The sequence below is a fragment of the Chenopodium quinoa genome, unplaced genomic scaffold (assembly GCF_001683475.1).
Source record: "Chenopodium quinoa cultivar QQ74 unplaced genomic scaffold, ASM168347v1, whole genome shotgun sequence".
NCBI classification, from domain to species: domain Eukaryota; kingdom Viridiplantae; phylum Streptophyta; class Magnoliopsida; order Caryophyllales; family Amaranthaceae; genus Chenopodium; species Chenopodium quinoa.
In genome coordinates, this window is record NW_018745584.1 from 1,640,630 (window position 1) to 1,712,718 (window position 72,089).

Below are 72,089 nucleotides of genomic sequence, written 5' to 3' on the forward strand. Positions count from 1 at the left end.
TCTTTTTCCCTCCTCACTTCATTAACATCCACTACTCAATTCCTACAATCTCCTTAAATTTTCCCCAATTTCTAGGGTTTGAGTGACTTGAAACTTCTTGATTTCTACTTACTTCCAATCAATTGTGGTATGGTTATTCTAGCTTTTGCAAGCTCATTTCTTCAATTTCTCTTTGTTTTACCATGTTTTACATGTTCAAGTATGATATGTGGTATAATTGATATTGTTAGTCATGGCTTGTTTGATTTAAGTGGTTATTGGGATTTCCTTGTTGTAATTGGTTGGTTGTTGTTAGTAGAACTTGTTTCATGATGAATATGCATGTATGACTTGGGTTTTCATGATTTCAATTTGTTTGCTTGAATGTGTTAATCTTTCACTAGGTTGTTCATGCTACATTTTGATTGAGAAATTCTTGAGTTGGATGGAATTTTGTGACTATTACTCATTGTTCTCGGTTTGATTTCGATGAGTTTTGAGTGGATTTCATGAATTTTAGGGGACATCATGCCCAATTTCGCCTAGGTTTTCTTAGGATTTGCATTTGATTGCCATAGGATTTTTAGCTCATGCCTTGGTTTATAAGTGTCCATTAATGCCTTGAATTGTATTGTTGCTACCGTCTACATGTATTTCACAACTCATGGCTTTTACTCTCATTGCACACACTTTTAATCTCGACGAGCTTCTTGTGCCCCCTTTTGGCTTGAATCTTCCTAATGTTAATTCTTGACGATTTTTGTAGATTCACAATGCATCTTTTTGGCAAAAGCAAGTCCAAGAGGAAGAGGACGGGTGAATCTTCATCGTCAAATTTTCCTCCTCCACCCGGCATCTATGATCATGGCATCATCGCTCCAAACAAACACTTTTGGGATGTCTATAAAACCCTCATAGACCGTCCCATACGATCTACAAGGTTCTTCTGCGGGAACACCTTAAGAAAGCTTGGCATCATGGATGAAGTAGTCCGGCTCGCACAAAACTTTGGTTGGGGCGAGTTCATTGACCTCCACGCTCACACCTATGAGCGTCTCACATTGGAGTTCCTTGCTTCCCTCCGCAAGGAAGTCATTGAAGAAGATGATGAAGGGAATGAATCTCAAATTATTCTTCACTTTCGTATGTTCAACGAAGACCATTCCCTAACCGAGAGTGAGCTCAATGAGATCTTCCATTGGCAAGCAACCGGGATGCATCGACCTTCCGATATGACCTCAATGTGTCGCATTCCCTATAATGAACAAGAATGGTGGCAGAGCATCTCCACCAAGCCCATCTTTCGCACTAACACCGCAAAGGTCAACAACAGCATCCATATTGCTTTGAGATACTTTTCCCGGCTCCTTTAGTATGCCGTATTCTTCAAGGCAAACCTCGGCTCTATGGTGAAAGATGAGGTAGCTTGCCTTTACTTGGCCGACAATCCTCAGCGTTTAAAGTTCAAATGCTCCACCACTTTTATCTCGAGATTGTTGGACACTCGAGATGGGCGGCTTGGTGACGAGATACACATGGGGGGCATGATCACCCTCATTGCCCTTTCTTTGAATGGTGGAGCTTACAAGGACCAAATTGATTTGCTCCCCCATGTGCTCCAAAACAAAGAAGAAGAGGCCGTCGGCTACCCTCCTTATGCTCTTTCTATTGTTGCTCTCCGCAACCAACGCTTCATCAACTACTCCACCCAGAATCGCAAATTTATCCTCTTGGTAGATAATGGAGAAGAATGGTGTGTCCTCCCGGATCCTCCTCACACCTCGGTAGACCCTTCCAACCCGCTAAGGTGGAAGATTGCGCGAAGATTCATCCCCGATGAATTAAGGAAAAAACAAGCCCGCGGTGCAATCCCTCACCCTCAACCGGTCTACCAAGTGGAGCATCCCTTTCCCCCCCCCCTAGTGGGGGAGGTGAGACATCTTCTTCTTCTTCGTCTTCTCCTTTTGATATGAGTGCCCTGCGTAGTACCCTCGATGGTATTCGTTTTGATAATCAGGCTTCTACTGAACAATGGGGGTACTATGCAAGGATGAACTATGATAGTCTTGTGCAAGCGGGCGTTCAAACGCCCTATGTTAACTATCCCTACCACCCGCCTCAAGAGGGTCCAGTTCCACATTGGGACCCCTATGACCCTAACAACCCCTCCCCCAACACCTATGATCCGGCAAGTCCATCAACCCCAAATCCTTTTGATGGTGGTTGGGGTACACAAGGGTGGCCCTATAATCACTTTAACCAACCTTTCCATCCATTCATGGATCGCCCGGGGTTTGATTTCATGAACCCTCCTAAGGAACGGGAGGATAGAAACCCCCAATGAGGGTTCTCTCCCTCCCTTTAACCCCCCCGGACTTTCATGCCTATTCCTTTTGCTCGAGACGTGCAAAAGACTAGCGTGGGGGAGGATGTTCCTTTTGGTTGAAGTGTACATAGGAGGGTAGTGTGGTAGGATGGTAGCTTGTGCATATGGAGAACCATCAGGGATAATGAATTTATAGTAGTTAGAGATGATTTTTGGTTGGTAATATTCTTATGATGATGATGTTATGAACCATTAAAAAAAAATATATATTTTTGAAGTTGTTTTTCCCTCTTCTCTCTTGATCCCAAAATTCAAATCCCAAAATCCAAATCTCAAAATCCAAATCCCAAAATCCAAATCCCTTAATCCAAATTTTGTAGATAGCTTTTTGTCAATCATTTTCTTTTGTTTATAATTCTAGTCTTTTCCTTTTGTTCACTAACTTTTCTTTGTATAGTTGTAGTGTTTCTTTTCTTTTGGCTCACTTTCCTTGTAGCTTGAAAACGAAAGCACAAAATGATGGGATAAGGAGCAACTCAAGCTCCGGAAACCTTGGTGAGATCGCAATTTTGCCTTGTGTTCTATTTCAAGCAGCATTTGGTGAGATCTTTCCCTACTTTCCTTTATTTTTCTTTGTGTGCATAGTTAGTTTAGACTAGAATGGAGTTGATTGTTCGAGGTTGTTTGCATTTGATTCCTCGGAATCTGGTGATCGTTGGTATTGATGTCGAACGATCTTTGTTTGTCGATTGAGAATTATATGTTTAATAGCCTCTTATCTCTCTTGTACTCCTTGCATTAAAAAAAAATAAAAAAAAAATTCGAAAAATGTGAAAAAATGAAAAAGATTTTCCTTTTTATTCACGGCAAACCACGAAAAGCTTAGTTGTTTCATTTTCATTTCGAGCATAATAATGTTGACTCGTGTGTTTGAATGCTTTGCTTCTTGAGTGTTATAAGTTTGCATGCTTCAGGATTGCCATTGGTTGACTCTGGGACATGTTCATGCTAAGGTAGTTGTTCTAGAACTCGTTAGGCCCATCAAATCCAAATTCACTTGTTTGTGGTAAGAAGATGTTGCTCTCATTAGGGGATTTGAAGCCCTAGAGATGGTTTTTGTAACCCGATGTGAGCTTTATTGTTCAAGCCTCCAACATTACTTGTATGAGCGGCATAGGATCCTCACCAAGGCATGCTTAGATCTAGAACTTGGCGTCTGGCTCCCGAGATCGAGACCGAACTAACCTACGAATGACAAAGGCATTCTTCATTTGGTGACTATTTTTGTTTTCTAGTATTAGTTTTTTTTCTTTTGTATTTTTGGGTTGCATTTGCCCTTACCATGTTGAATCTTCCCCTCCTTGATTATAGCACATTGCAAGCCCATGGCCCTTTTGTTTTACTTTCACCCTGAGAATCGTGAAGCTTAAGCCATGAGGGCTTATTGTAGTTTTGATTTGAAATTTGGAAGGGAATGGTTCTACTTGGAAAGTGAAGCAGTGTTTTTGTGAATATATGTTCAAGAAAAGCAAATGTAAATCCTAGAAAAAGCCTTTGAAGTTAAAAAAAAAAAAAAAAAAAAAAAAAACAAAGAGAATGTGACAAACGAAGAGTTGATGAATGAAGATGTAAGAGGAAAGCGAAAGCTCAAAAGTGTTTGGCATTATAGTTCAAGATTGTGGCAACGTAGTTTGAAAATTTGTTGATGATTGATTTTGAAAAAGAGGCTTGATCACCCTTTGCTTCACGGTTAGGCTAAGCACCAATTTCCAAATTCCTCCACACCCTTACCCCCTAGCCATCGTTACAACCCTTTCAATGCCCTGTTGACCTAGGTTGGTTGAGTCACTAATCGGTGGAGGGAGCTGGAACTCAAGCATATGGAGAAGGCATGACTTGGTGAGATGTCGGGTTCCCCTATTTTGCAGTGTTTTATCTTTGTTCCGGCTCCTTCGAGGAGTCACTTGATGCTATCTCCAAGGGCGGATTTGAATCTAGATGAGGGAACACGGTAAGATTGTATGGAATGCGGGGGGAATGGTGCATTTTTGAGTTCTCTATGCTTAGCATAACTTATCCTTCAATCAACTTTCGGCATCCCCTTGCATGCTCACTTCTACTACTCAGAAAGTTTGACACTCATTCATGTTTGTCATCTCCAAAAGCTCGATTTGGCTATGATTTTTGTTGGATTTGTTGTTTCTCTTTCCCTTGTTTTTGGTTTGTCTTGAACGCAATTTTGTAAGAGTTGTGGGGTATGCTCTCTGGAAACCCTCACGAGATCACAACTCGTCCTCATCGGCGACCTTGGGGTTTAAATGGCTTGTTGCTTTTGCTAAAAGCAACTTCGGTTTTTCTTTTGTTCCTTGCATGTTTGAATAACTAATTCTTTCTCCCTTGTTCTTTTTCCTTTGCTTTGCTCGAGGGCGAGCAAAGGCTTAGCGTGGGGGAGTTTGATGAGTGACATTTATGTCACTCTTAGGGGTAGTATTTAGGTCTTTTTCCTCTTATTTTTCTTAGTTTTTTCCACCTCATTATCCTCTTATGGCTTCTTTTTGTGTTGATGAAAAGTAATGCTTATTTGCACTTATTTTGATAATCTTAATGCATTATTTTATCATCCCCATGCTCTCGTGAACTTTGGTATCTTCTGCAGGTTCCGTGACGGTCCTATGCACGGTGGGAGGCCCCTTGGCCAAGTATGGAAGCCATGGACAAAGGCAAGAGGAGCAAAAGGGAAGGAGAGGAAGCAAGAAAAGGAAGTGTAAGAGGAGGTGTGGCCGAACCTCTGAAAGGTCCGGTCGAACCTTGGTGTGGTCAAACTTTTGAAAAGTTTGACCGAACCTCCAGGGTGCAGTGAAGGCAGTGTCAAACCAGTTTTCAGCAATTTTGCAGGAGAGGTCGAACCTCAAAAGTTCGACCAAACAAGGATCAGGGAGGTTCGACCGAACCTACACAGGGTTCGACCGAACCTACCCTGAGTCCGACCGAACCTACCCAGAGTTCGGTCGGACCTTTTCCCGATCTCAGCCAATTTTGTACGGACTATTTAAGGTCCTTTTGAGATCGTTTAAAAAAAAGAAGAAGAAGGACAGTAGCCTAGTTTTCAGAAACCTCTCTTAGTTTGAAACATTCCTTAGGATTAATTTAGCTTAGTTTTCATCAAATCAAATCATTGTATTAGTGAAATTCAAGAATTATTCTCAAAGTTTGGAAATTTGTATTCAACATTTGAAGCTTCAATTAGTAATTTCTCCAACCTTCTTCCTTTTAATTTCAGATTTTATTTTGTATTTGCATGTTATTTAAATCTTCTTAGTTCTTGGTAATTGGTTATTGGATGATAGTTATTTCAATTGTTCACCACTTTTCCCCAATTATTGAAGTATTTAGAACCCTAATTCTTGATTGCATGTTGATAAACATGAGTTGTGAGTAGTCTTCTTGCTAGGGGTTGGGTGAAGCTCGACCTTTTGGGTTAACTATGCAAATGTGGGAGAAGCATTGATGTTTGTATTGCAATTAAATTGATTATATGAGATTGCTTGTTAGTTCCTCATGATAGGTTTAGCTACCCTTGACTAAGGAGCTTGATAGTATGATATGCCTAATTTGACATGGAAGTGTAAATTGAGTACGTCATTACTTATTGTAATTTGATTATGTATCATCTATTGCTAAACTAATGAGGAATCTAAGTTTAGTAGTGTGAGTTGTTTTCTAATTGCATGAGGTTGATTTTACATATAGTCCTTGCTATATCTTGTCTATTTTACTCCCCGTTTGCCTAATTGCCTTGGTTGAGTGGATCTCATTCCCTAGTATCTTTAATTCATTGATTTAGAACCATAGTTTGTTTGTCTTCTTGACGAACCCCAATTCACCAATTGACTTCGAGTTAGCTTAAGTGTAAAGATCTTTGGCAATCATATCATGTTCCTTGTGGACCGAACTCTTACTTGTCATTATGCTTGGTTTGTAAGGTGTTTGTTAATAAATGTGTTTGATTGAGTGTGGAATGTACAACCGTTCTAACGCCCATCATGTTTCAATCTTTTAAATTCTCAGAAAGAAACCAAAGATAAACAAAACGTTCAAAAACTTAAGACAATGCTTCTAGTAATGCATATATGAATATTCAAACATATAAAAAAAGAAATTTCAACTCACATGTTTGATAGATCCCAGTCCCAAGCCATTCAGACCATCATAAGCCTTCATGTGCAATAATAGATATCTTCTAGAGTAATTGTCTTGCCTTACTTTCAGGAATGGAAGTTCTATTAAATTGACATTGTATTTCAGCATTTCTTCTGCCTTTGGATGCTTTCTTTTCTTTAAATTTTTTTTAATTTGATTTACCTACAACATATATATTGTTATTAGATAACATTGCAATAGAATATACTGCCAAAAATTGAACTTATATTATTATGCTTACTGTCTCTTTAATAAAACTCTTAATTGGTTCCCATTCTTCAGTATCCTTGTACTTTGTGTTGTCTAGTTGATCAACTGTTTCATTTCCGAAGTTTATGACAAGAACGAAAGAATGATCTTCCTTCTTCAAAGGAAGAAATACCTTCAAACCAAATTATTCAATTTTTAGATTTAAAGAATTGTTTATTTACTTTTAAAATATCTACTTTAACTTTAAACAATGTATTACTTACTTTTAAAAAGTTTTCTTTAACTTACACATTCAGCTGCATCCAAGTCCAATGCTTGAGTTTTTGTCCATTCTTCCCATATCTTTTGAATTTGGGTCACTCCCCATCTCCCATTTTCTCTCAATCAAATAGATAACGCTTCCTACAAATTTTTTCCAACTTAATTTAGCATATTTACAGGGCTTGTATTTTTGTATTATAAACATGAAGGCAAATCCAAAGTATTATTATATTTTTGTATCAATTACCATGTGGTCAAATCCAAAGTAGAATCTGACTAGCTAATTCTCAAGCCTTTCTCTCTCTTTTTCTCAACAGTTCAGGTGGAAAACCCAAGCAGTGATCAAAATATTTGTACCTTTCTATTCATCTAGCAATGAATTACAAACCTCTCTTGTTATTTCAATTGATTCACCCAACCAACCTACAACTTCACTGTAATATGTTTATCATTATAATAATTTTATTTGCAAACACGAAAAAAATAAAAAATTTGCAATAATACATACCTTTTGTTTAGCAAGTTGTAATCATTGATAGTTACATAGTTAATCACTTGGTTAAACTACAAGCTCATGTTTTCCACACATTCCTTGTTTTCTTTCAGGAAATCTAACACATATATCATTTCCTTCAACTCTAAAAACTCGGCATCCACATCAAGTTTTTTGCTTACTTTGAACTTTGAAACTTAATCTACAATGGCATCTCTATTTGAATTGATATCTGACAGAATAATGGAAGCACATATTTCTACACGATACAACTTCCTTCTGTTGGCCAACCCCAAGTCTCCATTAAATGATTCCCCATTGAAGCACATCATATGTACCATACAGAAAATACCGCAATCAAGTGTTTGTTTTGTTGATTTCCAAGGAACTGATACATTGTCAAACTCATGAGACATTTTATCTTCAGATTTTGGATGCTTTAGTTTGTTCATTAACTCTGACATTTTGTCTACTTGAAATAATTGAAATTAAATCATTTTATTTACGTTAGAAGTGTTATTATTTACTATTACATGTAAATCATTAACTTTAAAAATATTCATACTTAAATAAAAATAGAATGCTATTTACTTTTAATATAGATTTAAAATTAAGTACAAAATCATACCATAGTAGATGCAACATTTATAGTAATCCATATCAGTTGTTTCATAAATTATGTTATCCAAGTACTGGATGCTTCCTTTCAACATGTTCACCACCACCACACTATAATGGAGATTCAACAGAATTAGGATAAACACCTAAAATTGAAATTGTATTTGTTATTTTTATTATTATTATTTTTTTAAATCAGATTTATACTACATTACAGAAAACTTACCAAATCAACTTCCATAAACTAGTGTTTTGCATTACACAATTAGAGCCAATCTAACCAAGCTTAGCTTAATTCAGCCAAAACTGATTTAGGAGAACAATCTTTAGCCTCTTGAGAAGTTTTCTGAGACACGAGAGAAATCTCAAGTGGTCTCTGTATATTCATGAAAACACAAAACACATTATGTATTTAGTATATATTATGTATGTATTCAATTCTTTATTCAATGTATCACTTACATTGTGGTCAAGTCCACAGAAAAAGCATGATGGTCTGGCCGTCAATCTTGATTTATTCATTAAAAATGACCATGCTTGAACAATGCTTGAATTTATCAATTGATTTAGGACTGTTGGTGCTAAAGTTATCATGTCATCCCTTGGTATTGCAAATGGAGCTTCAATTGTAACAGGTTGTTCATTGTATAATTAAATATACAAAAGTTGTTATATTATATTTATAAAGTAAAAGGAATTGAAAAAAAATAAATAAAACAATGCTAAAAGTCAAAGAATAATATTACCTTTTCATTGATTTATTTTTCAGAAAATAATATTCAGCCACCACTTGATGCAATTCTGGCATTTCTTGCATTCTGCTTTTGTTACTCTTCATACACTTGCATACGTAATTCACATCAGTTCCCATTTCCCCTCAATCCACAGAACACTGAATCCTAGAAGCAAAGTCATTAAAAAAGTTGAATGGATGTTCTGATGCCTGGTTTGCATTATTTGCATCAACTGCTACACTCACATCAGCTTCTTCCTCTTGTTCCTTTTCATCCTTCTCTTTCACCTTCTCATCTTCCTTTTTCTCCTCTTTGTTTTCTTGCTTATCTTCTTTGTTTTCATCCTTCTCCTCTTCCTTTTTGTCTTCTTCCTTTTCCTCCTCTTTTTTAGAAGCTTTAATTTGCATCATCCAGATTAATAGCCTCCTTAAAATTTGAAGGATCATCTGCACCATCTTGAATATCTCCATCATAATCTAGATTAGCTTCAAACTTTTTATTCTACTCCTCTCATGTTGATAGAAACACATTAGATAAATCTCTCAAATCATTATAAATCTTCACTACTTGCACTCTAGGGTCTTCTATCAGCCTTTGTGTTTCACAAAATAGTTGAGATTCTGATGCAGACAAACTTTATTGATGCTTTTTAATCCTGTCTATTATTCAGTTTATATGCTGGCATGTAACATTAAAAAGAGTGTTGAATCTCTACCCAATAAAAGCAGATTCTCTTCAATTTCCTTCAAATAATTAACAAAAACTTGTTATTACATAAGTTTTGATAAATGAAACTATTTACTTTTAAAGTTAATTTGTTTACTTTGCAGTCTATTTTATTTACTTTTTAGTTAATCATTTACTAAACATTATTACTACTACTGTCTTTACTTAAAATCTACAGTCTAACTTAACAACTATGAATATAATATAGTAGCTTAACAAATAAATATAAATATGAGATTAAGTTTGTTAAAATTTAAATTTAAGATAAAAATGTACTCACATCATGTGCAACCTAATGTATCTCACTATCTGTCATCACACCATCTGGAAGGTTGAAAGAGACTAATCTTTTCTCTCTGTCAGCAAAATTCCTGTATGTAGTCTCAATAACATCACTTTTAAAGGAATGGTGTCCTTACAACAAGTGTATTATTCTGATAAAGGGTTCGAAATTATTAGAAAGCTAATTCTTCAGTGAGGTCAAGTGATCGGAATGTCTAGGTGGAGGCCGCATCCGATCAATAATATTAATGTATAATTAATATTACAGCTTAATCTTGACTGCACCCTTCGGGTCACACCCCAATCGAGTAACCGATCCGAGGCGACGAATCAATCCGAAGAATTAGATGAGTCATTAGAGTATTACGAACAAAGACGTCAGATATCGAGCTTAGAGCGTCGAAACCGAGCGTCATAAGTCTAGCCTAATTTAGAATTCGACGAGACGAGAAACCAAGCAAATGACAAGTTTAAGCTAAGCCGTAGCTTCGCATTGGCCTAACCATGCGAAGGCTAGGCTACCATAGGGCACCAACCGCATACATGGCTGTGCCGCAAGCCAAGCATGCATGTGCGTGCTAGGCTTGCTGGTCGAGCATGCTTGCGGGGCTACTGCGCCTAATCGCATGCTAGCTAGCACCAGCACGCATGGCTGGGCTAGCAAGGGCGTGGCAGCAGCTGCCTTATGGGCAGCGAGGACCTAGCAAGCATGCTAGGCCATGCGAGCAGAAATGCCGCACAACACAAGGCCCTACACGCAAGCTGGCATGTGCCTGTGCTGGCTGTGCCGCACAGCAAGGCTGGCAGCCAGCCAAGCTTTGCATCAAAGCCCATCATGCGCATATGCTGTGGGTTGTGCGAGCTGAGCAACGCATAGCACAAGCAACAGCTAGCTAGCGAAAGCTAGCAATGCCAACACAGCGTGTGCGTGTACGGCACAGCGAGGCTGGCAGCCAGCCACGCATTGCGCCTATGCCCAGCTACACCATGTGCGTGAGCGAGCGTATGCGTGTAGCTGATCTTGCATGTGGTTGGATATGCATGTGAGAAGCATGTGGGTGTGGGTTTGCTTGGGGAGCAAGGGGAGAATGGTCCCCCCTTGTGGTCCTCACCTAACCCCTTGCTCACCTCTTTACACTTGTCATTTGTTGATTCACTTGCATTTCAATTTTATTTTGAATTAAAAATAAATTGGATAAAATGCATTTTACGAACTCTCCCACATGAATGGGGGATTGAAGTTTAAGAGCTCCTTTCTCAACAAATACCCATCATTTGGGATTGGGAAGGGATACTTGAGTTAAACTCAATAAAGCATCTCCCTATAAGTGAGAAAACCTTTAAGTTCGTAATACTCTAGTATTTTCTTGGTCTAGCCCTAACTAACCTTCAGGGTAAGGATCGTTCGGGTCGGGTCTCGAGGTAGATTCCTGGGAGGCTCACGCACTTGCGAAACTAAGTCTTTGAAGTCCGAGCACTATAGCAGCAAAGCACGCATCGAGGGTATGATCGTATTTCTCTCTCCCTCTCTTAGTTAATTAATTATGTGATTATTATTTAATATGCATGTTTAGTTACTTTAATTTGTGTGCGGATTTTGGGAGGGTTTCATTCCGCGTAGTGTTGGACACTAAGAAACCCAACAGCGGTATCGGAGCCGCGCTCATTTAATTATCGTAACTAATAATTAATTAAGGTGATTTAAATGGATTTACATTTTTGGTTTTGTTTTCTAATTAGATTAGAAACTCGTTTTAATTAGTTTTAATCTCGTGTTTATACTAATTTTGTCTCACGAACCCAGATTACGACCAAAAAGTAGTTAATTTTTGGTGAAATCGATGTTTTAAATCGTTTTAGAGGGGTCCAGAAGCCAAAATCCACCAAATAACATGTTTTTTGAGGGGGTTTTCGTTTTTGACGAAAACTTTTAAATCTGTAAACCTTGATTAATTATAGCATGTTAATGTTAGATTATATTTATGGTTACATCATTAATCTACTGCAATAATAAACCTTATTAAGTATGTTTATAAAATCATAATTGGTGCTTAATTTGGTTAGTACATTTTTCACATAAACTTGAAATTTCACTATTTTGCAAATTAATTGCTTAAAGTGTGAATGTTTATGGTGAATTTGTAATTTTGAAGTCCCTAAAATGTCAAAGATCCAATCTTTAATTATTTATTTGGTTGGAATTTTGCTTTCTAAATTCCATGTTGATCTATTTTTTGGATTTAATCATTTTTGGGTTGATTAAAGTCCTAAAAGTACAAAACTCGTAATTGAAATTTAATTAATCTTTATATTGGAAAATGTAATTTTTCAATTTTACACAAGTTAGTGTTGAAATTTTTTCATTAGATGAATGGGTTTATTTTTCCAACCCCTTTAATTTTGTCAAATCTTATTATAAAGTTATGAATGGTTAAATTAATTATGAGTATAGCCCTCAAATTTAGAGCATCAAGATGAACCTAAAATAATTTAAAGAATGGTTCTTGAATTTATTTTGGTTTGTGCACTAAAATTAAATTTATTTAAGTTGGACTTGTTTTATTTCCATTTTTGCTCAAAATTGGTTCTAAAAATTAATCACACATAAATCGGGATTAAATCCTGAGACAAGTGCACACAAATCGAGGCAAAGATCGCCCAAAAACACACCCTTTGGCTAGCCGAGCTGCGTGGCTGCCAAGGTTCGTGTGTGGGCTGCCTTACCATGATTGTGCGCTAGTGTGTGGTGTGTGCATGTATGGTGCACACTTGGTGTTGCGATGTGTGTGCAAAGGCTGCGGTTTTTTGCGGCAAAAAGAGGGGGAAAGCCAGCAAGTGCTAGCAGGTCAGCCACATGCTGCCAGCGCCAGCAACATGCAAGCATACATAGCATGCTGCGAGGCTGCTGGTGCCAGCAGGCGTGGCGTGCGCTGCTAGTTGTGCAGGCCAGCACCCAAGTACGTATAGCCAAGGGGCCTTGGTGCCTAGCAGGCCTAGCCCCATGGCTTTGATGCTAGGCACTCGGCCATTTGGTGGGCTATCATTTTACGTTATTTGGGCCATTTTAATTATTTTATTTAATTAGGTCTCGGTTCCTCCAGCACTTGCAAAATATGGGTTAACCGGCTTAGTTAATTGAATTAATTAAGTAGGATTCGGAATTTAGTGGGAGCTTCGTTAATTACTTTAGCTATTTTATTGTGCTTAATCACATAATATAATTAACAACTTTGACTAGTTTTAATTAGGTGCGTTATCGGATTAACCACCTAAGTTAGTTACTAGTTTACGGGTGTTATGCATTTTTACTTGTTTTTCGTTGTAAAATGCATGGGTCTTTCACATATAGTGAATGGATGAATGGAATGTATATTCTATCACAGGTTTCGAGAAAATGGCAACTACTGGGGCCCGATTAGGATAATAAATACGGACTGCGATCCATTTTGTATATTTGTAAATCTAAATACGGTCTGCGTTCCGTTTCATATTTTTGTACCTTAATATCTAGATTAATCTTAGTCTTAGTAACTAGTAGATGCATAATTGGTGGAGATGTCTCGAAGACGGCGTTTCTAAGAAGACAAGCCAAGAAGATGCATCAAAGACCCTTAAAGACTTGAAGACTCAAGGGGTCATGCTAGTTGGCAAATGCATCTTTTACTTATCTTTTCTATATATAATTATGGTTATATATGTGAATGATATGTTAGATGCATCTCTAGGATTTCATATGTTGCGATGATTAATTAAGTTCACTTAAATCAACTAAAATAGAAACCCTAGGTCCCTATAATATTGAGCCAAATTTTTCATTCCAAGAACAACACTTACCGAACTAATGCGTGTGGTGATGGGATACGCCAAAGCGAGGCAACACTACTTCCCTAGGAACGTAAGGTATAATAGGTATACAAGTTGGTCTTGGTTAAGCTCAACAATATCAGTAAGGAGTCCTTAGATGTCGTGGCAATGGAGATAAAATGTCAAGGAAACATTAGATGCTACGTTTTATAGAACCAAGAGTAGCTTAGAGCTATAGGAATTTGATTGCTTACCTTAAAATATTAAGTGTTAAGACAAGCCAAAGCATGCTTAATCACTTTCTAATTTTTGGGATCTTGGAATCGTTTTATTCTCGCCTAAAAGGGACAAATTTTAATGCGTGGATAAGACGCGTAATAAGATTAAAAATTTGCATGTACGCTTTAAATTTCAAACTTATTATGTATCTTGATGATTGGTAAAGGAAATCTTTGAGGATGGTTCTCAAAGAAAGGAAAGGCATGCATTTCTAAAATACAAATTCTCATAATTGACTTGTATGACTTAAGTCTAAAAGGACGGTTGGATATCATATATTCAAAAGACTAGGTAGTTTTGAAGAACATGAAGTATTGAGTTGAAAAGCTCAAATTGTCTATAGTTGGCAACCAACAAAACTTTTCGTTTCATACACTAATGAGTAGGACTCATTAATGTAGTAATTCAAGTACGAATTAAGGAAAAGATAGAACTTTGTTTTACGGCGCATTAGATGCTTAAATATACCTAACAAAGTTTAAAAATCAAGGCACTCAAAGAAATGGTTCTTAAAGTTATGAGATGATGTATGATAAGAAATATAGGAAACAAGGAACAAAGGAAAGGAATAAGATTCCTTTTCTACCCATGAGTTCATGTTATTGTAGTTAACTTAGCAACTCACAAGTATCGGATACTGCTTTAGTGTTCCACTTTGAAAGTGACCTCAAACCATTAAAGTTAAGCTAAGTTATTGATTTACAAGCTTAGAATGACGCAAGTAGTGCTACATCAGTTGTAAGGTCATTTGTTTTGTTTAAAGACCTTTTAAGATAAGGCTGGAACGAATAATGGTTATTGTATTCCATAATCAGCAAACGATCTGTTTACACACAGAAAGACTCACGTTCAAAGTAAAACAGCAATAGTTACAGGTTTTATTTGAATGGCATAGTTGTTTAATCCATGAGTCAAGGATGCTTGATTATAAACAAACATTTCCCTGACATGAAAACTCACAAGGTTCAAGTCATGGACATGATTTGTGTTCCAAACATCTTTAGCAATGTCACATCGACAAGAACATACTCAAGGCTCTATTAGATAGACTCTTGATAGTTGATCGATTTACCGTGTTAAACATGAAGGACTTTGAAAGGCTTTCGACCCATATGTATAAAACTAAGTAAATGTTTGAACTAAGTATAATCTAGGAAAATACTAAGTCAAACAAGAAAGACTCTAGTAGAGACTTTCAACCGTATCACATAGCAAACAATTTAGCAAGACTCGGTGAAACTGGATGAGCTAAAAGGTCACATGAATGGAATAATATTGGGAATAATTCTGCAATTGAAATCATCATGTATGCTATGATATGGAGTCGTCACTCAACTTACATGCTTATAGCATAAAAAGTATAAAATACCAATTAATTTAAATCTAAGTGATAGATCGTTAGATTATGATCAAGAAAAATCCAAAGTACTTTGATAAGTAAAAGGGATGAGTTCTTGACACATGGAAACAAATGTCATTTGAGAATTGATGTTGCAAGCACATCCTTAGGCAGGATCAGATCCTTAACAATGAAGTCGTTTATAAGCACGAGCTAAAATACGTCGTGGCTTGAGAATGGTAACATGGACGCACATCCATGTGTAATGTGCGAAAAATTAGGTAAATTTCCATGATCACACAGGTGATTAGGGTACCCCAAATCATTGTGAGCCGTTTGGAATGAAATCCAAGCAAAGCACCATCGGGCACTCTACTGAAATATATGTAAGAACATTGTTGATAATAAGAAAGTTTTTCAATGGAAAGTTTGTTGTCGAACGTTAATGGTTGTAGGTTGTCAAGTTGAAGATCTCAAATCATGAAAATGAGTGGGAGCCATCACTTGGACAATAAATCCTTAACCACATATAATCCATAAGACTCTCAAATTTTATCATCTTATTATGAAAGTGTTCGATAATGAAGATGCTAAGTTTTGCAAAGTAATCATAACTAAACCTATGCAATAAGTGAACGACAACATTCACAATTGCATGAAGGAAATCAAGCATATTAAATATGAGTATGATTTCTATAAATGTTTTGAGAAGAGTATTACTCTTAAAACATTTAAGGAAAACCATTTATCATAAGATGAGACATAGAAAAGTTTCATAGTGGAATAAAAATTTTACTAAGAATTCCACAAACTATTTAACTGTGGTTTAGAAATAAATAATGAGTCCATTCGATTTCTTAGAATATTCAAAACAGGGTATCAAGACAATGTCTTGGATAAAGAAACACCTGTTAAGTGAACGTTAAATATCTTAATCAAAAATTATCCCTAATCAAGGTCATTTAAATAATGAACGATTAATGACCACTTGATATTAGTGTGTAGTATGATTTATATCACCGTTTCTTGTGCTACAAGGACATGAATGTCATAAATCATTTGCACAGGTATTGGTTTGGAACTATACCAGATCGATTTATGAGAATACTTTAAGAGATTTAAAATCGTCATGAGTATATTTCTCATTATAGCTATCGGAACCTTTTTCCTCGACCATGAGTATTGTAAGTTCTCTTGTTTGAGTACTAGTCCGTTTTGATGTTGTCAAACGTCTGCCGTAAAAGGGGATTATAACGGAACCACTCGGGCGGCTAGGTCCTCTTCGTTAGGGAAGTTAACAATACAAGACTGGGAATGTCCCCCTATTAACAATAGGAACGTGTCTTTGTTGTTTACAAGGCCTCTCGAAGTGTGAGACTGTGAAAATGCATGGTCGTGCTCAGATGGATTTTAAAAATCATCTACTATTGACAGTTGAACTCGGAAATCGAGAAACACTTCTGGACGTAATAAGGACGACGAAAAATCTTACCTTATAGTTCATGAAGAGACATTAAGTGACATAGAAAATGGGCCATACACTTACTACACACTTGTCCGGAAGGACAAGTGAGAGATTGAAAGAAATTGTGTCCTTCCAACAAGTGTATTATCCGGAAAGAGAATTCGGAATTACTAGAAAGCTAATTCTTCAACAAGGTCAAGTGATTGGAATGTCTAGGTGGAAGCCGCTTCCAATCAGTAATATAAATGTATAATTTATATTACAACTTAATCTTGACTGAACCCTTCGGGTCACACCCCAATCAAGTAACCGATCCGAGGCGACAAATCAATTCAAAGATTAGATGAGTCATTAGAGTATTATGAACAAAGACGTCGGATATCAAGCTTACAGTGAGATAACCGAACGTCGTAAGACGAGTCAAATTTAGAATTCGACAAGACGAGAAATCAAGTAAATGACAAGTTTAAGCTAAGCCATAGCTTTGCATTGGCCTAGCCATGCGAAGGCTAGGCTACCATAGGGGACCAATTGTATACATGGCTGTGCCGCAAGCCAAACATCCATGTGTGTGCTAGGCTTGCTGGCCGAGCATGCTTGTGGGGCTACTACGCCTAATCGCATGCTAGCTAGCACCAGCACGCATGGCTGGGCTAGCAAGGGCGTGGCAGTAGGTGCCTTATGGGCAGCGAGGACCTAGCAAGCATGCTAGGCCATGCGAGCAATAATGCCGCACAGCACAAGGCCCACCTCTTTACACTTGTCATTTGTTGATTCACTTGCATTTCAATTTGATTTTGAATTAAAAATAAATTGGATAAAATGCATTTTACCAACTCTCTTATATGGATGGGAGATTGAAGTTCAAGAGCTCCCTTCCTTATAAATACCGATCATTTGGGATAAGGAAGGGATACTTAAGTTGAACTCAATAAGACATCTCCTTATAAGTGAAAAAACCTTTTAGTTCGTAATACTCTAGCATTTTCTTAGTCTAGCCCCGACTAACCTTCGGGGTAGGGACCGTTCGGGTCAGGTCTCGAGGGTGGACTCCGTCGGAGGCTCATGCACTTGCGGAGCTAAGGCTTTGAAGTCCGAGCTCTATAGGAGCAAAACACGCGTCGAGGATATGATCGTCTTTCTCTCTCTCTATCTTAGTTAATTAATTATGTGATTATTAATTAATATGCATGTTTAGTTACTTTAATGTTTGTGCGGATTTTGGGAGGGTTTCATTTTGCGTAGTGTTGGACACTATGAAACCCTACACACTTAAGTATGATTGTTGACCTCCTTTTCTACAAATTGGATATACATCTTTCAGGATTTCTCCTTGACCAAATGATGCTTTTGCTTCACTTGCAATTCTTTTTCTTACTTTATCATCTGTCCAATGTTTGATCAAGGGAAAAAAATTTGGTTCAGGCTGCCCTCTAAATGAAAGGTGATGAAAGTACACAATCTAAAGAATCAGGACACATCCACTTATTCCTGATCTTGATTCCTTATGCTTGTTTTTCTTGAAACTCCCCACTGCTTTGCATAAGTTATTGAGTACATAACCACACCAATCTAGCTTACGTATTTCTTTTACATTGTCTGCATAGTTGATTATCTTGTAATATATCACTCTGTTTGCAATAGGGGCCAAGACTGTGCTGCAAACATACATCACAAAGAACCTTTTAAAATCATCACCTCCTTCCTTTAGACTCTTTATTTTGTTCTCCAAATTGTTCACAAAAATGTCATCTTTTCTGCAATTCCTAGCTTCTTCTTCCACTCATTCTGAATTATGATGTTTGATCAAGGTTGCTTCCTTAACTAATAAGTCAACTAGTTCTCACTTACATTTGGAAGCAATAAAACATCTTGAAAATCATAGGAACTTACATAGAAGTAGAGAACTCATTGAGTATGTCAATCTTGAACATACAACTATTTTCATTGAAATGATGACAAAGCCATGGAAGCATCTTTGTCGAAACTTGTGTCAGTTTTAGTTCAAGTAAGCCTCCAAATCCAACACTTAAACACATCTAATTTCTATCTATCATTGAAGTCCTTGATAATATCAACTACTGCATTAGGTCTTGAAAGGAATGGTGTCCTTCCAACAAGTGTATTATTCCGATAGAGGGTTCAGAATTATCGGAAAGCTAATTCTTCAGTAAGGTCAAGTGATCAGAATGCCTAGGTGGAGGCCGCTTCCGATCAGTAATATTAATGTACAATTAATATTACAGCTTAATCTTAACTGAACCCTTCGGGTCGAACCCAATCGAACAACCGATCCGAGACAACGAATCTGAAAGGAATGGTGTCCTTCCAACAAGTGTATTCTTCCGATAGAGGGTTCAGAATTATTACAGAGCTAATTCTTCAGTAAGGTTAAGTGATCGGAATGCCTAGGTGGAGGCCGCTTCAGATCAGTAATATCGAGGTACAAATGATATTACAACTTAATCTTAACTGAACCCTTCGGGACGAACCCAATCGAGTCTCCGATCCGAGACGACGAAATAATCCGAAAGGATTTAATGAGTCGATAGAGTTTTACGAATACAAACGTCGGAAATCGAGCCTAGGGCGTCGAGACCGAGCGTCGCAAAATCAAAATCGACAAGTATGAGTATAGCCATAGATAGGCTAGGCTAGCTCATCATAGTCACTAGGGGCGCCATGGCAGCCCTAGCATCATGCCTAGGAGCTGTTGCAGCCCTAGTAGGATGGTTTGGCACCATGGTTGGCTATCTCTAGCACCAGGCGCGCCAACTCAGCCCTGGCATCATGCCTAGGCGCTATCGCAGCCCTAGCATGATGCTGGGCGCCATCGTAAGCCAGCAGCCCATCGCAGGCTTATACGCATCACTAGGCGCACCATGCGTGGCCTAGGATGGCTGGGAGCCATCGCAAGCCAACAGCCCATCGCAGGCCTATACGCATCGCTAGGCGCACCATGCCCTAGGATGGCCTGATTCCATAGCAGCCCTAGCATAATGTTGGGCGCATGACAGGGCCACACGCACCAAGCACAGCTAGTGCTAGGCACTGGCGCATGCGTGGTGCGTGGTGCCAGGGAGAGGCATGTACGTGCATGGTGCACAGTGCCGGGCTGATGCGTGAGGCTGTGCGAGAGTGTGAGTGAGGGGCTGGCCAGCTAGCAAGCAACGTCAAGCCAAGCATGCGTGGCTTGCTAGCAGCACGCATGCTAGGCATTGTGTGCGAGAGAGATGCGTGGTGCGCATGGTGTGGGAGTGTGGTGCGTGGCGAGAGGCCAGCATGCGTGGCTCGCTAGCAGCACACATGCTGGGCCATGCGAGTAGCGATGATGCGTGGAGTGCTAGCACCAGCGCCAGCACGCACCAACCAGCACCAACGCCGGCACGCACCAGCAAGCATCAGCGATGCTGCTGGGCTAGCTGGCACAACCAGCTGGCACGCTAGCTGGCAGCTGGGCAGCAGGCTAGGATGAGGCGGTTTAAAAGGAGAGTGGGGACCAAGGCTTTGGGAAAGCCTTGGGGAGCAAGGCATTGGTCCCCCCTCCACCTCTCCATGGTCCTCACCTAATACTTTCTCTCTCTCCTTGACACTTGTCGAGTTGTGATTGCATTTATTTATTAATTTATTTTAGAAATAAATTAATTAGCAAAATAAACATTCTCCCACATTGGTTGGGGAATGAAATACAAGGGCTCATTTCCCTATAAATACCAAGCTTGGTATTGGGATTTGAAACAACCTTGAGGGGAATTAAAAAGGCAACTCTAAGAAAAGAGTAAACCTTTGATTCGTAAAACTCATAGTTATTTTGTCAGGGTCTTGACTAACCTTCAAGACTTAGGACGCTCGGGTCGGGTCGAGGGTACGATCCTTCGGAGATCTCGTCTTTTCGGGATTTTGAAGTAAGATCTCCTTGGGAGCGAAGCACGCGTCAAAGGTATAATTGTTGTTCTTAATCTTGTTTGATTAAGTTTATTATGCTTGTTTAATTGCTTTAATTAAGGGGCGGGTCTTGGTGGGTTTCCTTCCGCGTAGTGTCGGGTCACTACAAAACCCTACAGAATCAATCCGAAGGATTTGATGAGTCGTCGAAGTTTTAGGAACAAAGACGTCGGATATCGAGCCTAGGGCGTCGAGATCGAGCGTCGCAAAATCAACAAGTTCGAGTTTAGTTGTAGCATCATATTAGCCTAGCCATGTGGACGCTAGGCTAGCTCGAGCTAGCATGCACAGTGCATGGCTAGGCGCAAGCCTAAACGCACCATGTGTGCTAGGCGCACCGTCGCTAGCACTAGACGCACATGGCAACACCATCGCTAGCACTAGGTGCTTGCGTGTGTGCGTGCCTCGTATGGCAGCACCATGCGTGCTTGCGTGTGTGTGCGTGCCACACATGACAGCAGCATGCGTGCTAGCTTGCGTGCGTGCCTTCGCATGGCAACACAAAGCAGCAGCAGCACGCTGTGCTAGCCGTGCGTGTGTGCGTATGTGTGCATGCTCTTCGCATAGCTGTGTGCTTGTGTGCGTGCCTTCGCATGGCAGCACCAAGCATAGCGAGCTAGGAGCAGCGCCAGGCAACAAGCAGCATGCGCGAGGGGGCCTCGCCCAGCACAGCAGCATGCGTGGCTCGCTAGCAGCACACATGTGCTAACTGGGGGCTGATGCGTGCTAGCTGTGCGTGCTGGCAGTGCATGCTAGCCAGCAAGGCTGGCAGCCAGCTTACTCTCCTTGCTTGAAGCCAGTTTGAGGAGAGTGGGGACCAAGGCTTAGAGCCATACCTTGGGGAGCAAGGCAATGGTCCCCCCATGGTGGTGGTCCTCACATAACCTCTCCTCACCATGTGACACTTGTTGATTATTAATTGCTTGTCATTTTATGATGGAAATGCAAATTCTCCCACATTGGTTGGAGAAAGGGAAATCAAGTAGCATTCCCTTATAAATACCCATGTGTTGGGCATATGGGAAGATACTTGAGTGGAACTCAATGAGGCATCTCCCATTAGGTGAGAAAACCTCTAAGTTCGTAAAACTCCAGTTTTTATTGGTCGGGTCCCGACTAACCTTTGGGACTTGGACCGTTCGGGTCGGGTTCGTGGGTACGAGCCATTGGAGACGGTCACGATTGTGATGCTCGAGCTTTCAAAGTAAGAGCTCGATTTGCGAGCGAAGCACGCGTCGAGGGTAAGAATGTCTTTTCTCTTTCTCTCTTTCTCTCTTTATGTTGTTAATTATGTGATTAAATATTTAGTTGCTTTAATAAGTGAGCGGGTCTTGGGCGGGTTTCTCTTCTGCGTAGCATTGGACACTACGAAACCCAACAGCGGTATCGGAGCCGCGCTCACTTTAATTATTGTGACTAATAATTAATTAAGGTGATTTAAAGTGGATTTAAATTCTGGTTTTGCTTTTCTAATTGGATTAGAAGCTCGTTTTAATTAATTTTAAAACTCGGATTTTTTATCGTTTTTGTTGTCGAACCCAGATTTTGGCTCAAAAATAGTGTTATTTTGGCCAAATTCGAACTAGAAACCCAGTTTTTTGAGGGTTTTTTCGTTTTCAACGAAAATTTTAAATCTTTTATGCCTTGATTAATGCAAGCATGTCAAGGGTAGATTAAATGCATTATTGCATCCCTAATCTACTGCAATTTAAATATCTTTTAAGCATGATTATGGAGTTATAATATGTGCTTAAGTTCATATGTTTTTTTTCACATAAACTTGTTTTTCACAATTATGCAAATAAATTGCATTAATGTGTGAATACTTATTGTGAATGTGTAATTTTAAGTTCCTAGAATGTTAAAGATCTAATCTTTAAGTGTTTAATTGATTGGAACTTTAACCCTAAATTCCATGTTGAACTAATTTTGGATTTTTCATATTTGGTTGATTGAAATCCTTGAAGTTCAAATGCTTGTGAGTAAATGTTGATTAATCTTCATATTGAAAGATGTAATCTTGTTATTTTCCAACTCCCATTTGTCATTGGATGATTAATTAATTTTCCAACTCCCATTTGTCAAATCCATTATTAATTTGCATATTGGTTAAATTAATTATGGACATAACTTTTTTTTTCCCAATTTTAAGCATCAAGAAAGACCTAAAATGTTCCAAAGTAATTTTGGAAAATTAGGCTTGTGCACCATTAAAATTGAATTTAATTAAGTTGGACTTGTTTTATTTTCATTTATGCCCTAAATTAATTCTAAAATAAATTTAGATTAATTTTATGTCGCACGTAAATCGCGATTAAAATCCCGAGAAAAATGCACGCAATTCGAGGCAAAATCCTAAGCGTCACCAAGGCTAGCCGGGCTGCCCAGCAGCCCGCATGTAGGCTGCCTATGGTGCGCACAGGGGTCATGCCATGGTGCTGCTGTGCGGTGTGTGGCGAGGGCTGTTGCGTGCTGTTGCATGATGCTGGGTGCATGGGCCTTAGGCTGCTGGTGTGCTTGTGCTGCTGCTAGGCAGCGAGGCAGCAAGCCCCAGCCAGCCAGCCCACTGCTGCCTGCGCCAGCTAGTAGCTAGCATGCATAGCATGCTGCTGGTGCTAGCTAGCAGAGCAGGCTGCGCTAGGCGTGCTTGCTAGCAACCAGCACCACACGCACAGGCCATGGGCTGCCTAGCAGCCATGGTGCACAGCCCACTAGGATGCGAGTGGGCGATTTTGGCTTAATTTCGGGCTATGTAACTTTGCGAAAATTTTGCCGTTTTAAAATATTTATGTAATTATTTTAATGAAGTTGGACCTCGATTTTTTCGGCTTTTGCAAAATTTTTGATTTTGACAAATTTGGGTTAACCGGCTTAATTAATTGGATTAATTAAGTTGGATGCGGAATTTAGTGGGACCTAAGCTAATTACGTGAACAAATAGCATGTTAAGTAATACATAATGTATTAAACAACTTTGACTAGTTTTAATTAGGTGTGTTAACTGGATTAACCACCTAAGTTAGTTACTAGTTTTGCGTGTTTACTTGTATTATCTCGTAAAATGCATGTGCCATTCACAAGTAGTGAATGGGTGAATGAAAGATTGTTTCAAAACAGGTTTTGAGAAAATGGCAACTAGTGGGACCCGACTAGGATAGAAAGTATGGACTGCGTTCCGTTATGTATTTTTGTAAATCTAAATACGGTCTGCGAACTCTAGATTAATCTTATTCGTAGTAGCTAGTTATTTAATTTTGGCAAAGATGTCTCAAGACGGCGTTTCAAGAAGACAAGCCACGATGAAGACCCTTGGAGATTTTAATATTTCAAGGGGTCATGCTATTTGCCAAATGAATCTATTTTTATGCTTTATATATATTATTGTTGTATATATATTTGAATGTTAGATGCATGACTAGGATTTCGAATGTTGCGATGATTAGTTAAGTTCACTTAAATCAACCAACATAGAAACCCTAGGTCCCTTAAAATATTGAGCTAAAATTACCGTTCCAAGAACAACACTTACCGAACTAATGCGCGTATGTGATGGGCTACGCCAAAGCGAGGCATCACTACTTCCCTAGGAACGTAAGGTATACTAGGTATACAAGTTGTCTTGGTTAAGCTCAACGATATCAGTAAGGAGTCCTTAGATGTCGTGGCAATGAAGATAATATGTCAAGGAAGCATTAGATGCGACATTTTATCGAACCAAGAGTAGCTTGGAGCTATTAGCAAATGGATTGCTTAACCTAAAATATTAAGTGTTAAGACAAGCCAAAGCATGCTTAATCACTTTCTGATTTTTGGGATCTTGGAATCGTTTTATTCTCGCCTAAAAGTGACAATTTATAATGCGTGGATAAGACGCATAATAAGATTGAAAGTTTGCATGTATGCTTTGAATTTCAAACTTATTATGATATGAACTTGATAAATGGTTATACCTTGCACTTATTTGTAGAATTCTAAATAAAATTATATTGTTTTCAATGATTAGTAAAGGAATTTTTGAGAATGTCTCAAAGAATTGAAAGGCATTTCTAAAATAAAAACCTCTCATAATTGACTTTTATTACCTAAGTCCGAAAGGACGTTGGATATCATGTATTCAAAATAGTGGGTAGTTTTGATAAACATGAAATATTGAGTTGAAAAACTCAAATTGTCAATAGTTGACAACCAACATATCTTTTCACTTCATACACTAATGAGTAGGACTCATTGATGTAGCAATTCAAGTACGAATTGAAGGAAAAGATGGAACTTTGTTTCACAGGGCATTAGATGTTTAATTATGCCTAACAAAGTGTAAAGGTCAAAGTACATAAAGAAATGGTTCTCAAAGTTATGAGATGGCGTATGATAAGAAATATAGGAAACAAGGAACAAAGGAAATGAATAAGATTCCTTTTCTACCCATGAGTTCATGTTATTATGGTTAACTTAGCAATTCGATATCTTCACAAGTATTGGATACTGCTTGAGTGTTCCACTTTGAAAGTGACCTCAAACTATTGAAGACAAGCTAAGTTATTGACTTATAAGCTTAGAATGAAGCAAGTAATGCTACATCAGTTGTAAGGTCACTTGTTTTGTTTAAAGTCCTCTTAAAACTAAGGCTGGAACAAATAATGGTTATTGTGTTCCATAATCAGCAAACGATTCGTTTACACACGGAAAGACTCACATTCAAAAGTAAAAGCAATAGTTGCTAAGTTTACTTGAATGACATGGTCGCATAAGCCATGAGTCAAGAATGCTTGATTATAAACAAACATTTCCGAACCATGAAACTCACAAAGTTCAAGTCATGAACATGATTTGAGTTCCAAACGCTTTAGCAAATTCACAAACAACAAGAACGTACTCAAAGCTCTATTAGATAGAATCATGATAGATGATTGATTCGGAATCGTTCTATGACAAGCAAGTCTTACTTGTTGAAATCGACAAACAAAGGAGCTATTGTGCTTGGTATAGACAATTGACTCCGAGAGCTAAAAGGAATTCATTACTTCAATGTCTCACAAGAATTTGCAAGAATATGGCTATATTCATCAAATGTGAGCAAACTGGACCTTGAGTAGCTCAAATGTTCAGTGAAGTATAGAATCGACTTGGCAAGATATCACAACGTCTAGCTAGATTAGATCGAGCGATGTTTGCTTGAGCCAAGTGTGATCACATCAAAGTTATGAAATTGATATTTCACAATAAGCTCCACAAAGAACATAGTGTTTCTTGACGGAGACCTCGATGCCATTTGGAAATAACTCGAATGATGATGGATCACATCCCTTCCTATAAAGTTCTTAAAGATTTGCACAAATGAATAAATGTTACACTAAACAATAAGTGTCGAAGCTAAGAAAGGACACCATATTCAGTTATGGATAGAAATAGTTTCTAGCGTCTTTTCAAGTATATGTCTAGGGCTCTTAGCTCAGTGAGAGTTCATTGACTCAGTGGGAGCTAAGTGGCTCAATAAGGGCTAAGATAGCTCAAGAAGGATCTAACTGTTTGTTTCAACAACGAACTATTACCCAAAAACAATACACATGTCTCTTTGTAAGTATTCAAGTGAGACTACGGGCATTACCTCCACAACCTAATTGAGAACATAGTATTTGTTGCTCTAAATGGTGTCTTTCTGGAAAGTAACATCTTTCCAAAATGACAAGTGGGAGGAAAATCGAACTCGACAAAGTTCGAGAGGACGAGAAACAGTGTCAACCTGATAAAACTGACAATCAAAATGCTTTAGAAGAAGTTGATAAGATTGGTCATAATCAAATAGACAATGTAAATGCTCAATCTATTACCCCGTATAGGTATAGAATTCACCAAAGGCTTGGATTGAATCCTATAAATTTCTACTAAGTTAGAATTCACCAACAAACTTACAAGCATACTATTCACCATTGGATGGTGAGGGAATAGTGTCTTGTAAATTAGCTACGACAAATCCAAATTCCAAATAATGGTTAGAGACCATAAAATCCGAAATAGACTCTATGTTTGTAAATCATGTTTGGAACTTGATTCATTTGCATGAAGGGTGACAGACCCATCAATCGCAAATAAGTTTTCAAGGAGAAAACTGACAAATGTGGAAATGCATAAGCATACAAAGCTATATTGGTTGAAAAGGATACAATTAATTCACAGCGTTGATTTTAATAAAAATCTATTCACCAATCGGAACGCTAAAGTCTTTTCGTGATTGCTCTAGCAAAATTGCGCATATGAAATATGGCAAAATACGAAATCGCCTTCCTAAAATTGGATTTTGGAAGAGACAATTGAAATAGTCTAAGGGTTTTGTAATTCTAAATAAATGCTAGATTTGAAAGCAAGCTCAAGAAATCCATAATGGGATTAAATGAAGCATTGCATGTAGGAATTGGAACATGCATTCTCATAAAGTCAATAAAAGGTTTGGCTAATGGAGAATCATAGAAATTCTTATAAACAAGAAGTTTAGTGGGAGCAAGGGTCAATCTTGTATGGTCCAACAAGAAGTTTGTGAACTCTATTGTGAAATGACTATCAAATACTAAATGCTTAGGTTTGAAAGGATTTTCGACAATGGACCAAGCAAAAGGCGACACTTAGTACATAATGGGAATTAAGATCTATTGGATAGACTTAATGAAATGTTTAAACGAGTAGAGGAATTTACCGTGTTAAACATGAAGGACTTGAAAAAGCTTTTGACCCATATGTATAAAACTAAGTAAATGTTTGAACTAAGTCAAACAAGAAAGACTCTAGTAGAGACTTTCAACCGTATCACATAGCAATCAGTTTAGCAAGACTCAGTGAAACTGGATGAGCTAAAAGGTCACATGAATGGAACATATTGGGAATAATTCTGCGATTAAAACCATCATGTATGCTATGATATGGAGTCGTCACTCAACTTACATGCTTAGAGCATGAGAAGTATAAACTACCAATCAATCTAAATCTAAGTGATGAATCGTTAGATTATGGTCAAGAAAAACCAAAGTACTTTGATAAGTAAAAGGGGACAAGTTCTTGATGCATAGAAACAATTGTAATTTGAGAATTGATGTTGCAAGCACATCCTTAGCAAGGATTAGATCCTTAATAAGGAAGCCGTTTACAAGCACGAGCTAGAATGTGTCGTGGCTGAGAATGGAAACATGGACGCGGATCCATGTATAATGTGCGAAAATTTAAGGTAAATTTCCATAATCACAAGTGATTAGGGTCTCCCAAATCATTGTGAGTCGTCCGGAATAAAATTAGAGCAAAGCAACATCAGAATGTTTACTAAAATATATGTTTAGAATATTGTAAGAAAGTGTTCAATGGAAAGTTCGTTGTCGAACGTTGATTGTAGGTTGTCATGTTGAAGATATCATGAGTGGGAGCCATCACATGGACAATAAATCCTAAATCATAGATAATCCATAACACTCTCATATTCTATCATCTTATTATGAAAGTGTTCATTAATGAAGATGATGAGATTTGCGAAGTAAATTGTAACAAAACCTATGCAAAAGGTGAACAACAACATTCACAATTACATAAAAGAAATCAAGCATATTAAATATGGGTGTGATTTCTATAAATGTTCAGTGAAGAGTATTACTCTTGAAACCTTTGAAGAAAACTATTTATCATAAGATGAAACGTTTGGAAAATTTCATAGTGGAATAAAATTTTACTAATAAATTTCCACAAACTATTTAATTGTGGTTTAGAATTAAATAATGAGTCCATTCGATTTCTAAGAATATTCAAAACAGGGTATCAAGACCATGTCTCTGATAAAGAAACACCTGTTAAGTGAACATTGAATATTAAAATCGAAAATTATCCCTAATCGAGGTCATTTAACTGATGGGCGATTAATGACCACTGGAGATTAGTGTGTGGTATGATTTACATCACCGTTTCTTGTGCTGCAAGGACATAGTAGTGATAAATCATTTGCACAGGTGCTAGTTTGTAACTGCACCGGATCGACCTATGAGAGTACTTTAAGAGATTCAAAATTGTCATAAGTACATTTCTCATTATAACTATCGGAACCTCCTTCCTCGACCATGAGTATCGTGAAGTTCTCTTGTTTGAGTACTAGTAGTTTTGATGTTGTCAAACGTCTGCCATAACTGGGGATTATAACGGAAACACTCAAGTGACAAAGTCCTCTTAGTAAGGGAAGCTTACGGTACAAGACTGGGAATGTCCCCCTATTAACAGTAGGGAATGTCTCTTTGTTTTTTACAAGGCCGCTCGAAGAGCAAGACTGTGAAAATGCATGGTCGTGCTCAGATGGATTTAAGAAATCATCTGCTTATTGAAAGTCAAACTCGGAGATCGAGAAACACTTCTGAACGTAATAAGGATGACGATGAATATGACCTTATAGTTCACGAAGAGACATTAAGCGACATAGGAAATGGGCTATACACTGTATGCACACTTTTCTGGAAGGACAAGTGGGAGATTGAAAGGAATAGTATCCTTCCAACAAGTGTATTATTCTAATAGAGGGTTCAGAATTATCGAAAAGCTAATTTTTCAGTAAGGTCAAGTGATCGGAATGCCTAGGTGGAGGCCGCTTCCGATCAGTAATATTAATGTACAATTAATATTACAGCTTAATCTTAACTGAACCCTTTGGGTCGAACCCAATCGAACAACCGATCTGAGATGACGAATCAATCCGAAGGATTTGATGAGTTGTCGAAGTTTTACGAACAAAGACGTCGGATATCGAGCCTAGGGCGTCGAGACCGAGCATCGCAAAATCAACAAGTTCGAGCGTAGCCGTAGCATCACATAGGCCTAGCCATGTGGACGCTAGCATGCACCGTCGCTAGCACTAGACGCACATGGCAGCACCACCATCGCTAGCCTCGCATGGTAGCACCATCGCAGCACCATGCATTCTTGCATGTGTGTGCGTGCCTCGCATGGCAGCAACATGCGTGCTAGCTTGCGTGCATGCCTTCGCATGGCAGCACCAAGCACCAGCAGCAAGCTGTGCTAGCCGTGCGTGTGTGCGTATGTGTGCATGCCCTTCGCATAGCTGTGTGCTTGTGTGCGTGCCTTCGCATGGCAGCACCAAGCACAACAAGCTAGGAGCAGCGCCAGGCAACAAGCAGCAGCAGCGAGGGGGCCTCGCCCAGCACAGCAGCATGCGTGGCTCGCTAGCAGCACGCATGTGCTGGTTGGGGGCTGATGCGTGCTAACTGTGCGTGCTGGCAGTGCATGCTAGCCAACAAGGTTGGTAGCCAGCTCACTCTCCTTGCTTGAAGCCGGTTTGAGGAGAGTGGGGACCAAGCCTTAGAACCATACCTTTGGGAGCAAGGCAATGGTCCCCCCATGGTGGTGGTCCTCACCTAACCTCTCCTCACCATGTAACACTTGTTGATTATTAAATGCTTGTCATTTTATGATGGAAATGCAAATTCTCCCACATTGGTGGGAGAATGGGAAATCAAGTAGCATTCCCTTATAAAATACCCAAGTGTTGGGCATATGGGAAGATACTTGAGTGGAACTCAATGAGGCATCTCCCATTAGGTGAGAAAACCTCTAAGTTCGTAAAACTCCAGTTTTTATTTGTCAGGTCCCGACTAACCTTCAGGATTTGGACCGTTCGGGTCGGGTTCGTGGGTACGAGTCGTTGGAGGCCGTCACGATTGTGACGCTCGAGCTTTCGAAGTAAGAGCTCGATTTGCGAGCGAAGCACGCATCGAGGGTAATAATATCTTTTCTCTTTCTCTCTTTATGTTGTTAATTACTTGATTAAATATTTAGTTGCTTTAATTAGTGAGTGGGTCTTGGGCGGGTTTCTCTTCCGCGTAGCTTTGGACGCTACGAAACCCAACAGGTCTGCAGTGTGTTTTCTTGATGTCCAGATCACCATCATCATTGTCACTTCCATCTTTAACCTCTATAACTTCTTGTACCTCCTTATCTGAACTATCAAGCTTCATTTTCTTCTTTAAATGAGCTTTTGTATTTTTCCTGTCTTCTTCTGATGATCCATCATATTCTTCATTGTTATCAGCTTCTGGTTCATAATTGCTATCTTTATCTTCAGCTTTTGTTCTTTTTTGGTTCCTATATTTTGTTAAACTAGAAGATATTAAAATATTTACTTTTAAAATTAAAATATTCAAGAACAAACAACCTAATTCACAACATATTAACCTAACTTTAGCACCTAATACAATAAACTTTTATAAACCTTTGAAGGTTCAAGTTCCTTAAGCCTTCTCTTTATCAATACTTGCTTTTTTTAAATCGTTTGAAGTTTAGCACCTAATACAATTAAGTTTAACAATGAGTCTATGTTAATACAAGGAGTATATAAACATAAAACATGTTAAATAACTTTTTAAAACAAATATATTTACTTTATAAGCATTTTTATTTACATTATTAAACTTATCATTTACTTTTTATATTCAATCATTTAATTGTATGCATCATAATAATTGATAGCATAGACTTATAAAGGCAAATGGTTTATTTTATAACTATTTCTATTTACTTTATAAATTGAATCTAGTACTTCAAGATAATATACCTATAATTGGAGATTTCTTTGAATTTGCAGGTTTCTTTGGAGATATCTTCTGTGCTGCAGGAGCTTTCTTTTCTGCAATTGCTTTTTTCCTACAAGATCTTTCTTTTGAGGTTTCTTAACTGCAGCAGGTTGTATTGGAGGTTTTCTTGCAACATTTTTCTTTAGACTTTTCGTCATTTTAATCTGCATGCAATTCAAAACAAAAATAAAATATAATTCTTATATATTGATGGTTTTTTCCTGATTTATACTTCAAGACTTAAAATACAGAGTGATAAAATATTAAACTAGCAAGGTGTTTCGTTGTAATTATATATACGGCCTGATATATATACTTTCAAATCAATTCTTGTAATTATAATAACAATAACAAATGATTTCTTTACATGCAACATTACGAAACAAAAAACCAATCCTCATTTCAACCACATCAATTTCTTTATTTATACATAAGCCATAATAGCTACATATCATATAAAAATTCATTAACGTTTAATCAATTCAAAGTTACTTTTAGCCAATTTCTATCTACTTGTATTAAAAACCACTCAAAATCAAAGGAAACTACTGAAACTTACATGAAATTACTCCACAAATTAATGATAGAAAGATAAAAATTACTAATTGCTTAACTTCAAACAAATTATACAGTATTTTATTGGCTTTAAATTATTTTGTATCAACATTTATCTATTTTCTTTTACCTATTATCAACAATTACTCAAAAACTAACTAAAATTACTCAAAATTAGTCGTAATAGCACCAAAATTACTCAAATTCGTAAAAATAAACAAATCTAAATTTTTACCAATATTCGTAAGAAAATTTTGATCTAAATTTGTACCAAAACTCATATAAAAAAATAAAAATAAATAAATAAATAAATAAAAACAACTTCTATTCAATTTTGATTTAACTTTTAACCAATTTTAAACTAAATTACAGCAAATTTAACCGGAAATTAAAAGTAAATCAAATGAAATTAGAAAAAAAAAATAAACAAAATTCCAAAAATACTTGAATAACAAGCAAATTGGACTTCGAAACACAGAAATTCAACTTCGAACTACTCCGATTTAACATTTGCTACTTTAAATTTAACAAATTCAAACAAAAAACACAAAAATAAGTAAGAAATTGCAACAAAATTAAATGAAAGATTATGAACTTCATAGTTATGACGCAATACCTAATATTCGACAATTTTCCCAAATTTCGACAATTTTTGTTCTGAAACTGAAGAATGTAGATAATATAACTTGAAATTGTGATTATTTAGAAATTAAGCAGTTGAATTTGGCGGTTATGGCGGTTTTTTGAAGATTTGGAGCGGTTTTTGAAGTTTTTAAAGAGAGAGAAAATGGCGGAGGAAAGAGAAAATCACGGAGGAGAGAGAGAGAGAAGAGAGAGAAAATGAGGCCGAATTAGCGTGCCACATTTAATTTGTCTGAATAAATTTAGGCTGTTAGATCGCTCGCCTTTTGTCTTAGATCTGACTGTCCAGATTAGTTCTTAGTTCTTATTATTCGGCTAGTTGTCACGGTAACCAGGTTCTTAGTTCTTATTGATTTGGGTATATCTACCCAACCACGTGGACCAACTAGAGCGTGACATGTGTCATTCTAGAGAGAGTCAAAAGTGGACCTACTAGGGCATGACACGTGGCAGGCAGATATGAAAGGAATGGTGTCCTTTGAACAAGTGTATTATTCTGATTGAGGGTTTGGAATTAATTAGAACGCTAATTATTTAGTGACGTTAAGTGATCGGAATGCCTAGCTGGAGGCCAATTCTGATCAGTAATATTAATGAATAATTAATACTACAGCTTAATCTTGACTGAACCCTTCGGGTCACACCCAATCATGTAACCGAACCGAAATGACAAAATAATTCGAAGGATCAAACGAGTCAATAGAGTATTAACGAACAAAGACGTCGAATTCCGAGCTTAGAGCGTCGAAACCGAGCGTTATAAGTCGAGCCAATTTAAGGAATCGACGAAGACGAGAAAAATAATCAAATAATATATCATGCTAAAATTACGAGGATAGTACGAGCCTTAGCCACGCCTCGGATCGGAGGCAAGTGGCTAGGGGCCGCAAGCACCTGCACCAAGCCGCCGCAGCCATCGCATGGCCCAACTAGGCTGGCCGTTGCGTGCGGGCTGGCTGAGCAGCCTGGTGGGCGTGCATCGTAAGGCCAGCGAGCAACTAATGCTTGCGATGCTGCTGCTGGGCGAGTGATGCTGCTGCTGCTCGCTTGCAGCTGCTGCTGGTTAACCTGCATGTGCGCGTGGGCCTGCGGCAGTGGTTGTGGGCTTTGCGGAAAGAGCTAGCAAGCCTAGCCTTGTAGCGCAAGGCTGCCAGTAAGGCATACCTTGCTGCCCAGGCTGGGCAGCTGACCGAAAGGGTGGGGGGGGGGGTTGCCCCTTGCCTTGTTCTTGAAGGTCAAGGTATCCTCCCACCTGTTCACTCTTTATGTGATGACACTTGACATATGATTATTGTTTCTTCACTATTTAATTTAATTTCAAATTAAATTAAATTCCATTTTGCATTTTTACCAACTCTCCCACATTGATGGGAGATGGGATTTCAAGGGCTCCTTTCCCTATAAATACCAATCATTTGGCATTGGGAAAGTGCACTTGAGTTGGTGAACTTGAAGGGATCTCCAAAGAGAGAAAACCTTTGTTCTAATACTCTAATTAATTTTTGGTCTAGCCGCGACTAAGCATCGGCATAGGGACCGGCTCAGTTCGGTAGCGAGGGTGTTAGCCGTTGGAGGTTCGCGCATTTGCGGGACTCTATGCTTTCAAGTCCGAGCTTTAAGTGAGAGCGAAGCACGCTTCAAGAGTAATGATTCTTTCTCTCTCTTCTTGTTAATCATGTGATTAAGGTTTTTATACATGCTTAGTTACTTTTATTTGTGTGCAGATTTAGCGCGGATTTCCTTCCGCGTGGTGATGGACATCACGAAACCCAACAGTGGTATCAGAGCCAGGTTTATTTAGTTATTATAACTAATAATTAAGTAAGGTAATTTAAAATGGATTTAAATTTCTGGTTTTACTTTCTAATTGGATTAGAAGCTCGTTTTAATTAGTTTAATCTTGTATTTATACTAATTTTGGCTAAAGAACCCAGATTTCAACCCAAAAATCGTTTTTGAATCACTTTGTGGAAGCTCTAGAAGTTATAATCCACCCAGAAATATGCTTTTCGAGGGGTTTTTCGATTTTGACGACAAATTTTAAATCTTTAAACCTTGATTAATTATGGCATGTTAATTTTAGATTATGTGTATGGTTACACCATTAATCTACTGCAATAATAACCCTTATTAAGAATATTTATGAAGTCATATTTGGTGCTTAATTTGGTGAGCTCATTTTTCACATAAACTTGCAATTTCACATTTGTACAAATTAATTGCTTCAAGTGTGAATGTTTATGGTAAATTTGTTTTTTTAAAGCCCCTAAAATGTTAAAGATCCAATCTTTAATTGTTTATTTGGTTGGAACTTATCTTTCTAAATTCCATGTTGAACTAATTTTTTATTTTAATCATTTTGAGTTGAATAAAGTCTTAAAAGTTCTAACTTATGATTGAAATTTGATTACTCTTCATATTGGAAGGATGTAATTTTTCAAGTTTACACAAGTTAGTGTTGGAAAATTTTTCATTGGATGATTGTGATTATTTTTCTAACTCCTTTTATTTTGTAAAATCTCATTATTAATTTATGTTTGGTTAAATTAATTGTGAGAAAAACCCTCAATTTTTGAAGCATCAAGTTGAGCCAAAAATTATTTAAAGAATGGTTCTTAAATTAATTTTGGTTTATGCACTAAAATTTGAATTTATTTAAGTTGGACTTGTTTTATTTTTATTTTTCTTAATGTTGGTTCTAAAAACAATTTAGAATTAATTTTATATCACACAAATATTAGGATATAATCCCGAGGCACAAACACGCAAATCAAGGCACGAAACCCCCAGCACATATCACGGCCAGCTGATATGCTGGTGGCTACCGAGAAGTGCGGGGCTGGTGCATCGATGTGTGCGAGCATTGGTGCACTTGGTGCGGCATTGGTGCGATGCGTGGGCTGCAATGTGCGGCTGCGGCCAGCACGAGCTTGCACAGCAGCAGGCCTTTGAGGCCCTCACTTGCTGGCGTTACAAGCATGCTGGTGCGGCAACATAATGCACTTGGTGCGATGCTGTCATCCGGATGCATGTGCTTGGCACAGCAAGTGGCTGTGCATGGGGCAGCAGCCACGTAAGGCAGCCAAAGCTCGGGCCTAGCAAACAAAGCCTCGTTGCTTGGTGCTAGGCATTCGAACATCGTAGGGCTATGCGATTTTGCGATTTTTGCCGTTTTAATTATTTATTTATTTATTTAATTATTTTAATCAATACGAGGCTAGGCCGCTAGTTTTCCCGGCACTTGCAAAATAATTTTGGCAAAATTTGGGTAAACCAGCTTAATTAAATTAGTTGGATTAATTTTAATTAAGTTGGATGCGGAATTAAGTGGGAGCTTCATTAATTTTTGAGCTAATTTTATTGCGTTTGATCATATAATCTGTTAACAACTTTGACTAGTTTTAATTAGGCGCAGTAATTGGATTAACCACCTAAGTTAGTTACTAGTCTGCGCGTGTTTTACTTTATTGCTAGTTTTACTTTGTAAAATGTGTTGGCCATTCACGTTAGTGAATGGATGAGTGGAATAGATATTCTAATGCAGGTTTTACAAAATGGCAACTAGTGGGGCCCGATTAGGATATTAAATACGAACTGTGTTGCATTTTATATTTTTGTAAATCTAAATACGGATTGCGTGCCATTGAGTATTTTTGTACCTTAATATTTAGATTAGTCCTAGTCTTTCTAGTAGTTGCATAATTGGTGGCTATGTCTCGAAGACGGCGTTTCTAAGAAGACGAGCCAAGAGGATGCAACAAAGGCCCTTGAAGATTTGAAGACTCAAGTTCAAGGGGTCATGCTTGTTGCCAAATGCGGCGTTAATTTTGCTTTATATATTTTGCTTATATAATTGCGATGTTAGATGCATGTTTAGTATTTCGAATGTTGAATGATTAGTTTAGTTCACTTAAATCAACCAACATCGAAACCCTAAGTCCCAAAAAAAATTGAGTTAAATCTGTCATTCCAAAATGACACTTACGGAACTAATGAGAATAGTAATGGGTTGTGCCAAAGTACATCATTACTACTTTCCTAGGGAAGTAGGGTATGTTGGTGCGCTTGCTAAAGCAAGGCATCGCATACATGTTAGTTTTGGTTAGACTAAACGATATCAGTAAGGAGTCCTTAGATGTCATGGTAATGGAGATAAAACGTCAAGAAAGCATTAGATGCGTCGTTTTATCGAACCAAGAGTACCTTACAGCTATTCGCAATAGGATTGCTTACCTTAAAATATTAAGTGTTAAGACAAGCCAAAGCATGCTTAATCACTTTTTGACTACAAGGGTCTTGGAATCGTTTTATTCTCACCTAAATGGGACAATTTTAAATGTGTGGATAAAACCCTTAATAAAATTGAAAATTTGCATGTATTCTTCAAATTTCAAACTACTTGGTTTTATGAATGGTTTTTCATTGCAAATTCTTTCAATCGTAGAATCATGTCTGCAACTAATACCAACAACAACCAATTTTCACTCCGTTCTATTCTCGATAAAGAGAAGTTGAATGGGACAAACTTCCTTGATTAGCAAAGGAACTTGCATATATAGTTCTCATGCAAGAGCAAATGGAATATGTCCTTGATGAGGAAATGCCCGATGCTCCTAATGAGTAGGTCACTCAGGCTGCCCTAAACCGATGGCACACTGCCAATCGGGATGTCAAATGCATCATGTTGGCCACAATGTCTCCGGATCTCCAAAAGACCTTCTTTGGAAAGGAGATGACTTTTGAAATCATTTCAGAACTTCAAAATATGTTCCTAGAGTAGGCCCGAACTAAGCAGTTTGAGACCCATAGGCAGATCCTTGAGAGCAAGGTCAAGAAAGGAGAGCCGATCAGCCCACATGTACTTATAATGATTGGATTATTTGAGAACATGGAAAGGCTCGACGCTAGGTACTCAACCGAGATGGTAATTGACATTATACTCCACTCGCTGCATAAAGGCTATGATCATTTCAAGATGAACTATAATATGTACAGCATGGAGAAAACCCTCACTAAGCTTCATGGAATGTTGAAGCAAGCCGAGCAAACGCTCAAGGATGAGAGAAAGCATGATATGCTTATGGTCAAGAAGGGTAAGTCGTTCAAGCGCTCGGGTAAGAAGAAAGGCTTTAAGGGAAAGGGTAAGAAGACCTTTTGGCCTAAGTCAAGAGCTACCAAGGGCAACAAGGAAAAGAAGGTAGCCTCTTCTCAATCAGATTTCGAACGTTTATACTATAAGAAAAAGGGACATTGGAAACGGGATTGCCTCAAATTCAAGAAGGATAAGAACGGCACCGTTGCTTCTGGATCAGGTATATATGTTATAGACCTTAGCTTTACTAGAAAATCATCATGGGTATTAGATACCGGATGTGGCTCACTTCTTTGTTCCTCAGGGACTAAGGAAAAGTAGAAGGCTAGTGAAGGAAAAAGTGGAACTCCGGGTTGGCAATGGAGCAGAGATTGCGGCTGTATCCGTTGGGACACTTCTGGGCTTTTTTAGAACTTGAACATTGTTATCATGTTCTAAACATTACCAAAAACATTATTTCAATTTTGTTGTTGGATGCCAAGGGATTTGAATTTCGGATAAAAGACAATAGTTGTCCATTTTATCTCAATAATGTTTTATATGGTACAGTACATTCAGAAAATGGTTTTTATGTGCTTTCTCTAGACACACAGGTTTATAATGTTAATGATACCACTAAAAGAGCTAAGACCATTGAGTCGAATCAAACCTACTTGTGGCATTGTCGTCTTAACCACATTAACGCCAAACGCATCAAGAAACTTCTTCATGAAGGGATTTTTGATTCATTCAACTTAGAGTCGTTTGAAAACTACGAAGGATGTTTACTAGGCAAGATGGTAAAGCAGCCATTTTCCAAGTTGGGAGAAAGGGCTAATGACTTATTGGGTCTTATACACACGGATCTATGTGGACCAATGAGCACAACCGCGAAGAAATGGTAATCGCTATTTTATCACTTTCACGGACAACTTTAGTAGATATGGCTATGTTTACCTTATGTCGCACAAATCTGAATCTTTTGAGAAATTCAAAGAGTTTCAGAGTGAAGTGGAAAATCAGATTGGCAAGAAAATCAAAGCACTTCAATCAGATCGAGGTGGCGAGTATTTGAGCTACGAATTCGACGATCATCTGAAAGAACATGGAATTCTCTTAGAATTGACACCTCCCGGAACTCCACAATGGAATGGAGTGTCCGAAAGGAGAAATCGAACTATGTTAGACATGTAATGATCAATGATGGGACTTAGCGATCTTCCTATCTCTTTCTGGGGACACGCACTTCTAACCGCGGCACTCACACTGAACCACACTTCGTCAAAAGCTGTCGAAAAGACTCTATATGAATTATGGACGAAAAAACCTCCACGATTGTCTTTTCTTAAGATTTGGGGTTGCAAACCATTTGTCAAAAGACTCATATCTGATAAGTGTTTCTTTGTGGGCTATCCAAAAGAAACTAAGGGGTATTACTTCTACAACGAGTCTGAGAACAAAATATTTGTTACTCAAGATGGTGTCTTTTTGGTAAAGGAGCATCTTCCTAAAATGACAAGTGGGAGGAAAATCGAACTTGATGAAGTTCGAGAAGGTGAGAAACAAAGTCAAACTGACAAAACTGACAATCAAAGTGCTTTGGAAGCAACTATTTAAAATGGTCAAGGTCAAAATGACAAAGCAAATGCTCGACCTATTACCCTGCGTAGGTTGCAAAGGCCAAGATCTCAACTAGACAGATACCTCGGTGTTGTTTAAATCGAGGATCAAGACATCCTAGTTGCGTATGGAGATGGGCCAGCAACATACAAACAAGCTATGACAGGCCCCGACTCTGCAAAATGGAAAGAAGCCATGAAATCCGAGATGGACTCCATGTTTGAAAATCAAGTCTAGGACTTGGTTAATTTGGCTGAAGGTTACACACCTATCGGTTGCAAATGGATTTTCAAGTTGAAAATCGACAAAGATGGAAATGTATATATATACAAAGATAGATTGGTGGCAAAAGGTTACAAGAAAATTCACGGCGTTGATTTTGATGAAAACTTTTCGTCAGTCGCCATGCTTAAGTCCGTACAGATTATCCTAGCAATTGCCACATATTATGATTATGAGATATGGCAAATGGACGTCAAAACCGCCCCCGGAAGAAACAGTGTACATGACACATCTGGAAGGTTTTGTTGATCCAAATAATGCTAGAAAGGTATGTAAGCTAAAGAAATCCATTTATGGATTAAAGTAGGCAAGCATAAGTTGGAATCTGCAATTTGATGAAGCCATTAGTGAGTTTGGTTTTATTAAGAATCCAGATGAGTCTTGTGTTAACAAGAAGGTCAGTAGGAGTGACATCGCATTCTTGTCTTTTATGTCGATGACATATTGCTCATTGGAAACAACATTCCAATGTTGGCATCTGTAAAAGGCTTGGCTTGGAAAGTATTTTTTAATGAAGGATTTGGGAGAGGCACAGTACATATTAGGCATCAATATCTATCGGGATAGATCTAAAAGGATGATTGGATTGAACCAAAGTACTTATATCGATAAGGTACTGGAACGATTCAATATGAAGGAAGCTAAAAGAGGCCACCTACCTATGTCACATGGCATAACTCTCAAAAAGAATCAGTGTCCGAAGAAATCTGATGAGCGAGAGAGGAAGAGTCTGATTCCATATGCTTCGTTTATTGGATCGATCATGTATGTCATGATATGTACTAGGCCGGATGTATTGTATGCCTTGAGTGCTACGAGCCGATAACAATTAGACCCAAGAGAGGCGCATAGGACTCCGGCCAAGAATATCCTAAAGTACCTGAAAAGGAACAAGGATAAACTTCTGGTCTATGGTAGGAGTAAGGATTTGGTTGTTGAAGGTTATACCGATGCAAGATTCCAGACTGACAAAGACGACTTCAATTGACAATCAAGATACGTGTTCTATCTTAATGGAGGAGCGTTTAGTTGGAAGAGTGTTAAGCAAAGCACGACTGTAGACTCTACAACTGAAGCCAAATACTTGGCAGTTTCGGAAGCAGCTAAGGAGGTAGTTTGTATTCGTAAGTTCGTTGGTGAACTTGGTGTTGTCCCGTTAATAAAGGGACCAATAGACCTCCACTGTGATAATAGTGGGGCTATTGCTCAGGCCAGGGAGCCAAGGGAGCATCAGAAAGTCAAACATGTCATGAGGCAATTTCACAAGATAAGGGAATGGAAGTCCGAGGGTGAAATCAGAATTTGCAAGATTGGAGTGGATGGCAATGTAGCCGATCTAGTCACTAAACCTTTAACTCAAATGAAACACAAAGAGCACGTTAAGACAATGGGAATCAGGCACATTGGGGATAGGCTTTGATTTCCCTATTTGTGTGTTTTAATTACGTTGTGGAGATATTAAAGTAAAACACCATGTTAAACCACTCATTTATGGAGTAATTTAATTTTTCTGTAAATTATTATTCCATTTCAATTTAATTATGGTTTAGAATTTAATAATGAGTCCATTCGATTTGAACATTCAAAATAGGGTATCAAGAACATGTCTTGGATAAAGAAACACTTATTAAGTGAACGTTGAATATCATGTCGAAATTATCCCTAATCGAGGTCATTTGACAGTTGGACGACTAATGACCAAGTGAGATTAGTGTGTAGTACCATTTATAGCATCGTTTCTTGTGCTACAAGAACAAAATTGTCATAAATCATTTGCCAAGGTATTGGTTGGGAACTATACCGGATCGACCTGTGAGGATACTTTAAGAGATTTAATAATCGTCATAAGTATATCACTCATTATGGTTATCGGAACCTCTTTTCTCAACCATGAGTATTGTTAGTTCTCCTGTTTGAGTACTAGTCCGTTTTGATGTTGTCAAACGTCTGTTGTACATAAGGATTATAAAGGCAACAATTGGGTGGCTAGGTACTCTTAGTAAGGGAAGATGACAATGCAAAACTGGGAATGTCCCCTTACTAATAATAGGGAACATGTCTTTGTTATTAACAACGCCTCTCGAAGAGCGAGATTGTGAAAATGCATGGCCATGCTCAGATGGATTTTAGAAATCATCTGCTTATTGACAATCGAACTCGGAAATCGAGAAACACTTCTGCACTTAATAAGGATGACGAAGAACCTTACCTTATAGTTCATGAAGAGACATTAAGTGACATAGGAAATGGGTTATACACAATTAGCATAGGAATGGTGTCCTTTGGCTAAGTGTATTATTCCAATAGAGGGTTCAGAATTAATGAGAAAGCTAATTATTCAGTGAGGTCAAGTGATCGGAATGCCTAGCTAGAGGCCACTTCCGATCAGCAATATGAATGAATAATTAATATTACAGCTTAATCTTGACTGAACCCTTCGGGTCACACCTAATCATGTAACCGAACTGAAACAACATATTAATCCAAAGGATTAAATGAGTCAATAGAGTATTTACGAACAAAGACGTCGGATTCCGAGCTTAGAGAATCGAAACCGAGCGTTATAAGTCGAGTCGATTTCAGGAATCGACTAAGACGAGAAACATAATATAATATATGGTGCTAAAATTACGAGGATAGCACGAGCCCTAGCCACGCCTTGGATCGGAGGCAAGTGGCTAGGGGCCGCAAGCACCCAAGCACCAAGCCGCAACAGCCATCGCATGGCCCTACTAGGAAGGTCGTTGCGTGCTGGTTGGTTGGGCAGCCCGGTGGGCATGCACCGTAAGGCCAGTGAGCAGCCAGTGCTTGCGATGCTGCTGCTGGCAAGTGTTGCTGCTGCTGCTGCTGCTCGCTTGTAGGTACTGCTGCTTGGCCTGCGTGTGCGCGTGGGCCTGCGACAGTGGCTTTTTGCTTTGCGGCAAGAGCTAGCATGCCTAGCCTTGTGGCACAAGTCTTCCAGCAAGGCATATCCTGCTGCCTAAGGCCGGGCAGCTGCTCTAGCTGACCGAAAGGGTGGGGGGGGCTGCCCCTTACCTTGTTCTCCAAGGTCAAGGTAGTCCTCCTACTTATTCCCTCTTTGTGTGATGACACTTGACATTTGATTATTGTTTCTTGCCTAATTAATTTAATTTGGAAATAAATTAAATTCCATTTTGTATTTTTACCAACTCTCCCACATTGATGGGAGATGGGATTTCAAGGGCTCCTTTCCCTATAAATACCAATCATTTGGTATTGGGAAAGGGCACTTGAGTTCGTGAACTTGAAGGGATCTCCAAAGAGAGAAAACCTTTGTTCTAATACTCTACTTAATTTTTAATCTAGCCTCGACTAAGCTTCGGGGTAGGGACCGGCTCGGTTCGGTAGCAAGGGTGTTAGCCTTTGGAGGTTGGCGCATTTGCGGGACTCTACGCTTTCAAGTCGGAGCTCTAAGTGAGAGAGAAGCACGCTTCAAGGGTAATGATTCTTTCTCTCACTTCTTGTTGATCATGTGAATAAGGTTTAAATACATGCTTAGTTACTTTAATTTGTGTAGATTTTGGGTGGGTTTCCTTCCGCATGGTGTTGGACATCACGAAACCCAACAAGATACCCCAAAGGAAATGACTTCCTTTAGGGCCCAATTCTCGAAAAATCCGCAAAACAACGTGGCCCATCAGACCTAGGTTGAAATGACCTAGGTAAGGACATAAATCCCAATGACCCTATAAATAGGGAGATTTACCCCGTTTTCGGGAGTTGTACACTTTCATTTATTACAACACAACTAATTCTCTCACATCAGAGCAAACACCTGATCTCGGGATCCGAGAAGATCTACTTTTTGTAGGGTTTCGTAGTGACCCGACACTACGCAGAAGGAAACCCACCAAGATCCGCCCCTTAATTAAAACAATTAACAAGCATATTAAACTTAATCAAACAAGATTAAGAACAAGAATTATACCTTTGTCGCGTGCTTCGCTCCCAAAGAGCTCTTACTTCAAAATCCCGAAAACACGAGATCTCCGACGGATCGTACCCTCGACCCGACCCGAGCGTCCTAAGTCTTGAAGGTTAGTCAAGACCCGGACAAAATAACTATGAGTTTTACGAATCAAAGGTTTACTCTTACTTAGAGTTGCCTTTTTAATTCCACTCAAGGTTGTTCGTTTCCCAATACCCAAGCATGGTATTTATAGGGAAATGAACCCTTGGTTTTTCATCCTCCACCAATGTGGGAGTGTTGAAAATCAATCATTTATTAATTTGCAAATTAAATAAATAATCAAGTTAATTATATTGCGGCAAGTGGCATGTTCTCATGCAAGAGAGTGGTGGCTAAGGTTAGGTGGGGGACCATATGCCTTGCTCCCCAAGGCCTTAATTTGGTCCCCACAACCTAGTACAAAACCGGCTCAAGGAGGGCTAGCTGCCAGCTAGCAGTGCCTTGCTGCCCAGCACCCAGCCAGCCAGCCAGTGCGTGCTGCTGCTGGGCTGGTGCTGGTGCTTGTGTGTTGGTGCTAGGCGCTGCTAGCACATAGTGCTGGCATTGCCCCCCAGCAGCCCACGCACACGCTAGCGCCCACTCTTTCCTTGCGCGCCATTGCTAGCACAGCCAGCATGCGTGCTGCTAGCGAGCCACGCATGCTGGTCCGTCCCTCGCATCATCCTACGCACCACGCACGCAGCATGCTACGCACCATGCACCACGCAACGCTCGCACACGCATCAGCCAGTGCCTAGCACTACTATGCTTGGTGCGAGGCACGCACACACATAGGTGCGTTATGCTTGGTGCGTGGCTTGTGATGGTGCCTACACACGCAAGGCCAGTGCTGCTTGCTAGCTTGTTGTGCTTGGTGCTGCCATGCGAAGGTACGCACACAAGCAATCAGCTCCGTGCTGCTGGGCGACAGTGCGCACGCACACACACACACGCATGTGACTAGCACTGTGATGGTGCTGTGCGTGGTGCTAGGGTGCTGCGATAGCCTGCCATACGCACCCAGGCACCCAGGCTAGCACGCTGCTAGCTGCGATGGGCTGCCTGGGGCTTGTGGTGCTTTGCGATAGGCTGCCATGTGCACGCCTAGGCTGCGATGGTGCACCTTGAGCTTGCGATGGTGTGCCTAGCACACCTAGTGTGCTTAGGCTTGCGCCTAGCCATGCAAGGTGCATGCTAGCTCGAACTAGCCTAGCATCCACATGGTTAGACCATTGTGGTGCTACGGCTACACTCGTACTTGTCGCTTGTGATTTTGCGACGCTCGGTCTCGACGCCCTAGGCTCGATTTTCGACGTCTGTATTCGTAAAACTCTGCTGATTCATTAAATCCTTTCGGATTAATTCGTCGTCTCGGATCGGTGGTTCGATTGGGTTCGACCCGAAGGGTTCAGTTAAGATTAAGCTGTAACTTCAATTGTACATTGATATTACTGATCGGAAGCGGCCACCACCTAGGCATTTCGATCACTTAACCTTACTGAAGAATTAGCTCCGTAATAATTCTGAACCCTCTATCAGAAGAATACACTTGTTGGAAGGACACCATTCCTTTCAATCTCCCACTTGTCCTTCCCGACAAGTGTGCATACAGTGTATAGCCCATTTCCTATGTCACTTAATGTTTCTTCGTGAACTATAAGGTATGATTCTTTGTCATCCTTATTACGTTCAGAAGTGTTTCTCGATCTTCGAGTTCGACTGTCAATAAGCAGATGATTTCTAAAATCCATTTGAGCACGGCCATGCATTTTCACAGTCTTGCTCTTCGAGCGGCCTTGTAAACAACAAAACATTTTCCCTATTGTTAGTAGGGGGATAATCCCAGTCTTGTATTGTAAGTTCTTCTTACTAAGAGGACATAGTCTCCTGAGTGTTCCCGTTATGATCCCCAGTTACGGCAGACGTTTGGAAACATCAAAGAGTCTAGTACTCAAACAAGAAAACTTCACAATACACATGGTCGGAGGAAACAAGTTCTGATAGTCATAATGAGAAATGTATTTATGACAAAATTTAAAATTTTCTTAAAGTAATCTCATAGGTCTTATCCAGTACAGTTCCAAACTGTGCTTGTGCAAATGATTTATGACTGTCACGTCCTCGCAGCACAAGAAACGGTGTTGTAAATCATACTACACACTAATCTATGGCGGTCATCAATCGTCCATCTGTTAGATGACCTCGATTAGGGACAATTTTTTATTTAAATATTCAATGTTTACTTAACATGTGTTTCTTTATCCAAGACATGGTCTTGATACCCTGTTTTGAATATTTCCGTAAATCGAATGGACTCATTATTTAATTCTAACCACAATTAAATAGTAATGGAGTGAATGATAATTTTGCACAAAAATTAATTACTCCATTAATGAATGGTTTTAATACAGTGTCTTACATTACATATCCTATTTAATTAAAACACATGTACAGGGAATTTTAAAGCCACTCTCCAACATGCTTGATTCCCATCGCCTCAATGTGCTTGTTCTGTTTCACTTGAGGCAGCGGTTTAGTCATAGGATCGGCTATGTTATCATCTGTGCCAATCTTACAAATTCTGATTTCACCTTCAGATTTCCATTCCCTTATCATATGAAATCGCCTTTGCACGTGTTTGACTTTCTGGTGCTCTCTCGGCTCCCTGGCTTGAGCTATAGCTCCATTGTTATCACAATAGAGTTCTATCGGTCCCTTGATTGAGGGTACAACACCAAGTTTGCTAATGAACTTGCGAATCCAAACAGCTTCCTTGGCAGCTTCTGAAGCGGCAAAGTACTCGGCTTCAGTTGTAGAGTCTGCAGTGGTGCTCTGCTTGGCACTCTTCCAGCTAAACGCTCCTCCATTCAGACAGAATATGTACCCCGACTGTGACTTGAAGTCGTCTCTGTCAGTCTGGAAGCTAGCGTTGGTGTAACCTTCAACAACCAGTTCTTTGCGGCCTCCATACACCAGGAATTTATCCTTGTTCCTTTTCAGGTACTTAAGGATGTTCTTGGCCGCAGTCCAATGCGCCTCTCCTGGATTCGATTGGTATCGACTCGTTGCACTCAGGGCATACAATACATCTGGCCTTGTACATATCAAGGGATACATGATCGATCCTATTAGCGAAGCATATGGGATCTGATTCATTCTTTCTCGCTCAACAGGTGTTTGTGGACACTGTTTCTTGCTGAGAGTTATGCCATGGGACATGGGTAAATTCCCTCTTTTGGCATTCTCCATGTGGAATCGAGCCAGTACCTTATCAATGTAAGTACTCTGGCTTAATCCAATTATCCTCTTAGATCTATGACAAGGGTTAAATCGGTCGCTACAATCTAACTCTCAATCAAACAATACTTATACGAACACCCTATAACCAAGTACAATGGCAAATAAAGGTTCGGTCCACGAGGAACGAGAGTAATTGCAAATCAATCTTAAACCTAAGCTAGTTCGAAATCAATGGAAAAGTGGTGTTTTAAAATACTACTAATAAGATGGAATAAATCAATGAACTAAGACACTAGGGAGAACGGGAATTCACCAAACCATCGGTAACTACGCAACAAGGAATCACAGAGACAAACGGGATATGCAAAGACTATATGTCTGATCAATATCATGTGATAGGAAGACAACGGGCAATACTAAGCTTGGATTTCTCATGCACTTAACATTACTCGATACATAATCAAACCACATTCAATAATGAAATACTCAATTCACAATCTCTTGTTCAAATCAAGGATATCATGCAATCAAATTCAAGATTCTAGGTTAGCTACTCCTATTATAATGAATTAACATGCAATCGCATATAATCAATTTAATCACAATCCGTTTATCAAAATCAATCCTCAATTACATAGATTACCTAGGCCGGGTTTCATCCCGAAACCCTAGCTAGGAGACTACTCACACATATTCATAATCAAAGCAATAATGAATTCCAAAAGCATAATAGATATAAACATGAATTCTGATTAAGGAATAATAAAGCTTGATTAATAAACAAGAATGAATAATACCAATTGTATTGATGCGAAACAATGGAAAAGTTCAGAACTTTGATATCCGTCGTCAATGAATAATACAAAGAATCTTCGCAAATCTTGCTTCAAATCAATCCAAGAAAACTAAAATCTCTAGAAATATCTCTAAGAAAACTAATGAATCTCTAATACTAAGAACGTTCTCTAATAACTCTCTACAAAGGCTCTCAAAACTCTCTCCAAAACTGTCTTCGGAAACCTCTTAAAGTTGGGCCTTATATACGTCTTCTAATGCGGAGAAGTCAAGCGCGCAGTTAACCCTGGATCAACACGGCAGTTAGCTTGTCAGTAAGTAAACCGGATTTCTTCTTCAAATTGGCACGGCCGTGCTATATATGGCACGTCCGTGCAGCTTCCTGGCACGGCCGTGCTAAAAATGACACGGCCGTGCTGAATATGCTCTAGCACGGGGCTCATACTGAAGCTGACACGGGCACGGGCAACATCTGGCACGGCCGTGCTAATGGCCTGCACGGCCGTGCGGGTGCGTGGATACTGACACGGCCGTGCTATTGGCTTGCACGGCCGTGCTGCCTTGCCTGGGGTTGCTTGCTTATAGGCCAGCACGGGTGTGCCTATGGTAACACGGCCGTGCTGCCTGTGCTATGTAATCAATGCACGGCACTTGAACTTCCTTAACTCCTCGGACTCCGGTCAAGGCTAGCTCGGTTACGCATCAAGGGCTCGGGATCCGATTAAACTCGGTTGATATTACCTTAAAACACATAGAAAACAAACCGAAAACCCGTGAAGCACGTAATATGGGGAACGTAAGCATAACAAGGTAATAATCGGCCAAAGCAGCCCCAAATACATCCAAAATCATCCTAAAATATGCTCTAAAGCGCGCCCTAAAGTGCGCTTGTCAAAACCCCCCAAGCTACACTTTTGCTAGTCCTCGAGCAAAAACCAAGGGATACACACACAAGATCAAATAAACTATGCCATTGCGAACAAATCAAATTAAGCACGGAATGAAATCAATGGATCCTACTTAGAACAACCATGCACGGAAGGAAAACTCACTCAAACAAGCAACGAGACACACAATCCAAGATATCGTTGATCAAATGCGAACAAGACCTAAACCAAGCATAGAAAACAAAGAAATCATGCTTCCCTCTAAACCCGACCAAACCGGCCACGTCCTCCCCTTTTGCTTCAAATCACCACCCTAATTGGCCCCTCGTGATTCCTCGAAGGAACCGGAAGAAGTGATGTTTTGAGGAAATAACAAAGGTATCCCGACATCTCGATTACGCATAATCTTTCCATAGGGTTGAAAGGTATCTCCCTCCACCGTTTGAGAACCGAACACCTCTAAAGTCTAAGGGTCTTAAAAGGGTTGTAATGTATTGGCAATGGGTAAGGTGGGTGAAAACAATTTTAAAAAGTGGGGTTAATTCCTAAATGAAGTGCAAGAATCACAATTCTCAAAAACAATAGTTCAAAAGATGTAATTCACTTTCCACAATCTCATTGATTCACATTCTTACACATCCCAAATTATCCATATAATACACACTCAAATGACCTCTTTCAAACTTCAAAATTTTATTTATGTGTCCTCGCCTTTTTCACAATTCGGACGGCTTTTCTCCTTTTTTTTTTATTTTGATTTTCTTTTCTTTTTTTCTTTCTTCTTTTTTTTCAAAAACAAATTTTCATATTACATCTTTACAATTAAGCTCACTTTCGAACTTGCTCAAACCAACTATCGATCATTATTTTTGATTTATACACAATAAGCTCAAACAAACCTTGCGAGGTAAACGCTTCACAACTAAGGGTTGGTAAAACATTGGCCATCGGGTTTGTAACATGGGTAACCAAGAATGGAATTAAAGCCTCAACATGGTTAGCAAGTAAGATGATGTAAAAAGAAAATTAATTTGTAACAAAACAAAAGGAACAAGAATAAGAAAAATGAAAAAGGTGCCCTCTTCCTCCCTTAAAAGTGTCAAGTCGGTCTTGGGAGCTACAAGTCAACACAAAGATCGAAACATGCGTAATCAAGGATCCAAATATGTCACTCAAGAAGAATGATGAAGGCTAGAACAATAAAACCTCACGGGATTCAAAAACAAAGCAACTACCAATTAAGGGTATCAAATCCACAAATGGGAAGCGACTCCATCTTACCACAGCCCAAAGGCATAGAGTTTCACATGACAAAAGTGTTCTAACCAACTACCTTCGCCTAGACTCGTCTACATTGATCAACAATAGACTCAAACTGTGTATTCATCACTGGCTTAAGTAGAAATAGATATTCCACACACATTCATTCACGTTTCGAATCCAAATATGAGCATTATTCCAAAAGTTTATGCAATTAGACAAGTTTATCACGATCCAAAAATATAGGAAAAGACTATGAGGCAAATCATATAAACTAGACTACACATTCTCATAACAGAAGCTTTTCCTATATTGCACACATATATAAACAACTAAGTAATCTAAACAAGCTAAATGGCTCATAAAGAGGCATGAAAATCACATAATAATCCCAATCGACAAACAAGTGATCAATTGATATCAACATCAATGACCCCAGGTTCTTTAGAACCGATCAAACATCCTCGAACCATTCAACTTCTTCCTAAACTAAACTATCCTAAGCACACAAAAACAAAAAAACTAAAGGAAAAGGGGAAAGATTTCACCAGATGCTTCTTGAAAACACACTAATACAACATGAGATGCGGCGAAGCTCCTAATGCTACCTCCATGAGTCTTCATATCTGCACAGGTTAGATAGGAACAAACCAAAACGAAACAAAAAGAAACTCGTTTTTTTTTTATATAGGAATATGAAGAAAAACAAGGGAAAATCAACAAGGAAACCATTCACCCCCCCAAGCTAGTATAGACATTGTCCTCAATGTCAGGCATCGAGAGACTACCTAGAAGGCAAAAAGGGGAAGAGAAAAGTACCTCATTGACTGGGTCTCGGGTTGCCTCCCGGAAGCGCTTCTTTAACGTCATTAGCTTGACGCAACACATGGATTACAGGTTACCCATAATCAATACTTGCCATTGCAGTGGAGATAAGCTCACCATTCTTATTCTTGACAATAGTCACCGCCCCTTTCTTAGGTACTACAAACACAGGGGAAACCCTTCCTTGATGTGTTGGAAGGGGTTTAAGCTTTACCTTTGGTGCTTCATTAGCCTCCTTTGCAATGGCCACATCTAATGCATCTAGAAATTGCTCCTCCATGTCCCTGTTTTCCTTGTTCTCATTCAACTCAAAATCATGATTAGTATAGAATAATTCTTTACGCATATCAGAGACAATGGAATTAACAGTGTCAACCATCATGCAATTATTATAATTAGAACAAGGATATTTCATAGTTTTATTTAAATCAAAATCTAAAACCTCCTTTCCTACTTTCAATGAAATCTTGGCACCCTTTACATCAATAAGGGCACCCGAAGTAGCTAGGAAAGGACGTCCTAGAATTATAGGTATATGAACATCCTCATCCATATCTAGGACCACAAAGTCAACAGGTATGACAAACTTCCCCACCCTTAGGGGAACATCTTCCACCTTACCCTTTGGAAATTTGATCGATCGATCGGCTAATTGAAGGGATATGTTAGTGGGAAGAAGTTCTTCTATATTTAATCATTGATAAACAGAATATGGCATGAGACTAACACTGGCTCCAAGATCACACAAAGCATTATCAATATTCATTTTGTTTATAGCACAAGGGATTGAAAAGCTACCCGGATCTCCTAACTTAGGAGGCATTTTGTTCATTATTATAGCACTACAGTGTTCAGTGAGGTTAACAGTTTCTACCCCTTCACAGTTTCTTCTACCACTCAATATATCTTTTAAAAACCTAGCATAGTTAGGCATTTGCTTAATAGCATTAGTGAATGGTATAGAAAGGTGGACTTCTCTCAAAGTCTCCAAAAACTTCCCGAATTGGGCATCTAGCTTATGTCTCACAAACTTATGGGGGTAAGGAAGTTTTTGCAATAGATTGGGTTCTTTGACTTGTGTTACTTCCTTTTCATTTAAGACCTCTACAGTTTTATCATACTCTCCGGTCCTCTCCTCCTCACTCTCTATAACAGTATCAGTGGTAGGTGTAGTCACAGATTGACTCCTAGGGGGTACTACTTCATCGCTCCCCCTCAATGTCTTTCCACTCCTAGTGGTGATAGCATTTACAGAGTTTTTAGGGTCAATACCTTGAGGTGGGAGTTTTGACACTCCAACCCCATCCTTTATAGCACTAGCCAACTAAGAAATCTGGGTTTCAAGCATTTTATTATGTGTCATCACTTCATTAAACTTTTTGTCACTGGTGGCCATGAAAGTGTTGAACATTTTGGTCTGTGCTTCCATCATCTCCTCCAAACTAGTCCTTTGCGATGGTCCTTGAGCATTGTAGTTGTCATTAGAGGCTCGGGAGCCACGCGCATTAGACTGTTGGGGATTTTGATTTTGGATGTTGTTCCTGTTACCATTGTTATTCCAATTTCCCCTGTTATTGGCATTCATGTTCTGATTGTATTGCCCTTGATTACCTGCATTTTGTTGGCAATTATTCTGATTAACAAAATTACAATGTTGATTATAAGACCCTTGGGGATTTTGGTCCCTTTGGTTCCTGTTTCCCCACTGGTTTTGCTGTTGGTAGTCAGAATTATCACCCTGTTGATTATAATTGTTCCCTCTTTGATTAGGTGGTAAATATCTGTTATTGTCATTCCTAGGTCTATTATCATAAGACAAGGCATTGACTTGTTCATTATCACACTCAATACCATCATCATAGTTGGATTGAAATTGGGAATCTACGTTACAGGCAGAGGTATCATGGTCATAAGACCCACAGTTTTCACAGAATATACATCCAGCAGGCATATTATTAGAGTTAGAGTGCATACCTGCTCCCTTAGAATAGGATGGAAGATTTTGATGCGGCGGAGCGTTGAGCTTCTCTTTGATAATTGACATTTCCTTACCTAGATTTACAATTTGCGATGTCAAATTCCCGATTGCATTAAGATGGTCTACCGAATAGACCGTTCCTCCACTCTTGCTCATGGCCTCTCTCTCTCCATCTTGCCAATCCATGTGGTGTCGTACCACATCTTCTATGATATCAATGACTTCTTCTTCGGTTTTGTTCATAATGGGGCCACCTGCTCCCGTATCCAAACTGGTCTTCCCTTGAGGACTCAATCCTCCATAGAAAATCTGTAAAACTTGATATGTTGGGATTCCGTGGTGTGGGCACTCTCTTTGATACTCCTTGTACCTTTCCCATGCTTCGTAGATTGACTCCCCACTCCTTTGCCGAAATCCCTGGATCAAAGCTCTAGCATCGGCCGTCTTCTTTTGGGAATAAAATCTTCCCAAGAATGCTGTCGTGACATCATCCCAAGTGTGTAGAGAGTTCGGCTTCACCTCCTTCTCTAACCATTCGAGAGCTCTCCCAATAAGTGAAAAGAGGAAAAGCTTCAATCTCACGAACTCTTGATTCACCCCATTAACCTTGATGGTATTGCAGTACTTCTCAAATTCGTTCAAATGAGTCAAAGGGCTCTCATGCTTGGCACCACTAAACTGCCTTCTCTCGATGAGGGTGATCATAGCGGGCCGGATCTCGAAATCATTGGCCTCAGTAGTGGGTGGAGCAATCCCACTTGAAGCTCTATACGCCCCAGGAGTTCCCAACTCCTTAAGGGGTCGTGGTGTTGGCCGATTGGGTTGGCGCGGTATGTCTGCCATTGGAACCTGTTGTGTGTTCTGTTCCTTTCCTTGAGAGTTTGATGACGTCAATCGAGATTTACGATTGCTCTTCAAAGTTCTTTCGATTTCTGGATCGAAGGGTATTAATTCTCTCTGTTTAGACCTGCGCATACACACTAACCAAACCAATTAAATAGCAGGGCTACAAGTGTAGCCAAAAGGGAAAAATCTTTTTGTGCTTTTTTTTATGATGAACTAGACTCAAGAAATCAAAAAGCAATTAACAAACACTGCTCCCCGGCAACGGCGCCATTTTGACAAGGGTTAAATCGGTCGCTACAATCTAACTCTCAATCAAACAATACTTATACGAACACCCTATAACCAAGTACAATGGCAAATAAAGGTTCGGTCCACGAGGAACGAGAGTAATTGCAAATCAATCTTAAACCTAAGAAAGTTCGAACTCAATGGAAAAGTGGTGTTCTAAAATACTACTAATAAGATGGAATAAATCAATGAACTAAGACACTAGGGAGAACGGGAATTCACCAAACCATCGGTAACTACACAACAAGGAATCACAGAGACAAACGGGATATGCAAAGATTATATGTCTGATCAATATCATGTGATAGGAAGACAACGGGCAATACTAAGCTTGGATTTCTCATGCACTTAACATTACTCGATACATAATCAAACCACATTCAATAATGAAATACTCAATTCACAATCTCTTGTTCAAATCAAGGATATCATGCAATCAAATTCAAGATTCTAGGTTAGCTACTCCTATTATAATGAATTAACATGCAATCGCATATAATCAATTTAATCACAATCCGTTTATCAAAATCAATCCTCAATTACATAGATTACCTAGGCCGGGTTTCATCCAGAAACCCTAGCTAGGAGACTACTCACACATATTCATAATCAAAGCAATAATGAATTCCAAAAGCATAATAGATATAAACATGAATTCTGATTAAGGAATAATAAAGCTTGAATAATAAACAAGAATGAATAATACCAATTGTATTGATGCGAAACAATGGAAAAGTTCAGAACTTTGATATCCGTCGTCAATGAATAATATAAAGAATCTTCGCAAATCTTGCTTCAAATCAATCCAAGAAAACTAAAATCTCTAGAATATCTCTAAGAAAACTAATGAATCTCTAATACTAAGAACGTTCTCCAATAACTCTCTACAAAGGCTCTCAAAACTCTCTCCAAAACTGTCTTCGGAAACCTCTTAAAGTTGGGCCTTATATACGTCTTCTAATGCGGAGAAGTCAAGCGCGCAGTTAATCTTGGATCAGCACGGCCGTGCTAGCTTGTCAGTAAGTAAACCGGATTTCTTCTTCAAATTGGCACGGCCGTGCTATATATGGCACGGCCGTGCAGCTTCCTGGCACGGCCGTGCTAAAAATGACACGGCCGTGCTGAATATGCTCTGGCACGCGGCTCATACTGAAGCTGACACGGGCACGGGCAACATCTGGCACGGCCGTGCTAATGGCCTGCACGGCCGTGCGGGTGCGTGGATACTGACACGGCCGTGCTATTGGCTTGCACGGCCGTGCTGCCTTGCCTGGGGTTGCTTGCTTATAGGCCAGCACGGGTGTGCCTATGGTAACACGGTCGTGCTGCCTGTGCTATGTAATCAATGCACGGCACTTGAACTTCCTTAACTCCTCGGACTCCGGTCAAGGCTAGCTCGGTTACACATCAAGGGCTCGGGATCCGATTAAACTCGGTTGATATTACCTGAAAACACATCAAAAACAAACCGAAAACCCGTGAAGCACGTAATATGGGGAACGTAAGCATAACAAGGCAATAATCGGCCAAAGCGGCCCCAAATACATCCAAAATCATCCTAAAATATGCTCTAAAGCGCGCCCTAAAGTGCGCTTGTCAATCTATCCCTGTAGATCTTGACGCCCAATATGTACTGTGCCTCTCCTAAGTCCTTCATTGAAAAGCACATTCCCAACCAGCCCTTTACGGACTCCAACAATTTTGTGCTGTTTCCACTGAGAAGTATGTCATCGACATACAGGAATAGGAATGCAATATCACTCCCACTGACCTTCTTGTATACACAAGATTCATCTGGATTCTTGATAAAACCAAACTTGCTAATGGCTTCATCAAATCGCAGATTCCAACTTCTACTGGCTTGCTTTAGTCCATAAATGGACTTCTTCAGCTTGCAAACCTTTCCAGCGTTGCCTGGATCGACAAAACCTTTTGGTTGTGTAATATAAACAGTTTCTTCCAAAATTCCATTAAGAAAGGCAGTTTTGACATCCATTTGCCATATTTCATAATCGTAATATGCAGCCATCGCTAGGATGATCCGGACGGATTTTAGCATTGCAACTGGTGAAAAAGTTTCATCATAGTCAATCCCGTGGACTTGTTTATAACCTTTTGCCACCAGTCTAGCTTTGTATATTGATACATTTCCATCCTTGTCTGTCTTCACTTTGAAGATCCATTTGCAACCAATGGGTGTATAACCCTCGGGCAAATTCACCAAGTCCCAGACTTGATTTTCAGACATGGAGTCCATCTCGGATTTCATGGCCTCTTTCCATTTTGCAGAGTCGGAGCTCGTCATAGCTTGCTTGTATGTCGCCGGCTCATCACCATCCATGACTAGGATGTACTGATCATCGGTTAAGACGATGCCGAGGTATCTGTCTGGTTGAGATCTTTGCCATTGCGACCTACAAAGGGTAATTGGTTGAGCATTTTTATTGTCTGTTTGATTCTGACCAATCTTCTTAGATGCTTCCAAAGTATCTAGATTGTCAGTTTTGTCAGGTTGACATTGTTGCTCGCCCTCTCGAACTTCGTCAAGTTCAATTTTCCTCCCACTTGTCATTTTGGAAAGGTGATCTTTCTCCAAAAAGACACCATCACGAGCAACAAATACTTTGTTCTCGAATTTATTGTAGAAGTAATACCCTTTGGATTCTTTTGGATATCCCACAAAGAAACACTTATCCGATTTGGGGTGAAGTTTTTCCGAAATTAATCGCTTGACATATGCTTCGCATCCCCAAATCTTGAGAAAAGACAACCTAGGAGGTTTCTTAGTCCATAATTCATATGGAGTCTTTTCAACAGCTTTTGACGGAGCTCTATTCAGTGTTAGTGCTGCAGTTTGTAGCGCATGTCCCTAGAAAGAGATAGGGAGTTCACTAAGACCCATCATTGATCGAACCATGTCTAACAAGGTTCGATTCCCCCGTTCGGACACTCCGTTCCATTGAGGAGTTCCGGGAGGTGTCAACTCTGAAAGAATGCCATTTTCTTTCAAGTGATCGTCAAATTCATGGCTCAAATATTCGCCACCTCGATCCGATCGAAGTGCTTTAATTTTCTTGCCAAATTGATTTTCAAATTCTTTCTGAAATTCTTTGAATTTCTTAAAGATTCAAATTTATTCGACATTAAGTAGATATAGCCATATCTAAATAATCGTCGGTGAAAGTGATGAAATATCGGTAACCTTGTCTTGCGGGTGTACTCATTGGTCAACATACATCCGTGTGTATTAGACCTAATAAGTCACTTGCCCTTTCTCCCAACTTGGAGAATGGCTGTTTTCTCATCTTGCCTAATAAGCATCCTTCGCAATTTTCAAACGACTCTAAGTCAAATGAGTCAAGAACACATTCTTGAAGAAGTTTCTTGATGCGTTTGATGTTAATATGGCCAAGACGACAATGCCACAAGTAGGTTTGATTCGACTCGATGGTCTTAGCCCTTTTGGCAGTATTCTCGATGTTATAAACCTATTTGTCTAGTGAAAGCACATAAAGACCATTTTCTGAATGTGCCTCAACATATAAAACATTATCAAAATAAATAAAACAACTATTGTTTTTGATTCGAAATTCGAATCCTTTGGCGTCCAACGCCGATATTGAAATAATGTTTTTGGTCACTCTAGGAACATGATAGCAGTTTTCAAGTTCTATAATAAGCCCTGAGGGCAAAGACAAACTGAGAGTTCCAACGGAGACCGCAGACATCTTTGCTCCATTGCCGACCCGAAGCTCGACCTCTCCCTTCTCTAGCCTCCTATTTATCCTTAGTAGCTGAGCATTGGAACAAAGGTGTGAGCCACATCCAGTATCTAATACCCATGATGTTTTGCTAGCAAAGTTTAAGTCTATAACGAAAATACCTGATGAAGAAGCAACGTTGTCGTTCTTCTTATCTTCCTTGAATTTGAGGCAGTCCCGTTTCCAATGTCCCTTTTTCTTGCAGTAGAAACATTCGAAATCAGATTTAGAAGAAGCTGCCTTCTTGTCCTTGCTGCCCTTGGCAGATTTTGACTTAGGCGGGAATTTCTTCTTTTTCCCTTTAAAGCTCTTCTTTTTGCCCGGACGTTTGAATGGCTTGCCCTTCATCACCATGAGCATGTCATGCTTGCCCTCATCCTTGAGGGTTTGCTTGGCTTGCTTCAACATACCATGAAGCTCGGTGAGGGTTTTCTCCATACTATGCATGTTATAGTTCATTTTGAACTGATCATAGCCTTTGTGAAGGGAGTGGAGAATGATGTCAATTGCCATTTCGGTTGAATACCCAGCATCAAGCATTTCCATGTTCTCAAATAATCCAATCATTTTGAGGACATGCGAGCTAACTGGCTCTACTTTCTTGAGCTTGCTCTCAAGGATCTGCCTGTGGGTTTCGAACCTTTCAGTTCGGGCCTGCTCTTAAAACATATTCTGAAGCTCAGAAATGATCTCAAAAGTCGTCTCCTAAAGAAAGTCTTTTGAAGGTCCGGAGACATGGTGGCCAACATGATGCATTTCACATCCCGATTGGCACTTTGCCATTGGTTAAGGGCAGCCTGAGTGACCTCCTCATTGGGAGCGTCGGGCATTTCCTCATCAAGGACGTATTCCTTTTGCTTCTGCTTTAGTACAATGCGGAGATTTCTTTGCCAATCAAGAAAGTTTGGCCCGCTCAACTTCTCCTTGTCGAGAATTGAGCGCAAAGAGAATTGGTTGTTGTTTGAGTTACTTGCAGACATGATTCTACAATTGAAAGAATTTGAAGTGAAAAACCATTCATATATCAATAAGTTGAAATTTAAAACGTTCATGCATATATTCAATCTTATTGAGCATTTTATCCACGCATTTAAAATTGTCCCTTATGGGCGAGAATAAAATGATTCTGAGATCCCAAAGATCAAGAAATGGTTAAGCATGCTTTGGCTTGTCTTAATCATTAAATATCTTAAGGTAAGCAATCCAATTTCTAATAGCTCCAAGCTACTCTCGGTTTGATAAAATGTCGCATCTAATGCATTCTTGACATTTTATCTCTTTTTGCCACGACATCTAAGGACTCCTTACTGATATCGTTGAGCTTAACCAAGACAACTTGTATACCTAGTATACCTTACGTTCCTAGGGAAGTAGTGATGCCTCGCTTTGGCGTAATCCATCACGTACGCGCATTAGTTCGGTAAGTGTTGTTCTTGGAACGACAAATTTTAGCTCAATATTATTTAAGGGACCTAGGGTTTCTATGTTGGTTGATTTAAGTGAACTTGACTAATCGTCGCAACATAATAGAAATCCTAGACATGCATCTAGCAATCATATATATAATAACAATATATAAGGCATATAATAGATGCATTTTGAAACTAGCATGACCCCTTGAAATTTTCAATTTCCATGGGTCTTCATCTTGGCTCGTCTTCGTCGAAACGACGTCTTGAGACATCTTGGCCAAAATGAAATAAAAGAAGCTAGCTAGAACGACTAAGATTAATCTAAAAGTAAAAAAATACATAACGGTTCGCAGACCATATTTAGATTTACAAAAAATACATAACGAAACGCAGTCCGTATTTTCTATCCTAGTCGGGCCCCACTAGTTGCCATTTTCAAAGACCTGTTTTGGAAACAATCTTCCATTCACCCATTCACTATTTGTGAATGGCCCATGCAATTTTACGAAATACATAATTAAACACGCAAAACTAGTAACTATCTTAGGTGGTTAATCCAATTAACGCGCATAATTAAAACTAGTCAAAGTTGTTTAATCCATTATTTCTAAACGCAAAATGCTTACGCACTTAATTAAGCTCCCACTAAATTCCGCATCCGTACTTAAATAATCCGATTAATTAAGTCGGCATAACCCATAATTTGTCAAAATTTTGCAAAATCAAAAATCGAGGTTTTTAGCCTCGTTAAAATAATTATATAAAATTATTAAAATTGAAAAATTTGTAAAATTAGATAGCTCAAACATTAGGCATGCTAGCAGCTTGCTGGCGCAGGCAGCAGTGGGCTGGCTGGCTGGGGCTTGCTACCTCGCTGCCCATCAGCAGCACAAGCGCACCAGCAGCCTAAGGCCCATGCACCAGCACACGCACTACGCAAATGCCTCCTCGCCACACAGCCACGCACCAACGATGCACAGCCATATGCGCACCACAGGCAGCCTACATGTGGGCTGCTAGGCAGCCCGGCTAGCCTTGGTGACGCTTGCGGTTTTGCATCGATTTGCGTGCATTTCTCGGGATTTTGATTCCGATTTATGTGTGGTATAAATTAATTCTAAATTAGATTTTAGAATCAATTTGAGGAAAAATAAAATAAAATAAAATTAAGTCCTACTTAAATAAAATTTATTTTATTGGTGCACAAGCCTAAATTATCCAAAATTTCAATTTTGAACAAAATTAGGTCTAACTTTATGCTTAAAATAAAATGAGCTATGTCCAAAATTAATCTTGCCAATATGCAAATTAATGATGGATTTGACAAATGGGAGTTGGAAAAATAAATTAACCATCCAATGATAAAAATTTTCCAACTTGCATACTTCTGTAAAATACCAAGATTACATCTTCCAATATGAAGATTAATCAAATTTTACTCACAAGTAATTGAACTTGATGGATTTTAATCAACCAAACATGAAAAAATCCAAACTTTGTTCAACATGGAATTTAGGATTAGGGTTCCAATCATTTAAACCTTTAAAGATTAGAACTTTAACATTATTTGGGAACTTAAAATTACAAGATCACAACAAGTTTTCACACTTTATTGCAATTTATTTGCAAAATTTGTGAAAAACAAGTTTATGTGAAAAATTGGTATATCAACTTAAGCACTAATAAAAACTCCATTATTATGCTCAAGGATATTTTAAAACCAGTAGATTAGTGATGCAAATGTGCATTTAATCTAACCTTGTAATGCTTGCATTAATCAAGGCTTAAAAGAATTAAAATTTTCGTTGAAAAACGAAAACCCGAGAAAAATTGGGTTTCTGGTTCGAATTTGGCTTCTAGACAGTCCTAAAAGGGATGAATTTGTTCCAGAATGTATATTCCACCCAAAAATCACTATTTTTGAGCCAAAATCTGGGTTCAACAACCAAATCGAAAATAAAATCGAGTTTTAAAATTAATTAAAACGAGCATCTAATCTAATTAGAAGAACATGAACCAGAAAATTAAATTCTTTTAAAACACCTTAATTAAAAAATAATTGCAAAAATTAAAAGGAGCGTGGCTCCGATAACGCTATAGGGTTTCGTAGTGACTCGACACTACGCGGAAGGAAACCCACCAAGACCCGCCCCTTAATTAAAACAATTAACAAGCATATTAAACTTAATCAAACAAGATTAAGAACAAGAATTATACCTTTGTCGCGTGCTTCGCTCCCAAAGAGCTCTTACTTCAAAATCCCGAAAACACGAGATCTTCGACGGATCGTACCCTCGACCCGACCCGAGCGTCCTAAGTCTTGAAGGTTAGTCAAGACCCGGACAAAATAACTATGAGTTTTACGAATTAAAGGTTTACTCTTACTTAGAGTTACCTTTTTAATTCCACTCAAGGTTGTTCGTTTCCCAATACCCAAGCATGGTATTTATAGGGAAATGAACCCTTGGTTTTTCATCCTCCACCAATGTGGGAGTGTTGAAAATCAATCACTTATTTAATTTCCAAATTAAATAAATAATCAAGTTAATCATATTGCGACAAGTGGCATGTTCTCATGCAAGATAGTTGTGGCCAAGGTTAGGTGGGGGACCATATGCCTTGCTCCCCAAGGCCTTGATTTGGTCCCCACAACCTTGCACAAAACCGGCTCAAGGAGGGCCAGCTAGCAATGCCTTGCTGCCCAGCACCCAGCCAGTGCGTGTTGCTGCAGGGCTGGTGCTGGTACTTGTGTGCTGGCGCTGGGCGCTGCTAGCACATAGTGCTGGCACTGGCCCCCCGGCAGTGCACGCACAGGCTAGCGCCCACTCTTTCCTTGCGCGCCATTGCTAGCACATCCAGCATGCGTGCTGCTAGCGAGCCACGCATGCTGGCCCTTCCCTCGCATCATCCTACGCACCACGCACGCAGCACGCTACGCACCATGCATCACGCAACGCTCGCACACGCATCAGCCAGTGCCTAGCACTACTATGCTTGGTGCGAGGCACGCACACACAAAGGTGCGTTGTGCTTGGTGCGTGGCTTGCGATGGAGCCTACACACGCAAGGCCAGTGATGCTTGCTAGCTCGCTGTGCTTGGTGCTGCCATGTGAAGGCACGCACACAAGCACACAACTCCGTGCTGCTGGGCGACGGTGCTCACGCACACGCACACACGCATGTAACTAGCACTGCGATGGTGTAGTGCGTGGTGCTAGGGTGCTGCGATAGCCTGCCATGCGCACCCAGGCACCCAGGCTAGCACGCTGCTAGCTGCTATGGGCTGCCTGGGGCTTGTGGTGCTTTGCGATAGGCTTCCATGTGCACGCCTAGGCTGCGATGGTGCGCCTAGGCTGCGATGGTGCACCTTGAGCTTGCGATGGTGCGCCTAGCACACCTAGTGTGCTTAGGCTTGCGCCTAGCCATGCTAGGTGCATGTTAGCTCGAACTAGCCTAGCATCCACATTGTTAGACCATTGTGGTGCTACGGCTACACTCGTACTTGTCGCCTGTGATTTTGCGACGCTCGGTCTCGACGCCCTAGGCTCGATTTCCGACGTCTGTATTCGTAAAACTCTGCTGACTCATTAAATCCTTTCGGATTAATTCGTCATCTCGGATCGGTGGTTCGATTGGGTTCGACCCAAAGGGTTCAGTTAAGTTTAAGCTGTAACATCAATTGTACATTGATATTACTGATCAGAAGCGGCCTCCACCTAGGCATTCCGATCACTTGACCTTACTAAAGAATTAGCTCCGTAATAATTCTGAACCCTCTATCGGAAGAATACACTTGTTGGAAGGACACCATTCCTTTCACTTTTACTTTCCATTTCTTTACTCCGAACAGTTTCTAATTTGATCGTTGGAGGCGGAACTCCAACCAACCTGAGCTTCTGTTTTTATGTAGGTACAGCCGACCGGGAACCAAACTTAGTGACGTAACTCTCCCGCAGGACAGCAGAAAACCCAGAAACATTTGGCGCCGTATATGGGGAGAGTACCTCAAAGGTGGTGTCTCAAAAGACTATACAGCCTCTTGAGGACAAGCATCCAGAAGTAGAGGTTCATACGGACCATGATACAAATTCTGATCCAGAGGTCGAAACATATACGGCCGTAGATGGATCCCTCATTACCTGGCGCATCCTTTCCAAAAACAACAAGGAGTCGGGCGATGGTCAGGCGGGTCCGAGTAAATCATCTGGCTAGCCCCAGGCGGCAGGAAAAACTGCTCACATCACCCGAGACGAGTTCATTAAATTCATGACAAGTTTCAAGGAAGAAATGAAAGACCTGATCGATCTCGGAGAGGACGGCTGGTCCCAGCAAGGGTTAGTTGGCTAAGAATCCCTCTCGCTCTAAGAAGGCTAAGTCGGTCAAGGACAAGGAGCCCACTTCGCATCCAAAAATAAAGGAGGGAACCCGACCTTTGATTGATTGGACCAAGTTCCGCCATCTGACATACACAGCCGGATGGCAGCAAGAAGACTATCTCTGATGCTTGGCTCATTATTGAGCAAAGGAGAAACAAGCAAATGTCTAACTCGGCTTCAACGTCGACTTTCCCAGAAAGCTTCAAGAATACCTCGATGAGGTATTCTCAATCTGCACAGGAAAGCCTATTAAGAGACCTGTTCGTCTATATAGGTCGTCAGATGATAGGCTCGGTCCCGTATGTGCCCCAACAGCCATAGAGGCCGTTTTCCCAGCCTTACGAGCAGCCTGCCCTCTTTGGGGTCAGGCAGCGTATAACATCCAGCCACTTGACTAGCAGCTCCGTCTGCTAAAACTTGGGGAATAACCTTCTGCGTTCTCCTAGGAGATAACCGAGGCGGCACAGCCGGCCAAGGTTAAGAATGTCATGGTGGGTACTTATGATGGTACGACCAACCCCAAAGACCACCTGTTGGCATACACCCACCTCATGTACTTGCAGGGGTTGGATGATGCCGCATGGTGCAGGTGTTTCCAAGCCACGATGAAGGGCATTGCTCAGCAGTGGTTCGACAATTTGCCGAATGGGTGCATCTACAATTTAGGACGCTTGCGTTCTTGTTTACCTCAAACTTCTCCATGAACATACCCGCCAAAAATATAAGCCTTGACTTGGGCGCGGTACAACGGGGAGACAGGGAGGATCTCCGTTCATACGTCTGGCGGTTCAACCTGGTGATAATCCAGATCCAAGGACTGTCTACCGATGTTGCTTACACGGACTTCTTCAAGGGTCTGAAAGACGGGTCGACTTTCAAGTTCGACCTCGTCCGGAAGAGAATCTCAACTCTTCAAGAGGCACTGATGGAGGCGGAAGTCTATATACAGGCGATCGAGCTTTGCACCAGAAGCAAGCAGTCGGACTTAAAGAAGTCTGACAAACAAAAAGGGAGTCGGCAAGAACAGGCGGCTTAGAAAGCTGAAGAGAGCAAGAAGAATAAAGAGATTTGGGCGGTAAATGATTTTGATCAGCCGTCCTAGAACAAAAAGAAAGAATTTAAACCGTACGTCCCAAGGTACAAGTTTAACAAGGACTGCTACTCCATCCTCATGGAGAAAAAAGACCAAGTGACTATTAAAAAGCACGCAGCCATGAAGGGTTCCGTCATAAATCGGAACAAAGACTCTGCCATTTCCATGAGGATATTGGCCATGACACCAATGACTACTACAACCTCAAGCGGTTATTGGACAGATTGGCTGATAAGGGGGTGTTGAAGTCTTACATCCTCAAGTCCAAGGTGACTTTGAAGACGAACCCTAAACAATCGTCAAAAAAGCCAGCAAAGCTTACCATTAGTTCAGACACAGATAAAGAGCCGATCTACACCATAACAGGCGGCTATGCTGATGGGGGCCCAATTATCAGAGGCACCAAGGAATGTCAGACAGCTGGATGTCATCTCGGTCGATGAGGGCCATGCGTCTACCCACACATTTCCTGAGGTCATCGTCTCTAAGAAGGACTGGGGCGAAATCCGTCGCTAGCATGATGGCCGGATCGTCATTGATACCGGTAGCTCGTCTTCTATCATCAGCTGGAAGTATATTTCCAAGCAGAAGTACAAGCCAGACAACATGCATAAAGTTACTCACCCCTTGGTTGGTTTAGGGGGAGGAGTTGTGCACCCAGTCGGCCGAATAGATCTACCCATCCGGCTGGGAGAGAAGGGAGGGGGGCGCCATATGGTCGTCCGGTTCTTGGTCGTGGAAGAGCTGACCGCATATAATCTCATTTTGGGTCGTCCGATTCTGAATGAATCCAAGGCCGTTATTATCCATCCCTCATGTTGTTGAAGTTTGAAAGAGATGATGGTTTTGTTGGCTCCCTGAATGGAGACCAGAAGATGGCCCGAAAGTGCTATCTTTTAGACATCAAGCCCACGGCGGCAGCAGTCGGGCAGGGTAAGGAGATAATAGACCTTGACAATGTCAAGGAACCAAAGTCTACCCCACCAGTAGTCGGCAAGAAAAGAAAGGCCGAACAGTTGGTAACTGTCAAAAAAGAGAAGCAATCACCGACCGGGGAACAGTTGGTAACTCCGTCCCCAGCCACCTGGTGAACACATTGATATTTCTCTAGATGACATATGTCTAGAGCGTACTGTTAAGGTGAGGATGGTTGCCTTTGCAAAGTTGGGGGCAGACTTGCACAATCTGCTGAAGGAATTCAAGGACATTTTTGCCTTTGAAGTGGAAGAGATGCAAAGCATCAGCCCAGATCTTGTTGTCCACAAACTCGCCGTGGATCTAATTAAGAAGCCTGTTAGGCAAAAGAAAAGAAATCACAGCAAGGAGAGGAGTCAAGCGACAGCCGCCGAAGTAAAGAAGTTGTTAAACGCCGGGTTCATTCGGTTATGTCACTTCCTAGATCGGATTGCGAATGTTATTCTTGTGATGAAGCCGAATAGTACCAGGCGCATGTGTGTTGATTACACAGATCTGAACAAGGCATGTTTGAAGGACAATTATCTGCTTCCAAAGATCGACAGTCTGGTTAACTCTACAGCCAGACAGGCTTTGATGAGTTTTATGGACGCCTATTCAGGCTTTCATCAGATACCCCTGTGGAAGAAAGATCAAGAGAAGACGACCTTCGTCACTGATCACGGGTTATTTTATTATACTGTGATTCCGTTTGGTTTTGAAGAATGCGCCTACCTTCCCAACAAATGATTAATACGGTCTTCATTAATTAAATCAGAAGAAACGTAGAGTTTAAAAGGAATGGTGTCCTTCCAACAAGTGTATTATTCTGATAGAGGGTTCAGAATTATTAGAAAGCTAATTCTTCAGTCAGGTCAAGTGATTGGAATGCCTAGGTGGAGGCCGCTTCCGATCAGTATTATTAATGTACAATTAATATTACAACTTAATCTTGACTGAACCCTTCGGATCGAATCCAATCGAACAACCGATCCGAGACAACGAATCAATCCGAAGGATTTGATGAGTCATCAGAGTATTACAAACAAAGACGTCGGACATCGGGCTTAGAGCGTCGAGACCGAGCGTCAAAAATTCAACAAGCGACAAGTTCGAGCTAGGTCGTAGCCTTGCATTGGCCTAGCCATGCGAGTGCTAGGCTAGCTTGAGCTAGCATGAGCATCTTAATCCTAGCCGCAAGCCTAGCATGCATCACGTGCTAGGCCAAGCGTGCTAGCATGGCAGGCATTGCTGGCCGCAAGCATGCTAGCGTGCTAGTGTGTTGGGCCATGCACCCAGCCGCAAGCCTACCGCACCTTGCATGTGCATCGCAGCATGCTTGAGCCTCGCATAGAACAACACACAGTATCGCAAGCCATGCATGCGTGAGTGGCTGTGTGTGCTAGCTAGCTAGCCATCGCATCTCCTGAGGCATGGCCTAGCAAAGCCCGCAAGCATCGCAGGCATATTGCCTTGCGTGCTTGCTAGCATGCTAGGCCAGGCACCCAGCACATCGCTGTAGCATACTAGACGCTTAGCTCATCATAGCCTCGCACCGAGCAGTGCACTCGCACAACACACGCATTACAGCAGTGTGCTGTGTATGCGTGTGTGTTGCTCAGCGTGCTTGCTCGCTAGCAGCACCATACACCTCGCCACTCGCATAGCAAGCAGCACCCAGCAGCATTACGCACAGCATCCCAGCGATGCATGCGTTGGCTGGCTTTGTGGCTGCGCGTGTGCGTGGGCAAGCTGGCCAGCACCCCAGCCTTGGTGCTAGGTGCCAGCTGGTTTCCAGCCTGCCACGTGGCTTGGTCAGCCAGTCAAGGGGAGGGGACCAATAGTTGGTGGTTTGCTTGGAGAGCAAGGTGACTTGGTCCCCCCTTTGGGTGGTCCTTACCTTCTCTCTTCCTCCTTATGCCACTTGTAGCTTGTTGATTGAATTTCATTTTATTTTATTTTTGATTAAAATTAAAAAGAGGAAAATGCAAATCTCCCACATTGATTGAGAATGGGAAATCAAGGTTCATTTCCCTATAAATACCCAAGTTTTGGGATTTGGGAAGAACACTTGAGTGGAACTAAAAAGGCATCTCCTTGAATAAGTGAGAAAACCTTAATTTCGTAATACTCTCGTTTTTATTGGTCTTAGTCCCGACTAACCTTCGGGACTAAGACCGTTCGGGTCGGGTTCGTGGGTACGAGCCGTTGGAGACCGTCGCGCTTGCGAGGTTTAGCTTCTCAAGTAAGAGCTTGGATTCGAGCGAAGTTCGCGTCAAGGGTAAGAACGTCTTTTCTCTTTCTCTTGTTTATTGTTTAATTATGTGATTGCATGCTTAGTTGCTTTAATTAGTGGGCGGGTTTCTCTTCCGCGTAGAGTCGAACTCTACGAAATCCAACAGAGTTAACTCATGTCCTATGGGCCATTAGAACAATAGCAAAAGAGGCAATCGGCGAAACCCCATTAATCATGGTATACGGCGCAGAAGTCGTCTTACCAATGTGCAAGCGGCGAAATCTAAACCAACCGTTTCCTCCTACAAAAGCACGACATCCGGCGCATCCATCCGGGTGAATTTACCGCAGAGAGCATCTCCCATTTGGGTGGTACATTTCTCTATAAACTCAAAAACAAACGGCCTAACTGACTGTCTGGATAAAGACAAGCTTGTAGCTATTTGACTTGAATAATCTTATATGAGACCTAGATAGCTAAAGTTTGCCGCCTGTTCTATAAGAACCGGTAGCCGGCTATTATTTCATTTAGATAAAGGAACTCATTTTGGTGCTTACACCATTAAGACGCCTGTTATTACTCAGGGGCAACACAAGCGGCCAAATTTAAAAATATAAGCTAAGTCCAAAACTTAGCAGCTAAATATTGCTCATTCAGAAATACTTAATACGGTCAATGGTCGTCTGCTACTAAACGTTTACTCGTCTGCTCAATGGACGACTTTTCGCTTAGTTTGGGGCAATCACCATAGTGATTGATTGACTTGGATATTAATCATACTCCTTCAAGTATCAAAAATTTCTAAGTCAAGCAATTCACCTTTGAAACCAAGCACACAGCCGTCCAAGGGTAAGAACATTCGGTATAGCAATTTTTTATTTTTTTTATTTTTTTTGCATAAAACAAGGCAAGTTAAATGCTTAGCTAAATTTATGCATAACGAAAATCCAAAGACTTTAAAAATAATAAAGCAAAACACATTATGATATAAAATCGACCTCATGGTCGGATGATTCATTAACAAATAAAGCCGACCCTACGGTCGGCTAAGGTGAAATTGTTAACCGGTACAACCGGCAGAAATGTTAATTTACCCGACCCCCTGGTCGGTAAAGATACATAGTTACTCGGCACGCAATCCGGAAAAGCATAACAAATGGCCACTTGGCCGCAGAAAGACATAAAAGCTAATTATCATCAGGAGGGAGCTCTCCAGTGTTGGTAGTCGCATCCTCATTGTCCCTAGTCGGCTGCCTATCTTTTTCCATCTCCTTCTCCTCCTGATCGGACCCAAACGACCCCTCGTAAGAAGAGTCGGATGACTCCTCTTCTCCCTCTGACTCCTTCAGCTGCTTGGCGTTGAGCTCTAAGGTATTCGCCTCAAATAAATGCTTCCACCCACTATACTCATTGTCTAGGAAGAGGGAGTGCCAGGTCATCTGCATGAGAGTGTCATAGTCGTCCATCATCTGCTTAACTAGAGCCACCTTCTCCTGTTCAGCCCAGGCCATATACTTCTTGCTCAGCTGAACCTCCTGGTTATGCAGTTTTTTCTTTAGGCTCTCACAATGACTGCACAGCCCCTCAGCTTCAGCGTCAACATCCTCAAGTGGCTCAAGCTCGGCCTTGAGGTTATTCACCTCATCCTCCAACTCAGTCACTTGCTTTTAGGCCGCATCCAAGTTGTCCTTGACCTGCAGGTTGGCCGTCGCCATAGAATACAGGATATTAATGGTTAGTATCTCATTTTGAGAAATCTCAAACATGGTCGTATCTAGAGAAGAGGCGGCCCGGTCTTTAGCAGCCTTTACCTCTTTCTGCTTCTCATTGAACGACGTTTTAAGTTCGTTCACCCGCAGCATAGCCTGCATCCAGTAAGAAACAATTCATTAATACCAAGCGGCCCGAAAGGTAAACCAAAAGAAAAACTATAAGTCATTATACCTCAATAAGAAAGGCCGGGATGGCGTCGAAGTTGAAGGTGTCGACTCCTCTGACAGTCTCCCTATCATAGCCCTCAGCATGTTCTTCGCATATAGCTGAAGATCCGACCTAATGTTGGCATCTGCACATTCAACACCGCGTAAGTAGAAGACGTAAGTCCGGCCAAAAGACTAGGTGTCTTCAGAAGTACTTGGTGATTGTTGATAAGATTTGACCCTACAAGGTTAAGGCAAGGGGTTTAAAGCGGTGATACCTCTAGCATCCGCCTCCTCCTTATCATTGGGAAACTTTCTCCCGCTTGCAGCCTCCCGGTCCTTGGGGGTTTGCTCCCTCATGCTGCTGAGCAGCTAGCAGCGCCGAGTGGACTTTTGCCACTCTTCGACACCCGTTGGGTGTCCGACTTCTTTAGAGCTTCGAGAATGGATGGAGATTTGCCCTCCGTTGCGGGATGAGAGTCATCCTTCAGAGGGTGAGAAGGGTGTGGCTTGCGCGCCACATACTTCCTGGACTTGCCAGGACTTTTCACGTCGCCGACCGTTTGCTTTTGTAGCTTCAGGTCCGGATGAGAAGAGGATGCAGGCTTGCCTGATTCCCTCTAAACATAAAAACCAAAGTGAGTCAATAGCAGGTGGGAAAAGTAACTCAATTGAAGTTAAAATTCAAATAAAATTGTGAGGCAAGGCTTTTCATCAGAGCCTTCAGAGACTCTATTAGAAGAAGACGGCTCCAATTCACCGTCCAAACTATCGGACCTAACGTCCAAATAGGAGGCTTTACGAATAGAGCCAGAAGCATTGCTCCTTGACTCCTTCCCCGACACTTGTAAAATTAAGTCATCAGGGGTACTTGGGGTGCCAGGCGGCAGGTCAGACAATTCAGTAACAGGTGCCCTAAAGGAGTTGTTCGGATTTTGTTGCCTAGTTGTTCTCTTTGTTTTGGCCATAGTGTTCTGCACAGACATAGAGACGGTTGGATTCGGGGAAGTTCGCAAAAGGGAGACAAAAAGGGGAAGTCAACACTTCTAGTTCTAGATTCTGCCGTCCCCGGTGACCGACTGATTGCTATCCTAGGCCGTGCCGTGTGTGTTTGTGCATTTTTAAAGAAAGGAAACAAAACTAAAATAAAGAAAACGAGAGAGAAAAAACAGGCGGTTACCTTTAGAATGAAGGTACTGAGGACGCTTGAAAGATCTTGGTCGAATGTGGAACACGCGAAATTCAAATAAAATTAGAACTTACCTTGGGCGGCTTGTCTGCCTCGAGGTCATCCAACTTTCGTTTGTGAAGGAGCGAGAGGTAGTAGGCGGTTGAGTTAGCAGCCGACTTTTTGGAGGCAGAGAGCTTCTCCATGGATTTGTCTTCATCACAAGTCAAATGGTTAGTAAGATAATTGAGCAAAGATTAAGTTTTACTAACAATTAAAACACATTCGTCCATCTACCGCTAGGCCTCTCAACGCTAAGCCCGCATGCGACCAAGTAAGTTCCATCAGCTAACCATTCATAATTGGGAATGTAGCTGTGAGGAACAATCTCTTTCTCTCTAGTCTCTTCCACTGACCGGATGGTCACCTTGAAGAGACCTGGCTGCAAGATCTGCTCCCGGCCCCTCCTTGGGACAGGCGACAGTTCAGCCTTTTGACCCAGCAGAGGGGGATTCCGGTTCCACCGTTTGTATTTTTGTTCTTCACTTTGTCGAAGGAGGAGATGATGTAGAACTTTCCCCTCCAGTCCTTCCATTTGGACTCCTTCCCGACAGCCATCATATAACCCTTATGGCTCGAAAGGGTATACCATCCAGATCCGCTTGCTTTTAGGGTCCGACTGAGTTAGTGCATCTTGGAAAAAGCCTCGAAGCTGGGCTCTACATTCTGCATCTCACTGGCGGCAATGAACCCCAAGATGTTCACCCAAGAGTTGGGGGCAAGTTGCCAGACACCCAGCTGGTATCCGTCCAAAATCCTCTCCACTGCTGGATGGAGAGGAAACCTTAAACCAGCCTGAATGGCCGCCTCATATCGTCCAAAACACTCGTCCCCGTAGCTTGACCCTTCCGTCCAAAAAACAGTGTCCTCCGAATAAGGACGCTGATAAAGTATCCATGTCCCATGACATGGTTTGATCTAAACTGTTTCACCTTATCAAGCATGACTTTCCGCCTGCTTTTTAGGACACGGTGATAATAGGCGGCAAATTGCTCTTGGCAAGTGGCAGAGGTAGAGGCCCATACCTCACCCCTCTCTACAGAGAGGGACTACCTCGCCGTCTCCAGCCAAGATCGCTTTTCATCAAAGCCTTCAGAGACTCTATCAAAAGAAGACGACTCCAATTCACCGTCCGAACTGTCGGACCTAACGTCCAAATGGGAGGCTTGACAAACAAAGCCAGAAGCATTGCTCCTTGACTCCTCCCCCGACTCGTAAAATTGAGTCATCAGGGTACTTGGAGTGCCAGGCGGCAGGTCAAAAAATTCACTAACAGGTGCCCAAAAGGAGTCGTTCGGATTTTGTTGCCTAGTTGTTCTCTTTGTTATGGCCATAGTGTTCTGCACAGACATAGAGACGGTTGGATTCGGGGGAGTTCGCAAAGGGGAGACAAGAAGGGGAAGTCGGCACTTCTAGTTCTAGATTCAGCCGTCCCCGGTGACCGGCTGATTGCTATCCTAGGCCGTGCCGTGTGTGTTTGTGAAACCATTTTTAAAGAAAGGAAACAAAACTACAATAAAGAAAACGAGAGAGAAAAAATAGGCAGTTACCTTTAGAATGAAGGTACTGGGGACGCTTGAAAGATC